We start from the raw sequence: 64,706 nt of genomic DNA on the forward strand, positions 1-64,706 counted from the left end.
TTTTATATTTGTAATATGATGCTCTCTTCTGATGATTTACTGTATTACGTGTGGCATTTAAAATATTTTTCAATTTGATACATTTTATTTAATAGAAAAATAAGTACAAATATTGCTAACGTGTCTGAATTTCCTTTTAAAGTTTGTGTTCCTTTTTGGTTGTTATTCCATTTTAATGCCAGAAATACCACTTAAGAATGCCCTTATGATAATTCCATGGTTTTGAAAAAATTAATCAATATTTCCTTTTCTATATTTTTGAGGCTGTGACACCAAAAGAACAATTTCCCTCACCTTGTATAGTGAGATACTGCTTGAGATTTTTAAAAATACTTTCTCTGCTATCTGTTGGAGTGGAGATTGAAGCATCTTTATAGCTTTCAGCAGCTTGTGCATAGTCCTGGTGCTGGTGGTGCTGGACATTAATCAGTGCTGCCAAATTCTGCTGGGAAGAAATTGGTCCTGGCTGCTTTGAAGGCAGGACCAATTTCTTTCTATGTTCTCTGCTGTGTGTCAAAACCCTGCAGCAACGATGAAAAGTGCAAAAAAATAAAGTAATAACCACAACAATTCCTGAAAGTTTTTCAGAGCAGTTTAATTTGTCTGTGTGAAGGGTTGGGCACATTTAAATCTCCTTTTTCTGGTCCAAACCAGAGCACTCAATTCAACAACTGGCTGGAAAACTTCACTCCCCAAGCTCTGAGGTGACTTTTCCCAAAATCCCAGTAATCCCAGAGTGCTGATGGCTGCATCACTGACTGATTCCAGCCCAGCTGAGCAGCTCCTGCATCCATCCTAAATGCTGGAGCATTTCCAAGGGCTCTGTTTGCACAGGAAATATCTTTGCCTACCAACCCAAGCAGCTCTGATAGCACCAGGACAGTGGCACTGTAAGGGAGACTAAAGAATAAGCTGGGGAGTCTCTGCAAGGCTTTGCCATGAGAAAAATCAGATGTTAAACTCATATAATGCTCTACACAACTGCAATGAATAGAGCTGTACCACAACTTCCTTTACCATCAGCATCTTATTTCTATGAAATGGAAATTCTCTTTTGTGAATACAAGAGGGAGCTTGAAACACACCAGGACAATAAAATCCTCAAAACTGGACATGGCTGAACCTTTGTCTCTGCCTGGCAGCTCTTAAATGTAGAATTATCTTTCTTTATGCTTCTCCAAGGTTAAAAGATTCAATGCTTTACAAGTTCTGAAGAGGTGATACTGTTAACAAGGTGATATTGTTAACACGGTGATGATAATTTAAATTCTTTATGTATGATGCATATATGAAAATGTTGTCTAATCACTGTTGAAATTCCCACTTATAAGCATCCTGTGCATGCCTTCCAAGAGGTATAAATAAATCTGACTGAGGATTGTGACAGATTTATTAATATTTACCAGTGAAGTGGATAATTCCATCAGATACATAATTGTTCAAGACAAAATTCACTTGTTCACATGATAAAGCTCCTGCAAATCATCTGCACAACTGGAAGATGAAATGAATCTCCTTAAGAAAATGCAGTTTAAACTGGTTTGGTCTAGGAGGTGCTCTTCCTTTTAATTTTGAATTATGACTTTCTATAAACATTATTGCCCTCTGTAATGTTGAGCTCTTACTCCCAGTTATTTTGACCACAACATTGTTTAGGGTCACCTTATTTCATAATCCTAAAATTCATTATAGGTGTATTACTGCATAAATATTTTGCATTGAAGGAAGAACTAATATTCTATTAATATTTTTCATACTTCTTAACTAATGAAACTCATTCACAGATTTTCCTCTGCATTGCAAGCTTACTTCTGAATCTTACTGATTTTAGACAATCAATATTTGAAAACACGAATCCTTTGAGATTTTGAATGTTATTCCTTTATAATTTCTTTTGAGTTCTACAGCAAAACAGTTCTGAAAGAAGCCAAAATCTTTCAACTACACAATCCTTCTGCCATACTGAAAAATTACTTGTACAATGGGCTTGAGAAATGTTTAATAACAGCTACAGTCAGAATTGCCTGTTTTTTCTCCACAGACTGAAAAAAGGAACCTACAACAAGCTCAGCTGCAGCTTTTTCTATTGTATCTACAGATCTAAATGTAGAGCAGCCAGCACACATTTCACATTTACATAGGAACCTTTAGAAAATACTGATATTGCAGGCAAGCTCTAAGTGCTAAGCACACAAAGAGCTTTGAAAAATAAGCATTTAAAGTGTGCAGTTCTCTGCAGGATCTGCCAGCTCTGTGTGACATTGTTTTAGTTCCACTGCCAGGAATGATAAATGACATTTCTTTCAAAATTCAATACCTGCAAAAGCAAAGACCTGATGTAGATATCATTGTGTGGAAATGACACAACACTGAAGTATTTGTAGTGGGTTAAAGCCCTGCAACAACCACAATATATTTCTGATTTCCTGCCACTTGTTATGGTTTTAACCTTGCATTATCAATTACCTGGTTTTTATAATGACTGATTTTATTATAAAAGGAAAATCTTCTGTGGACAAACTCTTTTGGAGAATGCCTAAAATATTAATTTTAGCTATTTATTACCAATAATACAATTCTATTTTCACTGTCTAGTACACAATTAACAGAATAATATTTTAAAAAGTTAAATTTCAAAAAGTGTTTGCTAAGAAATTTGGCAAAAATTGTCAGCAACCAGTTAAGGATTTACCAGTTTTTATGACATGAATGTGCCACCTTTGTTCAGCGTCACATGGGACCAAAAAAATCTCCTTTGACTGTTTTCAGAAACTTTCTAAGATGCTAAAACTTGAGCTTTTAAATGCAGACTGTTTCCTGTACAAGAAAAATAACGAGGAAAGAATAATTACACAGACAAAAACAAAACAAAACAAAACAAAAAAACCCAAAAAACAAAACAAAACAAAAAAAAACCACCAAAAAACCCCCAACAAAACCCAAAAAGAAAGAAAAACAAACAAAAACCCAAAGGAAGAAGAGGCTGAAAAATCTTAAAGTCCTTGCACCTTTTTGTCACTAGGTCAGGATTTGCCTCTTAGTGGAACACTGAGTAAAACCTGTTCAGAAAGCTCTTTAATTCCATCTTCCTTGCCTCTGGCATATAATTAAATCAAAGTAATTCCTAAGTTGCAACCAAATGTAAGTAGATGAAACAGTGTTAACCCCAACCACTACTTTATTTTCCTCTATAGAAAGAAATAAACTTCCTTCCCTGTCTGAAAAAATTTTGAAATAATATAGAAATATTTACTAAAAAAAAAATCAATGAATTATCCCGGATTTTATAGTAAAAAAGAAATGTAATCTAGATAATTATAAACTAAGGTACAGTATACATTAGATTTTGCATATTTATACTTACTCATATTTGGCTAAAAGTCTAATGATCTCATTTTACTTTTTAAATAGTGAGGCCTTCTGCCTTGCTATGGGTGAAATACCATTGATACACTCTCTCTCAAGATCCAGGAGACATTTCCAGCCTTCTGTCAAGTCCTTAAACATTTTTATCTATTAGCTATAAAAAAGTTCTTGTATAATATAATTATTAGTTCCCACATTCTTCCTGTTCCTTTGATTTTCCATCTCTAAACCATCCTCAAAATCTAAAACTGAAAATATTAAAATTCTAAAGACTGAACAAAAAATGTGCTAAATGTGTAAAATTTTGAAAAGTGATGTAACATCAACAAGACTCAAACAAAGAAAATCCTCCCAACGCTTGAAACACACATGCATGCTTCTCAGATTGTGGTGCTGAAAGGAAAATTGTTCATCATTTACCAGATTGGAAAGTAAAGCAGTAAGTTTTCTCCTTTAGAAAATATACTTTTAAAATTTAAATATTTTTGCAAAAAAAGTCACACTGAATATACAACATGTATATTCACATACATATTATATATATGTCTCCACTGACAGATCTTTGTTTTCCTAAAATTTATTACCTCTAATGGCATAAATAACTTTCTTCTCTAGTGCCTGAAACACTCTTGTGCTGCTATTCCAGAAACCCCCATGCAACCATTTAAAATAAATCTTTAGTGCAGCACAGAATCATCCTCGAGGGAGCCACATGAAAATAAAACTTGATTTCTCTCTGTGAGAAGACACAATGTGTCACTACAAATCCTGCTATGCAATGCTGCTCTTTAATAATTTATTGAAGTCTCTTTGCCCTGGCTAAGCTGACAAATTTAATATGGAAGTGCTGCTCAAGTGTTGAATAAACATGAGCTAAAGTATTTTTCCAAACAAACAAAACTGCTGCAAAAGAGTGGCACAGGGCAGATTAGGTTTTTTCCATTAATTTATTGACAGGAGCACTATTTTTGGTGCTAGTTTCTTTAGCAAATTAGATAAAATACTACTTAAAACATGCCTACATTTACCAAATCACCCCTAGATTTCTTTGCTCCTACAGCTCCTCATTGAACCTGCAGAGGTGGATGAAACACTGGGCTAATGGATCATCAAATTTCAGACTGCTGGAACATGTGACAAGCAAAATGTAAAAGCAGAAGTTAAAAAAAAATACCACTTTATCCATATTTTTATTCCTTTTGTCATCTCAGTGTGTATCTCTCTTTCCAGGCTTTTAGATTATGAGGAAAACCAGTGTTTGGGGATTTTTGATAACACTTTGAATGATCTGTCAGTGATCATTCACTCTCATCATCAATTTATCTTTTAGCCACTCATTTATATAAATATAACTCAAAGCATTGCTGCTTAGTTTCCTTAAAAAAGCCTTGATAAAGCTTTGATGAGAGAGTTTTTGAAATCCAAGCCAGCAGATTGCTCCTTTTTGTGTATTTCCAGATGTGTGAGACAGGGTATTCCTTTAGCAGAGCCATGTAGGCTCTTCCTGTGGCATTCACATTCTCCGAAAAATTCCTTCACCCAGGATTTTTCGCCTGGGAAGCTGAGAAATCCCAGAGAAAAGGAAAACAATTCTTACCTCATTTGCTTCTCCTGTGTTGTGCTCATGTGGAATCTGTTTGGAGATTGTTTACCCACAGGTGATTGTTCCATTGGATTCTGCTGTGAGTTGTTTTCACTCTTTGGCCAATCAGGGCCAAGCTGTGTCAAGACTCTGGAAAGAGTCAGGAGTTTTCATTATTATCTTTTTAGCATTCTGTCAGTATCCTTTCTGTATTCTTTAGTATAGTTTAGTATAGTGTTCTTTAATATAATATAGTATCATAAAATAATACATTAGCCTTCTGAGAACATGGATTCAGATTCATCATTCCTGCCTTCATCAGGGCAATCCCTGCAAATATAGTATCTTGCCAAGAATATAATGCTCAGGTACCCACTAAAAATGTTACTTATTGGAGTCTCTCTTACTTTATTAAGGCTTGCAGACCTCCCCTTCAGATCTCTGCTAGAATTCCTCGTGTCTTACGTTGGAAATGGGTGTGTGTATTCTGTTCCTATCTGATGGGGCAGTTTTTTCTTTCTCTCTCCCACAGCCAACCCTCCCTCCAGGAGATCTCTGCTGTCCATGGCCACTGAGTGTCCCTGCAGGACTGATCCAATCCCAGCATCCCATGGGGAGATGCTCCGCCCAGGGGAGGAGCCAAGCATTCCTCCCTGGATCCAATCTGAGCCTGGCACAGCACAGCAGCCTTTGCCCCCTGCATTGCCAGAGGAGCAGCTTTCTGCTGCCCTGCATTGCCAGAGGGAGCCCAGGCCCATCTGCAGCAGCCCTGCAGCTGCAGAGGAAAACTCCCCCCTTGTGCAGGATCCCTGCTGCAGCAGAGCCACAGCTGGCACTGCAGGAGGGCTGAGCCCCCCTGGGATGGGGCTGGGACACCTCCCTGACACACAGGGGGCAGGGACTGCTCTGACTCTGGCAGTGGTTTGTTTGCTTTTTTGTATTGCATTTGTATTTTTATTTTCCTAGTAAAGAACTGTTATCCCTGCTCCCATATCTTTGCCTGAGAGCCCCTTAATTTCAAAATTATAGTAATTCAGGGGGAGAGGGTTTACATTTTCCATTTCAAGGGAGGCTCCTGACTTCCTCAGCAGACACCTGTCTTTTCAAACCAAGACACCTTGTTAAAAATTTGGATGTTTTGTATTTCCCAGCCTCCTGCAGCCCAAGTGCTTGAAGCAAGCAATACAAAACCTCTGCTTGTGGTGTGCCAGCTCATTCCCCTGCTCCCCCAGAAAGATGGGGTAAGGATCATCTATTCCTGAAAATTTATTGCTTATTTTCTCTCTTCATGGGCTCTTTCACCTCCACCTTAACACAAGACAATGCAAAGAAAGGTTGGGGATGGAAACCTCCTCATTGCCTTCTGTGATAAATGCAAAGAATTCCTCTCTCTTTTCTCTCTCTTTTCTCTCTCTTTTCTCTCTCTTTTCTCTCTCTTTTCTCTCTCTTATCTCTTTCCTTTCTCTTCTCTTATCTCTTTCCTTTCTCTTTCTTTTCTCTTTCTACTAATTTAGTACTGGAATCAGACTCTCTCCTCTGGCATCTATTTTTGGTAAGTCTGAAGAAATGTTTCTCATTTCTGTTGTTTGTAAAAATACAATTACACGGCCAACACTGCAGCTCCTCATTGGTTCACCTGTTATAAAGACACAGTTATAATAAGCAGTTTAATACAAAATACAGCTACGAGATAAGGTTCCCAAATATACACAGCATAAAAATCCCTCAGATAAATGTTAGGCATATTTTTTTTCTGAATACTTTTATTTCCCATCTGCTCAATGAATGTGATGCACAGATCTGCAGTCACAGCTTAGAGACAACTCCAGGGAAAAGTTACTTAAAAAGGCTCCTGAGAATATCCTGTGCTTTCTCTGGGTAAATATGAACCAAAGTGTGTGGATTTTCAAGCATAAATAGCTCCTGAAGTGTGACAGGGAATGTAAGAAGTTCATTTGGAAGTAAAGACACAGAATGGAAAGAGCAGGTTTTTTGTTTTTTTTAAAGTATTTATGCATCACACTTGAAGCACAGAGATTATGTGGATGGATCCTTTGGAAAATGAGATCTTGGAGGTGACAGCAGTACTACCAAAGAGTTTTAATGAAATCAGTACTTTTATACTAAAATGAAAATGTTAATGCAAGAAATACAACTAACATTTTAACAATAATAATATAATAAACTTCCAATTATTTCTGCTACTTTGCAAATTTTCAGAACTTTTCCATTCATGAGTTAAAGGCAGAATCAGAAGGATCCATCCTAAGTAGAACAGAGTGGGGCAGCCATGAAATTTCAGGGGGGGTGGAAATATCACAGCCTCTTAAATATAAATACCTATCTACTTAAAAATACTACAAACTACCACTTGTAAAACAGCAACATTGGACTATTGATTTAATAGTATTAATCAATGCTAAAAGTTGTCTCAGCTGGTAGAAACACTGTTCTTGAGCACTATTCTCTACTGACAGAGAGGAACAGAAGCAGAAAATTGCTAAAAAAATTAGCATTAATATATTTCTGGATTATACTCACGAGGATGATTTTTAAAGGCTGTTAGAATGAGAACAGTAGAACAGTAGTGGGCGAGTTTGGGGATTTTTTCAGTTTTAAGCTGTGACAGGGGAGGTTTAGGTTGGACATCAGGAGTGTGAAAAATGCCAAACACTTGGTTTTTTACAATTTTAAAAGTTTAATAGTAATAAAATAGTTCTAAAAATAGTAATGCAATTAGAGTAATAATAATTTGGACAATTTGAATTAGAACAATATGAGACAATAGAAACAAAGAGTTACGGATGTCCAGGTACCTTTTTATGGGCAACATGAGCCCGAAAAGGGACCCACGTTAATAAAGAATTAACCCTTAAAAACAACAGCCTGTTGCATATTCATACACCTCATCCATGATGCATAAATTCCATTCATATCCAATCCATAAACACAGGATTCTGTCTGGGCAGTGTCAACTTCTTCCTCTGAATCCTAACAGCACCTTTGAGGTGGGAAGTAGTTCATTTCTTCTGATAAGAGGGCAATAAATTATTTTTCTCTGAAAGATTCAGGTGTCCTGTGGCTGCTATCTCACTGCAAGTCCTTTCTTTAAAAAAGCATCCTACATAGCATAGATTCCATTTTAACATTTTTCATAACCTATTTAACACACTTACTTAAGAGAATTAATACAGCATTACTTTCTAACACAACACATATAATATTCATTGTAATATTCGCGAAAAGCCAATCATAAAATTGGCATTTTTCACAGGAGGAATTTCTTCACAGAGAGGGCTGATCAGACATTGCAAGGGGCTGCCCAGGGAGGGGGTGGAGGCACCGTGCCTGGAGGTGCTTGAGGGAACATTGAAGCGCTATGGGCTGTCTCCACGGTGGTGTTCATTGAGAGGTTGGATTCAGTGATCTCAGTTTTTTCGCAACCTAAAAAATTCCGAAATTCAGCGATTTTGTGGTTCTGGGGCTCCAGCGCAGGCCACGCCCCTCAGACCTGACCCCGCCCCTCAGCACAGGCCACGCCCTTCGGCAATAGCCACGCCGTTTCTCCGCCCCCCACAGCAACGCCTCGCTTCTCCCGCCCCGCCCCCGTCGCTAGGGGGCGTTCCCCACCGGTGACGCGCCAGGGCGCGGAGTCGAGTCTCGTTCCCGCATCGCTCCGCCGTGTGCCGGCGCTGCGCTCGGCGCTCTGCTGCTCGGGCCTGCGGGAGCGGCGTGCGGGCGCTGCCGGGGGCCGCGGCCGCCTGAGGGCCGGCTCCGCTCGGGTCCGGCGGAGCGCTGGCGGCGCGGCCGCCATGGGGCTGGGCTCCAGCTCCGAGGGCCCCGGCGGCGGCGCCGAGGGATTCCACGTGCACGGGGTGAGGCGGCCGCGGGCAGACGGAGGGAGGTTGGGAGGGCCGCGAGGGGCGGCGGGCGCTGGGGCGGCTCCGGCGGGGTCGCGCTGCCACACCCGGGCCGCCCCGGCTCCGGCTGTTGGCTCCGTCCCGGAGCTGCCACGGCGGCAGGGGCGGGGCGGGGCGGCCGCGCCGCTGCCGGGACCCGCGGGGGCTGCAGCGAGCTCGGGGCCGCGACCTGGCGGGAATGGGTGCCGAGCAGCCCGGGGGAGCCTGAAATAGTTCGAGAGTAGAACAGCGATTCTTCCCTCCCTGTTCCCCTCCTTTCCTCCCTGCTCGCCTCCATCTGTCCCTGGTCTCTCTGCTCTTCTTGTTCTCTCTCCCTATTCCCTTCTTCCCTCCTTTCTCTGCTCCCTTCCCTGTGAATCCCCACAGCATCACGCTAGGGGGTTAATTCCCCTTCCAGCGGTGTTTCCCCCGTGGCTGCCTCTCCCAGATGAAAGTCTGCTGTAACTCCTCTATTTAGCAGATGTCTGCACGTACAGAGGTGTAAATGCATATCTGGAAGTTTAAGGATGGGCAGATAACAGCTGTTTGCATGAGTTATCGTTTTTTAGTGGGTATTTTCCCTTCCTGGAATAAGAATAGGAGCGTTGCTGCCACGTGCTGTTTCCACTTCTTCTGCATTCTGCGTTTCTCAGCATCTGTATAAAGCCGCCTGTTTGCTTTTGATGCAGTACAGGGCTGTGATAAAAGTTAATACAGCTCCAGCTGTGGTTACAGTGCTCAGTCTTGACTGTTTGAAAATAAAGCATGATTTTTATTCTTATTTTTGCTTTAGAAGCTTTACTGCAGTAACTATGCTATTAAATATATTTTTATAACTTTTATAAATAGTTCTGTCAGCAAAAGCCCCAATACCAATACAACTTTATCTATTAAAAACCCCCCCATAAATACATATATATTTAAATACATATATATATATATATTTATTTATATTTATATTTATATATAATTTTGGTAACACCAGACCAAATATAAGATGCAACTTTCCTAGCAATGAACTTCCCAGTTTAGATGATGCCTGGGTTTTAATTTTGTGCTTAAATTGTGAGTTGGCCCTCAGGAGTCAAATATATCTCAGGTTAAGGGCTTCTGAGTTAACAAAAAGTGAAGTCAAGAGCAAATTGTCAGTGATTCCTTTACACCATCTTGCTTTGTCAGTGCACCTTGACGTGGGTGGATTTAATGTAGTTGCAGAATTTTTGTGGGGTTTTTCCTGGTATGAATGTGTTTTATGAGTGTTCTCTCTAGTGATGGCATCTCCTCTATGACAGCTTTGGTTCTTATGAAACTGAGATGTCCCAAATCTATTGCTTAGGAATTTTTTGTAAGTGGTGGCAGTTTCCTTGACCAGAACTTGTGAGAAGTGTGTGCTTGTGTAAATATTCCTGTTCCAGTGGGCTGGGAATGTGGGAACCCAGCTGTCACTTGTGTTCATGGAAAAACGGCTTTGATGTGAGGATTCTCACAGTGTTAGAACCACAGGAGAAAATCCTGCAGCAGCACATTGAAAACCCAAATTTTCTCCAAAGTATTCAGTATTTAATAATTCCAGGTTGTGAACTCTGAATTACAATATTTGTGTCGTATATGGGGTTCAAAACCTGCTTTTTACAGCTTGATTTGGGTATCTGTTCATAGTTATATAGAAGTAAGAGCCTAATTATGGGGTGCTGCTTGAGGGTGGTCATTTGGTGCCTTATCTCTGGCTCAGCTCAAAAGTAAATATTGAATCAAGTGTAAATATTAACACTTTCCCTTATGTAACTGGAGGTCAGTGTGGAATAACAATAAAATCTGTGTTCTGCAGGTTCAGGAGAACTCCCCAGCCCAACAAGGAGGACTGGAACCTTTCTTTGATTTCATCATTGCCATAGGACACACGAGGCTTGTAAGTCTCAGATGATTTCAGTGGTGTTATTTTCCTCCCTACATGAACTGTGGGCACTGTAGTGATGATGAAAGGTAAAAACCACAGCTGTCACAAGCAGAGAAACTTTTCACATTTGACATTAAAAGTAAAGTAAAACTTGCAGATGTCCAAAGTCTCTTTGGCTAGCCCCAAGTTTGAAGGAAAGGTTTTGTTTATGCCTTTACTCACCTTAACTTCTTAACAGGTTAACACAATGTTTTTGTTATTGCTCATTTGTACATATTTTCTACCACAAGGTGAATACTGAACTGGTGAGTCAATAGTCAGAGCTCAATGTTTGTTTAAACAAACTTGTTTCAACACTTGATAAAACATGGAAAAGAATCAGTGTGCCTACTTATACATCTGAGCCCAAGAATTCCTGTGTGTTGAGGTATGGGAGAAGAGTTGAGTTTTGGTTGATGGGGTTTTTTTGGGTTTTGGTTGGGGTTTTGTCAGAGCTGTGCCTTGTATGCTCCACCATAACCACATTCAAGCTGAATTCATTAAGTTTGTCTTGGTTTTATGAGAGGAGATGTCTTTTTTGGAAGTGATCATTATAAGGGCAGATTTTGGGAAAGATCATTTCATTTTCTAACATGACAGAAATGAAGCTGTTCTTTCACAGCCACTGTGCAGTGACTTTGGAGGGCTGTTGAAGAGGATGGGGCTCAGAGACATGAAGTGAAATGTTGCTGCTCATTGTTAGACTACAGCTGGCATCTGATACTACTGGTGTTATTTAACAGCAGTTGTGAAGGACAGGAATGCCAGCGATGAAATGGAATAACAGGAAGTACTTATGTAAAGGGATGTGTGTTGACAGTACTGACTGCCTTCTAGTAAAAGAAAATTGAACTGGAAATTGCTGGGATTCTTTGTGAGCCACACAGCCTAAACTTTGATAGTTTTGGCTCTTTGTATTCAAATTCTGCCACAGATGTTACAGGTGCAACTGGAAATAATGTTAATCCTGCATCTGCTTTACAGAACAAGGAGAACAATATGCTGAAAGACCTGCTGAAGGCAAATGCTGAGAAAGCAGTGAAGCTGGAGGTGTACAACATCAAAACGATGAAGATCCGAGAGGTGGAGGTGATCCCCAGCAACATGTGGGGAGGCCAAGGCCTCCTTGGGGCCAGTGTGAGGTTCTGCAGCTTCCAGGGAGCCAACGAGCACGTGTGGCACGTTCTGGTGAGCAGCAGAGCTTGGCTGGCTCCTGACTGTCTGTGCAACTTTGTTTTACTGTGTGATGTTTAGTAATGTACAGTGATGCAGCCACTCAGAGGAAGGGAACACTGTCTTGAAGGTTTGTCTGAGCTGTTTGAGTAGGGACAAGGACAAAAATAACTCCATCCCAAGCAGACCAAACAGTACCGATGGGAAGGGTTTTTTCCTTTTATGTTGAAGAACCAATGGCAAAAGTAAAAGGATTCTGGTCTGATTGGTGTCTCTGTGTTGGCTAAACCACACTGAAATAATTTTAATGTTACAAAAAGCACCATAAATTTATTTAGAGCTGAAAGAGTAGAACTGAACAGGAAAGAATGTTTATATTTCTGGTTGCTTAAGCAAATGCAACTTCTCAGCATCTTCAGAGAATGCAATTTTAAATTAATAAGATTTTCTTACTCATCATGTTCTACATCTTTCTTACTCATCATGTTCTACAGGATGTCACAGGTAGATGTAGACTATCTGAGAACTTCTTTTTTACTCCATTAACAAATTGTTCTTTCCCTCCTTGCTCTGGGAGTTGGTTCTTTTTGATCTTGCTGGTTTCTCCTGCTGGGGGTGCAGATAACTTGTGTCATTCTTTCACAGGACGTGGAGCCTTCGTCTCCTGCAGCTCTGGCTGGTCTCCAGCCTTACACTGACTACGTTGTTGGATCTGATCAGATTCTGCAGGAGGTAGGGTGCACGTGTCTTCCAGCAGGCAGTGGTTGTCTTTGTGCCTGCCAACTGTTTATTGTTTTGTATAAATCTCATCAAACACATGGGGGTGGCAATGAGGGATTTTGGAAGGTTAATGCTCACCTTAATAAAGCTTCTATCATAAACATCATCTTTATTTTTAGTCTGACAATAAAAAGAATTTGCCACTTAAGATCAAACTACCTTGGTGATTCTTCTATCTCTGAGTGTTTAATATCTCACATTAAGTAAATAATAATGTAAAATGTTGACTTGCACGTATGGGTTTATTAACTACTATTTTTTATCTTTTTTTTTTTTTCCTAGTCAGAGGATTTCTTTTCCCTGATTGAATCCCACGAGGGGAAGCCTCTGAAGCTGATGGTTTATAACACTGAGGCAGATTCCATCCGAGAGGTGGTTGTGACTCCCAATGGAGCTTGGGGTGGAGAAGGAAGGTACTGATCTCTCTTGATGACAGGTTTGACACTTGCTGTAAATGAGCTCCTGTTAGGGGTATTACTGCTATCAGTTATTGGTGTTTCCATGTTAAGCCTTGTTTCCTCACACTTGTCTGTTAATCTTTACATTAAAAAAAATCAGCTTAGAATTAGGAATTGGGCACATTCAGGATTAAATCAAATGGCAGAAATTCTGTCTAAGTTCCCCATTAGCAGATTCATTATCTGCATTCTCATAGTCAAAACATTCAGCTAAAGCAAGAACAAAACCCACATCTGGTCAGATTAAATATTTTGTAAAGATATAAAATAGTTCACTGAAAGCGAAGCTGTGCATGTCTCAAAGTTGATTGCAGAGCATTCTTTGAGTACTCTTTAAGTGGAAATTCTTGCAGGTAGGTATTTCCTGATATAGATAAAAGACACTATTCTTGTTTAAAAAAGTCAAAATTTAAAATATTAGCTTTGTTAAGAGCACCTTTTTGTGTCTTGATTTTTTTCTCTTGTACAGTTTGGGATGTGGTATTGGATATGGCTATTTGCACAGAATTCCAACACAGTCCATGACATCAAAGAAAAAGCCAGAAAGCAAATCAGCTTCACCCTCACCAGAAACTGGAACTCCTCTGCCATCCACTAATGGTTACACAGAGGTAGGAAAAAAATAAATTCCAATCTCTGCCACGTTCTGTGGAGTTGGAAAATCTGCTGTTTGGGACAGTGGTAATACAGAATGTTTGAGTACAGCATTCAAGTTTATTGAATGAAATGCAGTTGGGTGAAGGGAAGGGGAGAGCAGGTCCCAGATCACCAGTGGCAGCTGATACAAATTCTTGCCAGATAGTTTCTCCCTATTTTCAAGTCTTGCACCCTACAGCTGTGCCAGTCAATGGGGATCATGTTAGAACACCTACTTCACTAGGAGAAAGATAGATACACCTCCAGGAACCAAGTTCTGAGAACAGCCAGGCTTTGAAAGGCTGAGCTGGATCATGTCCTGAGTGGTGTTTGTCTTCCAGTTTCAGCATCACAGCTTCTCTCTGAACTGCTGCATGTGGAGACAGGCAGGATGCTTTCATGGGAGGTTTAGCTACAGGTGAAGCTTTTGATGTAAAACACTGTTTTTACTTTTTGCTGTCTTGTTCCAGACTCCATTGTTGGCACCTACCTCTCAGAATGACAGCTCTGAAGCAGTTATGAACTTGGATCATTCCACAGGGCAGGAAATGAGTGGTTACTCACCAGAAAGCTCCCTTTCTCCTCCTCCCCCTCTCCAGAGAGTTATGGATCCAGGTATGTTTTCTTGGGTTCTTTTTTTCACCAATTCTTAAGAGTACATCTAAAGAAATTAATATGGTCTTAAACAAGCTATAGATTTAAATTCAGAACTGTGAGCACTGGTGGTGGTTTGCCTTGAGGTTTTTGACTTCCTATTAAAGGCAAATAAATTTAACTTACCTGGTACCCAAATTCTACAGCTTTGAAATCCAAGGAAGGGGACTTGACTGACTTCAGTCTGGATAGAATATGTCCTTTTGAATCTAGCATTTTGTGTTGCATCTAACTAATACTTGCTTTCTCCTTCAGGATTTCTAGATATGTCTGGAATTTCAGTTTCTGAGTTCACAAGCTTAACAGAAGTGTCCAACCTGTCCTCATCTGCCCCCTTCAACATGCCAGCAGCAGGAGCTTCTGTAGGCTCTGAAACATTAATGCCAAAGAGTGAAGCCTCTGCTTATTTTGGTAAGTGCAGTCATTATTTCCTTTGGGTCTTGTTTCTGGAACGGCACCAACTCATGTTCACTTAACATTATCACAGTTTTTGGAAACAGGCAGATTTTAATAAAAATCATCAAAAATGGAATGGAAAAAAGTAGCAGAAATCAGGTTTAGAAATGGAAAAAATGAATGTGCTTTTCCATAAGCTTATAGCATGTGGGTCTCTTTGTTTAATGAAAATGCTGAGGCACTGTCTGTTAGCCTGATATGTTTTGGTTTTTTACCAATTCTCTCCATTTCCCAGAAAACTCCTCAGCTTTGGACCCTGAAGGTTTAACCCCATATCCTGAAGGATCAGGCAAGCAGTCCTCCCTGGATGACCTCCTACCTTCAATTCCATCTCTACCTTCTCTTGATCTTCCTCATGACATTTCTTCAAAAACAACACTAGGAACTGATGCAGATAACCAGGAGCCCAAGGTGCTTGTGAACAGCATGGAGAGCTCCCTACCCCCTGCTCCAGAGACACCAGAGCATGAAGCAGCAAGTGAGCAGAAAGGAGAAGCAGCTGCACAAGATCCTGTGTGAAATGGATCCTGCTGCTGTTTACAGACTGCTGAATATTTTTCTGATCTTGAAGAATTACAGTTACTCTATTTTGTTAGTGTAGACAATACTAGAAAAGAAATCACATGAAGTACATAGCCTGTTGTCTTTTCCAATCACTGTTTAATGGATTGATCTATGTTCAGAATTTGAATGCTGTCCAAAATCACCCAATCAATAGAGAAATTGATGCAGAAACAAGTTGGACACTGGCAGAATGTCAAGTTCATGAATTCAGATTTGCCTAAAAGTGCTCCTGAATGTATTTACAAAGGCACTGTGCCTGAAGAGTGACACTTAGTGATGATTTTTATCAGTATGTTTGATGGCATTAAAAAATATTTATAGTTTTGATTTGTTAGAAAGCTTTTCTAATGGTACATCTTGGTTAGACTGTTCTTGTGACTTGCAAGGCATTTTTACACTAAGATACTTTTACTTACTACTCTAGTACTCTTACTAGACTCTTCTTTTTCTTGGTTTAATTCCCTTCTCTGCAACAGTCCTTTGTGTACCTTCTTTATCCCTACTTGGGCAGAAAGGAAATACAATGAGGTTTGAAATTGCAGCCTCAAATGGGACAAAGCCATGGTGGTGGCTCCTGTCATTCACTTCTGCTCTTGAGTGGACCAGGTGGGGGCCTTGCAGTTAAATAAACAGTGAGGGGGGGAATGATGGTGGTTACTTGAAATAAATTGAAGATGATTTTAAAGTAGGGGTGATGAATCTTTTTGCTGAAGATTGAATGTCTTGGCTGCTGTAGTGACCAAGAAATAGCTTTCCTTTGTGCTTTTCTATTTACCCATTGCTATTTTTATACAAATTATTTTAAGTTTAAAACAGGGCTGTTGTGCAGCACCAGCAATTGGGTTTTGTAGCCTTTTTTTGTTTGCATTTGTCTCCAAATCACTTTTGAATGTAAGGGCAAGCATGACATAAACAATGGAAGGCATGGATGGTTTTATAATCCTCAGGGCAGTGATTTATCATGAATTTCAAAGCTGCTGATGGGCAATAATAGAGCTACTGCAGTGAAAACCCTTTGTAAATAGAGAGTGGGGTACAAGGCTGGTGTGTGTTTAGGCTATAAACTAAAGTACACTTATTTAGCACAATATTGCCTGGTTTAGTTTTCCCTGCCCTGGCTCCTGCTCAGTTTCTGCCCTGTCAGTGAGTGACACTGGTGCTGATTGAGGGGGGACTCAGGGTCCCACAGCTTTACCTGTGACAGCTCAGCTTCAGCCAAAGGGTCACAGCTCATGAGGGCTTCAGATGAGTCCACCCTGACAAAAAAAATCTGTCCTTGATCTGTTGTTAGTCTGAAATACTGCAAGCACAGTAGTTCTGAACAGGATTGACAAAGTACCTGTTGCTTTAAAGAATGTATTGAGTTTTGATTAAAGACAGTAGAATTGACAGTAGATTCTAGTCTGCTAAAGGGTCTGTTAATTGTGGGCCAGTTTTATTTCCTATGTTGCTAAAATAAATTTCCTATTTTGTTCGCTCAGCTGAATGTTACAAGGGTGAACAGCCAAACACTAAAAATAAATGTAATTTAAACTATAATTTAAACTATTCCTAGGCTTGTTTGATCTTGGAGCCTGATGCCTAAGACACTTAGGTGGTGTTTTATTCATGTTGTTTATTTAGGACTGTTTCTAGTCCTTTATCTTTCTCAAAAATGGCCATGAGATGGCAATAGCTTATTTAAGTGACTCTGTACCATAAACACCTTTTAGAAATCTAAGAGCAGGGAATATCAAAACTCATGCTAGATTTCAAATGTCACCATAATAAATGGGTTAAACTTCCTTCAGTCTGTGTCCAGCCTCTGTGTGTCATGTTAACTGGCTCTGGGAAGGGGTTTGGAAAACCAAGTAGTTAAACCTCGAGCCAGAGAATGTTGTGTTCTCCAAACATGAAACCTGATCATTCAAATGCTAAATGAGGTGAAGAGTTGGAGCTCCTCATCAAATTTCTTTCCTCTTACCAACTTGGATATTCCCTCACAGCTGCAAGTGGAGAGTACTCGTGTTTGTGGGTGCAAAGTGAGAAAAGTGACTGGAATTCTAGTTTCAAAATAAAACAAAAAGAATGGGAGAAGCACCTGAGGGTGGCTAGATTTAGAGCCAATACTAAACAGCCACTCAGGCTGCTGCTGTCCCAAAGATCTGTTTCCAGGTAAGCAGGAGCTGGATGTGACCTTTTTCCCACTGTGTGAACTTTGAGAGCTCTTCTGCAGACACAAGGAGGATTATCTATGCAGCATCAGAAGGGTAGGACAAAGGCAGGAGAAGAAGGAGGTCACCTCAGATGTTACAGCAGCAGGGTGGTTTGCATGGCCAGACACAACAGGATGAGCTGCCAGCCCTGAGCTGCTCCCTAGAATTACCAGCTGAGCCTGAGGACACAGTCCTGGCAGGCATTAAATCCACAGAGGCTCCCAGCAGCTCAAGCATTAGAGTGAGGATTAGGCAAAGCCCATCTCCCCTGAGCCCTGCTCCTGCCAGTGCCACAGCACCCAGGCATGGCTGATGGGGCTGAGCCAGGAGGAGCCTCTGAGCCACAGGACCTCCTCCCACCTGGGTGCTCCAACCTCTGCTCAGCAAAGGCCACAGAGAGCTGGCCCAGCCCTGCCCCAGCTGAGGCTGACCAGATCCATGGGAACTTTCATACAGCATAACCCTGTATAGGAATGATTGTAACCCCCCAAGATCATGATAAGGAAATAGAGGTAAACATGCAAATCTCATTATTAGCAACAATATGGATGCTGAACTTGAATGAGAGAATGTGGATGTGTTTATTGTCTTTAAGCCATGCACCTACTAGAAGAACTATTATAACACCAAATCAGGCATTGATGATTTAATTTTTCCTCAAACTTCCACAGCAGGTCTGACAATCTACTGAAGCTCCTGCTGTACTCTCTAGGCTCTGTGCAGAGGCTGCTCAGCCACACTTGGCTGAACTTCCCTGAGCTGCAACTCAGAAATGCTGCAGGCAAATGGATCTCTGCAATGCTGAGCACAGATCATACACCACTCATACTGGTGGGCTCATGTACTTCCACATGCATTCTCCATCTTCCCCCAAAACTGGGCAAGGATTTTCACCTCCAAGCACTAACACAAGAACAGGCTCTAAGAGAAAGCATCCACAGATTACTCATTGCATTGATTAACATGTTCCATTTCCTGGGCACTGCCACACAACTTCCCTCTTGGCTTTTGCCTTAAGCAAACACAACTGGCATTGCTTCTGCTGTAGCAGAATTTCAACAGTTTGCTCAAAGTTACATTTCTAAACTACAATATGTAATTAATATGTGTCACAGTCATCTTTATGAAAAATCCTTTCCTTTGGATTTTTCCTCCTGAGAAGCTAGGAAGCCTCAGGAACAAAATGTAAACATTGATTATCTGCTGCTGTGGAATGCAACAGGTAGATCTTGGATTAACCCATGTTGGTTGTTTCTAATTAATGGCCAATCACAGCCCAGCTGGCTTGGACAGAGCCAAGACACAAACCTTTGTTATCATTCTTTCCTATTCTATTCTTAGTCAGCCTTCTGATGAAATCCTTTCTTCTATTCTTTTAGTATAGTTTTAATGTAATATATATCATAAAATAATAAATCAGCCTTCTGAAACATGGAGTCAGATCCTCATCTCTTCCCTCATCCTGAGACCCCTGTGAACACGGTCACAAATATGTAATTATTACATATATAATTAATATGTAATGAAGCATTCAGAGTTCCCCAAAAAAGACCTCTAGAATAGTGTCACAGTATCCTCAAGACAGAGATCAGACATGTCCCACCCAGGCTCTAGTCAGCACCTCTGCTCTGCATGGTGTTTGCACAGCTCTGCACAGAAAAACCTCCACGGTAGAACAGTGAGCTCTTTCAATCAATCACTTTCCTGTTAAGTGTGTGTGTGCTCCCAGCAGCTCTGTTATCCAGCTGGGAAGTGACTTTTCCTGGCACTGTTCAGGAGCCAGGACCACATCCACAGTGTAAGAGCATGTGCTAGATGGATTCTAAATATCAAATTCAATACATTTCCAGGGATAAAGTTTGAATCAAACAGGACCTCTGTGAAAGGAAAAATCATACCTTGGTGTAATATCTCTATACCAGTAACTGCCCTGCCAGCCCCTGGCTGCCCTTCTCCTGGACAATCCAACAAATAAATCCCAAGACCAAGAGGCAGAACTACACTAAGGTCCCTTCCAACCCAAACCATTTATGATCCTGTAATAAACTCATCCAGTTCCAACCCCCTGCCATGGGCAGGGGCACCTTCCACTAGAACAGGATGCTCAGAGCCCCATCCAGCCTGGCCTAGAACACTTCCAGGGAAGGGGAGTCCACCACCTTTCTGCCTAGAGCTTATTTTGAATTTTTTTTTCAGTGTTTCTTAAAGTTACTGGTAAATCCTTCAAGCAGTTCTTCTCATCCTAAAATGCTACTTACACTTCAGCTACAATTCTGAGCCAAGGTCTCCTGTTCTCAGCCCCACTCCATCTAAAGAGAATAAAAAATTACCTGTCATACACAATTTAAATGCTTTTCTGGGAGACAGGCTGCACTACTAAACACCAGATTTACAACTCCTTCCCATTAAGAACATGGAAATTAATTAATTTTTGCAAACCTGCAGCCTTCTCTACGATTCTGGCAATCAAACTCTCTGCTCACAATGTTCCCAGGGGCTGTGACTCATATTAACTCAATGCTCTCCTCCTTCTGCCTTCAGGACTTTTACAGACAGCACAACTCCAGAAAAGGTGACAGAATTTTAAAGGTAATAGCAAAAAAAACCCCTTCTCTCACTTTATACACCAAGTAAGTCAGAGCTGGGAATCTGGGAGCACATTTGGGCTCTGAATTAATGTGAGCTCTGAGAGAGCAGCTCAGCTGACAATTCCCACAGCAAAAGCTCTGAGCATTCTGTCCTGGCATTTTCAACATCAGGAAACCCAGTTTGATTTCCCATGTGCCTCTTACAACCTTTCCACACCCAGACAGCTCAGCAGCAACTGGCACAGGTCACCTGTTAGCACAAAATACTTCCATGGTACAAAAGCAGCACAGCCCATGTGACATTGTCCCCTCAACAGGACTCAGTGCTCACATCTGAAGGTCTGCTCACCTCAGAAATTCTTACATCCAACCACATTACAAGGTTATCTTCACAGAATTCTGCTAATTCTGCTAAGGCATTGCCATTTCTTCAGCCATTGCATTACTTGAGGCTTCAAAGCACTCTGAAGCCCTTTGTTAAATTCAAGCTCCAAAATCACACAATTTATCTAGTACACAAAACAACTTGAAAATATTTTAACTAAAGCCTTTTATTCTATACAACTGTGAAACATCATTTACCCTTCTGGCATTGCAGACTCTTCCATTAATCTTTCCTGTTACTGTGTTTTGGGATGGTTAGAAAGAAAAAAACAGAAGGAAAGTTACAACCTTGGGCTGATTTCAAACAAAAATTACTGTGAGCAACTCCAACGTATACAATAGGACAGGAAGACAACCAGGAAACAAAACATAACTCAAACAGTGCCTATTGGAACAGACAAAGACCCTTGCTAGTAATAAATACAAGTCAGGACAGATTACCAATAAAAGTTACAGTTCTGTTTAACCATTTAATTCACAAACAGCACTAAAAATGTGCAGTTAAAGCACAATTGTGTCAAACTAAGCATACACAGAAATGGGGATAGCAGACTGAACCTGATTCTCAAAAGATGGGAAAAGACATGCTAGCTTGATTCTGAACCATGGTTTTGTCTAAGCAATGAATTTGTTTTGCTGGGTTTAAAGTGCAGAAGGGAATGACTATTTTGACTCTATTTTGACTATTCTTTCAAATAAAACCTGATGAAAAATACTTCACTTTTTGTCTGACCAATACAATCCCAGTAATAGAATTTATTGGAGCTTTCCTTAGGCCTCAACCTAAATCTTGATCACAAGATACAGGAAGGGCTAGAGCATGTGTCTCCTGAAGAAACTCCAATATTATACTGCCCCTTGAAGGCACTTGTGCTTCTGCTTCAGACAAGAGTAATTTTTAAACCATTTCTCTATGAGGATTTGTGATTTGCTCAAATCTGGCTACAAATGGTTTTCTGGGATATCCCCACATTTTCCTCACAAAAAGCTGAAAGGCCCTTACCCTCCCTCCCCCCAATAAGTTAAACTTCTATAAAAGATTACCATGAGCCTATGACAGTCACAGATTTTTAGAAATAGCAGTGAAAACAAGATCTGCATAAATCTCTAACAAAAGAACAATTGCATATAAAACCTCAGAAAAGAAGAATCAATATTTTTATCTCATGAATATGAAATCTGCTGAGAAGTTTTTTAAGTTTAACATTAAACATATGAAGTTATAATCAGAATGGTTTGAAGTTTTAACAGAATGTCACATACTTTTGGAGCACAGTTACCAAAAATTAGACTAGTATGTCTTTAAAACACCTAGGACACAGTGCAGGAAGAAGTGATATATATTTAGAAAAAGAAAAATCTCTAAGTTGCTGCAAAGCACGTTCACTCTATTATGATGCACAGCATCACTGGACTCACATTGCTCTGATATTTTTCTAGTGTTCTTATCTTGCATGTCAACAGCTCTAAAGCAATTAAAACAATTCTCATGTTAACCCTTGGTTTGCAATTAAATGGGCCCATTCATTCAAGTATGAAACATCTATTTTGTGGTGTTTTCTTTTCCAAATTTCTTTTAGTGGTAGAAATGCTTAAGTAACCTGTGAGAAATCATTGCTGGAACTTTATGAATGGAATGTACTAAAAATACCTCGTGTGCAGTTCTTAATTACATTGTGAACAGTGACTAACACGGCCAAACCTGTTTGATACCGAGCACGAGCAGATGAGGGATTATGTTCTGGAAAAAAACCAAAAGCCAAAAGGAGGAAGCAAAAGTCTGCACTGGGTTATCATCCACTCTCTGTACACCTCACACAACACAAACCACTCAGGGACCTCCCATCTCATTGACTGAGACTAGGACAGACTTTAGTTTAAGTCATATAGATTTTTTTTTTCCTCTATATTACAGGTCTATTAGTCACTTCAATTAAATGTTTACTTCCCATCCATACTGAGGCATTAGAAGTCTCATCTACCTTAGGGGTTCAGGGCTGCTCTAGAACTACTCTTGGAACCAGCACAGCAAGGTCAGGTCAGAGATGGCTGCTCTGGGTCCGCGCTGCCCTCACGTCGATTTCTGGCGGTAGTGAAGCGTCAGGTCCCCGCCACTCTTCCAGATGAAGTGCTTGACAGTCCGAAGGTCCATGTTGGGGTCCAAAACCTGCACAGCAAAAAGGCAGCTTTTACTCAACAATTCTGCTAGGCTGGCAGAAATTAAAAAAAAAAACAAAGCAAACCAAACTGATACCAAGATAAGCCTTGCTGTCACCATCATTTTCCGAAAAATCCCTTCACCAGGATTTCTTCTCCTGTGAAGCTGAGAAGCCCCAGAGAAAAATGAAAACAATAATTATCTGATCCACTTCTCCTGGGTTTTGCTGCTTTGGAATGTGGTTTGGACACTGTTTACCAACAGGTCATCGTTTGATTGGTTTCATGTGAATTGTTTTAACTTAATGACCGATCACAGTCCAGCTGTGTCAGGACTCTGGAAAGAGTCACAGGTTTTTCATTAGTATCTTGTAGTACCCTTGTATCATTAGTATTAGTATCATTAGTATCATTTTTAAGCCAAAGGATACTATTGTTTGTATCCTTTCTCTATTCTTTAGTATAGGATTCTTTAGTATAATATAATACAATACAATACAATACATACATAATACAATACAATACCATAAAATAATTTATTTGCCTTCTAAGAACATGCAGTCAGATTAATTCCTTCCTGCCATGGAAATACCACACCATGCAAAAGCTCAGATTTTTCAATTAGCAACTGAGCCAGATACATTAGTGAAGGATTTTAGCAGAGTAACATGTAACTTCAGATCACAACCACGGCCTCAGTGCCTAATCTCCATTACACTTATTAGGCAATTAGTGGTTTTGGACCAATTTTGCAAACTGCCAAAAAGGTAGAACTCAAAACATTCAAGAAATGCTAAAAATACAACTCTATGGAACTGTATTAAGGCCATTTGTTGACTATGAGCAAGTAACTCTGTAAGGGCCCCATGCCAGACCAAATTAAACAGGTTTATTGTGGAAACTCCTTCATCTACCTATCTGTCAGAAACTTGTGTCAGCTCTAAGTTAACACTGTCAAAATATTTATTTAGTTTTAAAGTTAACAGGTAATCTGTAGCATATTTCAAGCTCAGAACTCAAAAATTCACAACAATTTACTGCTAGAGCTTGCTTTTGATCGCAGGGAACTTACCTGGTCCTGGCACAGAAGTTCAATCTTTTCTTCTGCTAGCACAGCAATGTCCTCCTCCTTTTCTTGCTCTCCTGCTTTCTCATTGTTGGAGGAGCTCGTGGTCTGAGACTCATTGTCCAAGTTGATGATTTTCTCATACACATGTTCCATCACCTTTCTCACCTGAAGCATGTCACTGGCTGACAGCCGGTCTCTGCAGCAGTTAGAGAAGTTTGTCAGGAAAAAAACTTGAGAAAAAACCTGTATTTCTTATCTTCACAACACCTTCCTTAGCTGTCGCAAAATATGCAGCTACATAGAGATCATCTTTATATTGTCTGGTAGTAAATTATCAGGATCATCCAGAATGCCATGATCATAACAGCAATTTAGCCAAAGAGTCACACAGCAAATAACTCAAAAAAGGAGTTGAGATATTCAAAAGACCAGATAAAAATCTGCATTGATTTCTAACCAACCCAGCTCCCAGTTACAGATCATGTGACTGGCAAACTCGTTTGCATTCCCTACTGGCAGTTTTTGTCCCTTTTCCTTTCAAAAAGCAATTATTCATCTCTGTTAGCAACAGGAAACAAAGCTGTGGTTCTGAACAGAGCAACAATCTATAAATTCATCTGTTTTCTGATTAAATACCACAAAAGACAAAGTGCCATTTCAGCAGGCACTTCATAGACATTTCTTAGCCTAAACTTGAACAACTGCCTGGTGAACCAAAATCCACAGTGCTTTTAAATATTCTGATATAACTTAGAGCTTTAGAGCAATGCTGCTAAATGACTAAGAACTTCTACATATCCATCAAGCACAAAACAATTCTCTGGAAAAATCAGTGAATTGGTTTGGTGGTTTTTTGCTGTTTGGTTTTTTTTTCCCCTTGAGCTTGAAGGTTTTTTCCTGCAATTTGGATATTCAATGTTAATAAGTCATATTTGCATTACTTACTTTTTTAGAGTTTTTGCCCCTGATGATGAATGAGGTTGGAGGTAGAAGGGAATCTTATTGAACTTGGGCATATTTTTCTAGAAGAAAACAAGTTACAGAAGTGTTAATTTAGGATGAACCATTATTGCAGCAGCTGCTATGTGAAGTATATTCAGCTCCTAATTATCAAAACTCATGAGAGATTCCTAATCAACATCCCCACCACAGCTAAATTCCAAATTACTCATACTCCTGAGACACTTCAATTTAGATGAAGCATAGATCATCTAGCTTTTGAATATAAATTATCATTTATTTCAAAGGCAATTAGATAGTATCAAAAGGCAGCAGCAATATGAAGTGTATTCTCTATTCCTGAGTTCCTCACAAGGAAAGGATACCAATTATGCACAGGACTTTGAATTCTTTATCTAAGACAGCCTGTCAAAAGAAATTGAGCAAGAGGTACTTTAACTAGAAACATCAAAAAATGATGCATCTCAAAGGGTCTTGATTACAGACCTTGAGACCATTTATTTTAAATACAAACACAGCAAAGATTTAAAATGTCATTTCAGATGCTGCAAAGTTAATCGTACTACATCTTAAAAAAACCTAAAAGAAGCCAAACCTATACGCCCAATACTCACATCCACAGTGATGTCAATTACCCATTGTGGCACTGTTTCATTAAGAAGCATGGATTCAGTTTCACCACCTGAATCCCGACACAGCAACCTGAGACACACAGAAATAACCTTTATTGTAACAACAATGATTGCCATTAGCATTAAAAAGCTTTCAGGAGAGGTTCTGCCCATTAAAAGGGCCTGAACTCTGTTAGGATCATGAACTTACTGGGGAAGAGATTATTTATTTTCTGTAAAGAGCAGAAGGAGCTGTAGGAAGACAGATCCCAGAAACAGAGAGTAGGATCTCAGGAGACTACAGCTATGACACAGAAAATAGATAAAAGTACTTTGCTCTGGATTGTGTTATGTTTGTGTGTGAAGTGCAGAACTGTCAGGAGAAGGGGAGAGGCACCTGGCATAAAGCAATTCTCTCCTCTTGAGAAAAATGAGCTTTGCATATAAAGCATCTGCTAAGCTCTCAATTGATAGAAAGAATAAAACCAGTTTTAGGAAATGTGCACATGCAATGATGCAAAAAAGCCACATTTCATTTTATAAATTGCAATGAGGTATTTGGTCAGAGTCCTGCAAGCCACCTTTTAGGTCCCATAATGTGGCTTGCTCTCTCCAATGGGGCCTTTCCAGTGTTCCCTTGAGGAGCAGGAGCAGCTGCATAAGAGGGAAGATCCACCAGAACAGAATGCAGGCAAATACTAAGCCCCAGGTACAACATAAATACATTGATACTGTAGGAAAAAAAGTCAGTTTTCCAAGCTGAAAATGTTTTCCCTGTTTCACTGACTAAAAATTACATCATTTGGGGCCTGTTCAGCCTGGGAAACAAAACCAACATATCAAATATGCCCCACTCCTGACATTTAAAATCCACTATTTCAGTAATATCAAACAATTCACAGTGTTTGCAAGCTCAGCACTTGTTTTGCAGCACTATTAAACTGTCTCTGATGTATCACACATCACAGCTGGGTTTTTCAATGTAGAACAAGAAGAAATAGAAGGGTAACCAGTACACACATTGCAATACAGAACCTGTGTTCCTCCCTGCCAGGGAGATTAGGACCTTCTACTGGATTTATCAACTAATTTTGGGAGCAGAAGCCAATTCTCTAGTGAGTAGCAGCTCCTGAATAATTCATCCTCAGAGATCAGCACAACACACAATCTAAAATAGCACAATTTCATTCTAAAACACAGTTTAATTTATCAGTTTGCAGAAAGAGGGCACTCAAAAATATCACACACAACTAAGGACTATACACAACTCTTACTGCTCTAAAACCCCACACCTTGCTGATGCTCAAACTCACATGCTCAGCGGGACAATGACATGTCTTAAATGTACAAACAGAACCAAAGAACATTTCTGATAACATTCCTGCTTGCACTAAGAAAGGGATTGCTCAGTCACTGAATTTATATTTTAAAGTTTCTATACCTGAACAAAGTGCGTCCTCCAGCCTCACCAAAAATAACTGGTGTATGTGGTGGCACTTGGAAGTATCCATTTCCCTTCTGGACTCTGTTCTCCTGCTCCCCATTCACTGTTGGGAAAAAAAGCACATAAAACAGCAGTGAGACTGCACTAGGCCTTAAAAATGGGCACACATTCCACCTACAGCAGGTGCATTTTGTAAATTCATAAAATCATAAGCCTCATGAAAACCAAGAAAATCCCCATTTCCAAGATACAGCAAGTGTACAAAAACCCACTAGAGAGTAAAAAGATCAATACAGGTTTGTGGCAGACCTATTTCAAAAGCCTGTGAAAAAAGGAAAATAAAGTTCAGGAGTCAAAACCCTATGAGTTTTTTTCCCCATTTCTTTTGTCAAACTGAACAATAGTAAAATTAGGAATCAACTAAATAGACTCTACTGAGACAAGACTGTTCTGCCCTCTAGAGTGACAGTACAGAACTCTGAAGGGCTGTTTGCACTGCTCTTCTACCTGGATTTGCCAGATGTCAAAACAATGTACTAGAAAAGCTCAGACTTACAGTGCCTTGAACTTCCTGTGTGATAAACTCAATTTATTATAGCTAATTACAGCAATAGGGTCTTCAAAGACTGAAAAACCTGATTCTATATCAGGTGGATAGGACAAGATTAAAGAAAAATTAGCATTATTTATAGACCTCTTGAGCAGTACAGCTTCCAATCAGTAGGGATCTTGAAACAATGTAGAAGAATTTGGATCCCTGACTTGCACTTGGGAAAAATCATCTCCATTACACTGTAGCACCTCATTACTGTGTTCAATTCAAGCAACATTTAAATTTCTTAATGGCACAGACTGGTGAGATGAATGATTCCTCAACTTTCTAACCAGAAACTTATGTAGGCAAAGAAAGGTCAGAAATTTTAACAAGCAAAGAAACAAAAAAAGAAAATCTGTATTGGAAAGGGTACTGAAGGTACAGCAAGTGAAAAATCCTATAGTTTGAAAGATTTTTTTCCATAACACTTCTCTGAACAATTGAGAGGAACAACACTGCACATAATTTGTGTTTATTTAAATTTGTATCTCTACAAAAATGCCAGTGCCCAACAGGTACACTTCACCTTCTCAAGCCACTGCTCAGTGCCAGTCTCCTAATTTTTTTTCTTCTGGAACAGCAAAGAAAATATTCTGTTGGAGTACTCCAAACGTTCCACTAATCCACAACTCCACACAGGAACAAGCAGTGTAGCAGCAATAATCCAACACCACAGAAGCCTGTGAGTGACACTTCTCAAACCTTGTCTGGATCTAAGCTGCAAACTGCCAATACACAACAGTCTGAGAATCAGCAGCTGGATCCAGAATAATCTGCCAAGAGCTCTAAACCTCCTTGGAGGCCAGTTTTGACAGAAGAAAGCAACTAATTCTTGGCACAGTCCTGTCACAAAGCAGTGATATGCTGAATATGCAGTTTTCTTAATTGCATCACCCATCTATAGAAAGTAATTTCTTAATCACCAAAAAGGAGATTTCTGTTAACTCTGACCTGGGTTGAGTTGATTTCCAACTCAAGAGTTACAGAGTCTCTTATTTTGCCAAATTCAGCCTCTACCTTACATTTCACACTGCTTTCATCTAAGGCCTGATTAGGCTTGGCATTATTACCTTAAACACCACTTTAAGGCCTTCTCTATGGAATTACTTCATGTATTATTACACTGAATGTATTTTTTTCAATCAAGCTTTTATTTTGTTCACAATACCTAGAAGAAAACTGGAATTATGTCAAGAGAATACTTGCTAATGTTGGATAACTGAATTATTGCTATTTCCTGTCATTATCTAGTGTTTCTTTTCCAAGTCAAGCCTCAGTTTGCCAGTAATTGTTTTTCATCAATATTTTTCATCATGTCTCTGTAACTTCAGAATCATTTATTCACCTACTTTTTTTACAGACAGAGGGAAGATTTTGGATGATACTTCCAGAAATACAACACACTTTCTAGTGTAAAGCACATTTACAAGTGCTAAAAAACATGAAGTCTTTAATGGACAGAGAGAAAGGTGTGAGACAACAAACGTATCTATTAAAGAAACATATAAACAAACAATGTAATAAAAAAGAAAATATTAAAATACTGACCATGGTTTATCTCATTTTCCTCTTCATCCATTGGGTTGATATGTGTTCTAGGCCAATATTCCAGAAGTGCTTGTAGCAGAAGCCCTCCAAGGTTTACTGTCAACACACAGTGAGGCTTCAATCACATAAAAAACCATGGGCAATATAATATTGTCCATTTGATCCACAGCTGAAAATTCCCCATGAGTTTTGTTCCCAAAGCAAGCTATTTATGGGCACAGAAATCTGCTTGTCACAATCTGGGAGCTGCATGTTACAATCTTTCAGGAAAAGCTGATTTTAGAATCCCTGCTGTTGGATCACTCCTGTGCTTTAACATTCTCTACATTAGGTTATAATTACTTTTTCCCTATTGCATCTTGAAAATTTAAAACAAAATTAAATGTAAACCCTGAAGATGAGTGTTTCAGAAAAAAAGGAAATACTTTTCTTTGGAGAATATGCTACAGAATCTATTATTAAGAAAGCCTCAAAATCCAATCAGATACTGACATAGGTGGTACTGGAATACTTCAAAACATATATATTGGAATTTATTCTGACTTCTTTGTTAAAATAAACCACTATTATTAGTTAAAACTTACATTTTGGATCAGAACCATCAGGACTGCTAAATCCAGCATCCTTTGCTGAAACCCAGGCTGCAAAGCAGTCACTTTCATCCAAAGTAATTGTCAACATCTGTTGGCAAAAGACCATGAGAAATGTAATAGTTGTTTGGGATTAAGTAAGTCTATAAATCTCTAACTTTGCTCCAATAAATCAAAGAAGTTCTGAAAGCATGACAGCACACTTTGTTTACCAAACTGTATTAATTCATAATTAGTACTGCTGGACTGTACCACAAATGAATTAAAAAATATGTTACTCCAATTATTAAGAAATAAAATTTGCTGTTTTAATTGAAAATAAATTTAATCCATCAGATAAGCAATTAATGTTCTTCTAAAGTTAACAAACTAAAATATTTTTGAACAAACAATACATGAAAAAAATGTGAAACATGACATTAAAGCAACAGATGCAGGAGCTGTATCTCACCCCAGTTTTCAAGTCCACTGAGAACCAGTTTGGCACATAAACCATTTTAAACCTCTTCTTAATTTCTTCTTCAAAATCTACTTTCCCAAGGTCTTCAACTTTACATGCCTGTTCACCAAAGGAAAAGTACAAGTACTGAGTGATATCAACACCTCAAGACTTTTCCTTGATTTTCACACACACTTGGAATGATTGTGACTTATGATCTCTCCCTGAGCACTGCAGTCCAAAAGCATCCAAGTTAAAGGTTAAATCTTTTATAAAAAGTCAAACAGTGATTTATATTATAAGTAATTTTTATTCTTCATTTATCTCTGAGGTAGGGGAATCAAGCCAGTATAGAGGTCTGGAAATGTTACTTCAGGTTATTAGAAAATATTTTCCCTACACAGAGTAGACTGCTGTCTTCTAATACTTTTCTAATACTAATGACATTTTTTCTCCCCATCAGTACCAATATTTCAATAATCCATCAAACACCAGTATTTTCAGCACATCAAGTAACAAATTCAGCTCAACTACTGCAATGGGAAGAGCAGTGAGTGAATTTCTGTGCAGATGCTTTACTTCTGGTCTTTTCATACTTTTATTTTAAGTAATTCTGTTAAAATCCAAATTATTATAATCCACTTGCAAAGTCATCCTGAACTACTTGTTTTAGGCAAACACTAAGGACTGTAAACTTGGAATTTATTCTCTCAAAATCCAGGAAAAGTTACAGGAAGCAAAGACTGAAGGGGGTAGCTTCAGGTAGGAAAACCTCCCTCTCTTTTTCCAGCATCCTCAATAAAGTCTCAGCTTTCAAGTGCAGGGAGCAACACTGACCTGGCAAATCATCTCACCTCTACAGTGAATATGTATTTAAACATGTATCAAGTGACACTTCTCACAGCCTCACTAAGAAAAAAATACTTGAGTGAAGGTAAAAATTACCATTAGCATTTAACTTTGGTCCTGAGATCTAACACTGCACACTTAAAAACAGACTGAAATAAAGAAAATTTTTCAAAAAAAAAAATCTAGATAATTTTTAGTATAAATCTATGTCCTCCAACTTAATTTCGTTTTTGCTTCAGTCAACAACTCAGTAAGTTGGCTAAGCATGCTTTACCTCATTACTGATCTTGGCTGCTGCACTGCATAGCTCAAGAAGGAAAATATTTAGAATTTAAACAAGCTTTTGCCAGAGAATAAATTGCTGACCATCTCACTGATGTGGGATTTGAGTCCTTTCTCTCTGCACTCTTTCCCCTCTCCTCTGAGCAATCACTGGGTAAATCAACATCAAGAAAAGTCACACAAAGTCTCTCCAGGCAACACCAGGCAGCAGCCAGGCTTCCTTCTGCTCATTTTCCTGCCTTCCTGACTTACCAGCAAACACAAGCCCCCTTTGAAACAAAACCCCATCAAAACATACATTACTATTTCCTGGAAAAAATTCAAGGGTCTGCACTTCAGGAGAATGCAGATGACAATACTGGATTGAATTCAGTTGCATGCAGATATCAACCTCACCTGGGAAAGCTACAAAAAAAGCTCAGAAATGCCCCCTCCTTTTTCAAAAGGCAAACCTCGCATGATATTCTGAGACAGAAAAATGATTGACTTTCTACAACAGAAATCTCAAACACTAAAAATATATAGATTAAAAAAGTGGCACAAAATAATTAATCATCCAACAGTAGAAAATCTGAAATTACATCCTTACCTTCAAGACATCCCAGTATGCCACATTATTATTTGTGTCTTTGGTTAATATGTGCCTCTTGTCATTAAGAATGTGGCACTGAATAATACTAGCACCCCCTGGCAAACAAACAAGAATTAAGGTTACTACTGTCATTTTTTTCTAATATCACATTCAAATTGCATGACATGACATATGCTGTTCTTTGCTTTCACTTTTGTGTAAACCTTGGATACCACCAAGGTTTAAACATGATTTTAACTGTAACCAACAGTGGATAGACAATAACCACATTGTTCTGGTTGAAATCATAGTAGCAATCATAGTAGGCAATCTTAAAGCTCTATCACTTGTGCTAAAGAGAACAGATTTTACAAGATTTTTTTCCTCTGCAAAACAGCTGTTTACCTTTTATAACTTGGTCAGGCTGTGTACACAGGGGTGGTATGGGATTGGTACAATCATTATCATAATCTCCTGAAGCTCTAAAATTATGGATTCCCTTCAAAGTCTAAAGAAAGAAAGAAAATAATGACACATTCATAATCATCTATAAACTCTGCTTTTATCTATGAGTAACAACTGCCAGTTCATGCTGCTATTTAGATGTTAACTATCCAGTTGCAAGAAATATAATTTATTTCCAAAGCATCATAAACACAGAAGAAAGTAATTCAAAGCTTCATACCTTTTGAGCAATTTCAATGTTAGTATTTTATGATTTATTCTAAAGAAAACTTACACATCACAGTACATCCAAATCCCATGACTACTCCATTGTATTCACAGACTGTAAAATGTATCACTTACCCATTTATTCACAGAGGATTTAGTTGTTGCTACCCAAAGTGCTGGAGGAGGATCAGCTGATCTATCCAGTTCCATCTAAATAATAATAAAAAAAAAATTCAGTCATGCTTAACTTAGTTTCCCTTTGATAATTTGTATTGCATTGTATAGAGCCACTCCTATAATTGAGAGTATCTCAGAAACAGCACTGCTTTCAGTTTACTGCAGAAATACAAAGTTTAAATGAAAAGTAACTAAGATGAAACTTCTGAAAAATCAAGAGGAATTATAACAAATACTCAACAAATGAATTCTAGACATGGGCAATAACATGCAACGTGTATTAACACAGTAGAGATCCTTCCAGTATGATGCAATCTTGCCTAATGGACAGTTTCATTGTACAGTATTTTCTCAATTACATTGTATTTAGACACTTCATATGGTTAAAATGAGAATGTAAGAAGTTCTATACTAAAGAAAAATCAGAATTTTACACATTTGGCTCTGAAATTACATTTCTCAGATCACTGTAGCCAAGGTTAGAGGCCTCTTCTACCTTTGTACAGCTGACCAGCACTTTCATTTTCCATTTTGAACTGAAATGTCACATCCTGACTTTTCCAGAATTAAATTAATGTATCCAGGATTTTATCTTAACACTCCAAGCCAGAATTCACTCCCAAGGAAAGACAGGCTGCTCATATCTATTAGCATATGTTCTGATTGCACATTCCTTATACTTTTGAACTTCATATATATAAGATTCAAAAGTCATGTCACTAAAGTAAAAGACAGCTAAAAAATTAAAAAAAACAGCCTCTCTGAAAGATTCAGACTTGTCCATGCAAATGTCATGCTTAGGTGTTCAAAAAAACCCACAAACAACTTTACTCCTGGTTCCCATGAGTATGTAACAGATCCTAAAACAGTCCTGTGTGCACATATGCTGCTGCTAAGAAAAATCCACTTTTGTACAAAACCTTGGCAATGCCAGCTCAGTTTCTTAAAATTTCTTAAAACTGTACTAGAGCCTGATAAACCAAACTTCTCATGTGTGAAGCATATTCCATTTCAGTAATATTCAAATTTGCACATTTTCAGTAGCTGCCAGGCATCCATCTTCTTCAGGCAATTAAACTTCAGATGCAATTTAGGAGACAGAGGCAATCTGCTGAAGATGTGGTGTAGTGAACACTTGTTAGCCAATGTGAATTATGTAATCAATTTATACCTCAAGCCACTGTTGCAGGAGAAAACATGCAATTATCCTTTTATACTGTGAGAGTGACAGAACACTGGCACAAGTTGTGAATTCTCCATTCTTGGAGATGGGGGAAAAACTGGGGGGGGAAAACTGGGGGGAAAAACTGGGGGGAAAAACCCACCCAGTGCTCCTGGGGAGGGCAAAGAACTGGACCAGATGATCTTCAGCCATCACTCCCAACCTCACACATCCTACGATTCTCCGAATTAAACTCGATTACCTTAAGAACTGGTGCCTTCTCTTCACAGATCAGCACCCTGATATCAGGATTTCTTAGATCTGTACAATAAATCTTCCTGTCTCTTCCTCCTGAATAAATATGGGTGAAGGCTTCATTGACCTGCAGAGCCCAAACACCCTCATCATGGACTCTGTACGTGGCTATGCACCTCTGCTGCCCAAGGGACCACAGGCGGATCGTCCCGTCAGAGCTGCCTGAAAGACACTAAGTAACAACCAGCACACTTCAATCAAACAGTTATTTAAGGATTTCAAATATTTTTTAATATAAAAAGATTTAATCATTTATATAGTTATATTTTTCCTCTAAAATGCTGCTAAATCCTCATCAGGATTTCCAGTATTTTATGTAAATCCACTGCACACTTAAATGAACAGCAATAAAAGCAACTTTCACCCATCAACTTCCCCCCACTTAAACACTAAATATCTGTAATCTATGACAATAAATAATTACACTGAAATGGATTAATGACTTCTTTCTGCTCTCTGTAAAATGCCTTTGTCTCAGGTTAAAGCACATACCTGGGTGCCATCTCTGTTCAACAACAAAGCCTTGACATTGTCTGTGTGCCCTTTGAGTTTCATGAGTTTTGCACAAGTCCTTGGATCCCACACCCTTAGAACCTATGGGAACAGACATTGGATAAATGACATTACCACCATTCTTCCCACCAATGTGAGAAATTGAGCCTTTATTCCCTTATTCCAAACATGTGGACATTCATCACTGAAAATATGTTTGAACAAGACAGACATAACTATATCTCATCCAGCTCTAATAATCACATGTGATCTTCTCCTAATTTCAATTTAATTTGTTCTGGCTTCTTCTGTCATAAAGAAATTAAAGAATGGAAGTGACTATAAACAGGACTATGATGTGGACATAAAATGTGCTTCTGAGAATCCTCTCAGATGCTTCACTGGTGTATCCTAATTTCTGTTTTATATTGTCTTGGAAATAAAATTCTCTCAAGGTTAGATTAGGCAAAAAAAAAAAAAACCTCAGAGATTTAAGTCTATCTTATCTTCCTTAACAAAGAGCAAGGGCTGTCTCTTGGGAACACTAGAGCTTCATTAGCTCACTTCATTTCCCACCTCCTGCAGGGATTTTGCAAATTGCTGGCACCTTCTCCCCTACCTGCAGCAACTGCTTCAGTTTTGATAATCATCTGAGTCATGTGTCCTCAAAATCAGAGCTCTTGTGGGGAAATGTAATGATCCCTGACAAAGAGGGTTACACAAGATGATCTGATTGTCTCCCCTATGTATTAAAGCTCTATGGATACATCACATTTCAGAGTGAGGCAGGGTTTTTATCCTACACTTGCACTCCCACTTAAGAGAAGTGTCTGCCCTCACTATTGAAAACACAAAAGCTGCTACAGACATGACATTGAAAATGAATAAAATTCTCTCTTTATATTGAAATTGAACTGAAGTGAAACGAACCCCTCCAAATTTTGCTTACCTTTTCAGTGGACCCTGATACAATAACTGTTCCCATTTGATTCATTGCAAGGCTGTAGATTGAGTCTTTGTTCCCACTCAGGGAAGAAGCTATTTCAAAATAAAATGCACGTTTTCAATTTTAATGCTGTTATTTGAAGACCATACTTATTGACTCAAAACTGGTATTTCAATACTCTTTGACTCATGAAAATAGTGCCACTCTGCCCCATATATAGCTGCTTTAAGAAAGACTATAGTAAGCATAGTGCTGGGAAAACCCCATTCCAATTCTGACTCTACTGCTGCATAAAAACAAAGTAACCCCTCAGATTTATGGTTATTACAATTTTGGTGACCTTTTGGCCCCACAGTTCTGTGCCAGGGCCATCAAGCCACCCTTGCTAACTTATATCACTGCAATATGACACTTTGTCATCTTGTAACACACAGCATTTGGATTTAAGTGCAGAGGTTTTTTCTTCCAAGCCAAGTAACAGTAAAATTCTACATTTTGTATTAAAGGCTCTTCTAGTTCAGCAGAAATGCAGAGAAGTTACATTGCAGCACTGAAATGTGCTATTTGAGCAGGGATGCTACCTCTGCACTTATGAAAACCATATGGCAGCTCCTTAGCATCACACCTACCATCAGAGCTGAGGAATTCCATACCAACCAGCCTAATCCCTTTTTGGAGATTGAAGTACCAGTCCCTCACCTCAGAAAAGCACAGACAGAGCAAATGAAAATCATCTATTTAGAGAGCACAATCAGGCATTCCATCAAGTCTCAAATCCATACCATCAGTATACCAAGAAGGCTGAGAATAGCAACAAACTGCACGGCCAGTAAAAATGTGAAACTCCACAATGATTTATTTATATGATGGAGCTAAGTTTCCAACACAGGATTCGTAACCTAATATCATAATTTAATATCACATTTTGTCACAATGGAGAAACCTGTGTCAGGGGGGTTTAGGCTGGAAATCATGAAGAGGTTCTTCCCCCAGAGGGGGGTGGGACACTGAACAGGGCATTGTCACAGCCCCAAGGCTGCCAGAGCCCCAGGAGCATTTGGACAACAGTCTCCAGCACAGGGTGAGATTTTTGGGGCTGTCCCATGTAGGGCCAGGAACTGGACTCAATGATCCTTGAGAGTCCCTTACAACTCAGGATATAACCCTATATTCTATATATATTCTATAATGTCTTTCTGGGAGAGAGAAGCAGGACAGGTGACTTCCTAAAAGATGAGGGTGACATTGAGAATTAACCCTGATGAGTAGAATTTACAGTTTCTCCTTGCCTTCCACTCTCCACTGAGTTAGATCTCACCAGTCTGTTATCCTTATATGTAATCAGTGCTTTGTGCTACTGTGTGCTTTTTAGTCTAGTTTATCTAGTAACTATTCTTCTGACAGATTTGACAAATGTATCAAGTCCTGCTTTAGGAGCTGTACTTCCTGTTTCTTCAGCATCTATACTAAGAAAAAAACAACCTCAAATCACAAAACACAGAAAAATGTAGGAACAAATAAGCTAAGATAACATCTCCATAAAAGGCTGGTTGAGAGGTTAAAATCTTCCCAAGTTAAAGCTCTATCAAGTTTCAGAGAAACCAGCATGTCACAGTTCAGGAGAAACAGTTCACAGAGACTTGTCCTCTATTCTAAATGCCATGACTGTTGGCTGCTCTAGATTTCCAGCTATTACATAACACAACAAATGGACTCAATACATGCAAACCCCTCTTTCAAATTTCTTGCCCATTTTTTATGTACAGACAGAAAAAGGCATCCATAGTTTTAATCTGACCTCACAGGTTATGCTACTTAATAAAATGGATTGCATTTGCCTCCCCTCCCCAGGTACCTACTTGTGACAGTATTATTTGAGGCAGTCAGTGCTGTGAGAGTATTTACATCCCAGAGGAATATCTGTCTGTCCAGCCCTGCAGATGCTACCAGCTCCTTATCTTTTGCATATGCTAAGGCTTTCACATAGTCCTACAATAAAATAAATGGAACAATATGAATCAATGTTATAATTTTGAGGTCTAAATCTTAATAATTGTAAGAATGGCACTGATCACACACAGTATTTACAGATAATGTTTTTCACCTTATGCGTCCTTAGTGTTGACATGCAAAATCCCTTATGTGCATTCCACACTTTAACAGTAGTATCTGAAGAAGCAGATATCACTAAATTGGAAAGAATAAAGACTAAATTTTAATGGTTTATATATTACTTTAAAGCATATTTGTACTACTTTAATTTGTTTTTCAAAAGAGATTAAAACAATTCATATAACATTTCAATTTTCATTAGAACAGCTGCTTACACTATTTACCAAAATTAAAATATACATCAAAAATTAATTTTACATGCTAAGAAAAGATGCAAAATAATTAAAGCAGCAGATAATTTACTTCTATACAGTTTCTGAATACTGCAGTTCTGAAACTTTTAAATACTTACATGTTTTGCCATTGCAGCAGAGCACAATGTCATTTACCCAATCTGTGTGATGTTCCATAGAGGCTATATAAGGGTCTTGCTGCAAATTAAGAAAAAATAAACTCATCACCAATGGAGGAGATTGTGACTATCTGTCCTGGGGTGACGTTATGATGCTTGTATCCCCATTCATCTGTTCTGTGCCTTTAAGACTGTCTCTGAGGAGTGAAAGTTTTGTTTGGGTTTCTCTTATCAGGGACACAGAGACAGGCAGTACATAGGGCTGCTTTTGCTTTTTGCTTTTCTGCTTTGCTTGCTGTCTCTCTGCTCTCACTTTTGCTTCTGCTTATGAGCTAGTTTAGCTAAACAGTCCACATTCCTTCCTGGACTGTTTCTCCTCCCCTGTTTCTGTGACCATCTCGAACCTGCTCCGGACTGGGACCCGGGAACACCGTTTGGCTGCAGCAGCTGCCCCAGCGCCGGAGGGACTGAGAACAGAGCAACCACCCCCGAAAGAGACTTTCTGATTTTGTCATCTTTCTCAGAGCGGTGTCATCCGGTATTGTTTATTTTGTGTGCTGGGGGGTGCTGTGCCTGAAATAAACAGGTTCTTTCCACCTCTCTCCAAGGAATTCTTCCCGAACCAGTTGGGGGAGAGGGGCCGTGTGGGTTTGCTTTTTGGAGGGGCCCTCCTTTGCAGATTCTTTAACAAATTTGCCCTAAACCAGGACACTATCACATCCTGTTGTGGTACCTTCTCCAACCTGCATATGGGTTCAAAGTTTCCTAGCGCAGAATTGTTTGAACTCACTCTCCCAGAACCCTTTTTGTGAGAACTACACAGTTATGTAAGACACCACAGTACGAACAATATCAAATGGATTCTGCGATCACAATAATTGGCAGCTGTTAAAACACGGCATCAGGTACAGCCCTGTAGGCAGCTTACCAGCAGGATAACTTGGAAAAAAAGTAGTTTTAGAGCCAGAGAGGCTGCCCTGACTGACCTTGTGCTGATTGACACTCCATATCCTTATGATGGAGTCCCGCCCTGCCGTGAAGAGTCTGTTTAATGCTGGGTCCAGCTGAAGCGCATTCACCCCGTTCCGGTTGTACTTCTCCACTTCATCTCTAATCACATAGGAAACCTAAAACACATTTGCACAAATCCAATTATGGTATTAAGATATTGACATGGCCATAAAATCTGAGCATCTAATTTCATCTTTGTAAGGTTCTTGAGTAGAAAATACAAAGAGTTTTACAAGCATTGTCTGTCAGTTTGAGAGTTCAGCACCACCAAAGTCATTTGCTCCCAAAAATGGGGAAGAGTCAGAGGAGATTCAGCTGGAGCCCAGTAGATTATTTTAATCATTGAACTTAAGGTGAGTTAGACCCAGAGAATCCTCAGTTCAATTTCCTGCTGTGTGTGCACATTCTGGGTGATCTTACACAACACACTGGGTCTGTGTGTCACTTCCCAAGTGTGGTTCCACAGTTTCCATAGCTGCAATGCCAGTATTTCCCAACCTCACAAAGGAGAGGATATGGTCACCGTGGCTTACAAAGCACTGAAAGACTGCAGATACAAATTCAATAGGGGTCACTACTAATTTTAAACTAATTTTTAAGAACTACCTATCTGCCAATATAATAAGAAACTCAAACTCTTAGTGCTCTTTCAGATAAATTATCCCATTAGTTTCTTTCTTTCCATGTTTGACAGTAATGTGTGTAAAGGTTATTTCATTGATTTGTTCAGAAAAACTAAAAGGAAATTTCAGGAGACCCTGAAAGGCCACAACAGTCTCTATTATTAGTGTTCAGTAAATACAATTCTAAGACACTGCAGTTTCTTCAGAGCTACTGCACTCACTTTCCTGATCCCTGCATTTACACACTGCTCTGAGGAAAGCCCTCAAACAAAAAAAGCTCAAAGCTGAGGGAAAAGGAGGGGAAGATGCCAGTTGTGCATCATCCCAGATTCTATAAAATATAATCAGAACAAGGTAAAATTTCATGCTTGGTGTAATCAAACCTGCTGAAAACAGGAATCTTCTGGATACACAAGCACCAGTGTTCTGAAAATGCTTACAAGGAGTAGTCATGGGCTAGAGATCTGAAATCAATTTTTCATTCCAGTAACTGTGTTAAAGTAGTATAAAGAAAATGTTTTCCAGATCAGATCTCAGTGACACAAAATAAATCCAACAAATTATGATGTTCAGTGGTCCTTATCACAGAAGTGTTTTACAGCAGCTCAGATTCTGCACCATGAGAGCTGACAGGTCCATTTGGTGAATGTGGGAAACACCTCCACCAAATTATCCCATGCTCAGGCAGCACAGCCAGAGCACCGATGCTTCCAGAAAACACATGTCCAGTACTATTCTCTGGTTGAGAAACAGCTGCAGCAGCTCTACAGACCAACACTGAAGGACCAAAATTAAGAGCCTCCTGCCTCAACACTCTCCATTAACATCCCACAAGTCCTTCACTACACTTAATAATGTACATGATACATAATTGTATATGTACAGCACCATAACTGTATTATTATATCCTCAATGCTCTTAAAGACCTTCTGACAGCCACTCTCAGCCCTTTTAGTACCACAGCTCTTCCAGCTTTAGATTGTGTCCTCATTTCCAATACTTTCAGCTTCTCTCACCCATTCCAGACTCATCCATAACATTCTCACTCCCCATGCTCAAGTTTCCACCTACACACAGCTCCAGAGATGCTGCTGAAAGGAGACACCACCAACCACACAGAAGTGCTCTGTTAAAGCACTTCAAGCACTTGAGGTATTATTTCTTTGTGAGATGCAGGGAGAAAGATCTGTGCCAATCCTTACCTGGGCTTAATGACATCATGGCTCTATTGCTGAAAGACACACACAGATTATGTGTACAAAAGTCAAGGTTTAACATGATTCCAACACAAGGCAAAGGGATGCCCATCAAATTCATGTTGCTGTCAAACTCTTTGACTAAAACCAATGAAAACACTCAGTTAAAAATACTAAATGGCAGCAGCAAGACACAAACCTAGAGGTCAGTAGATTAAATTTATGTTATTCATTAGAGAGAACAACATTTTCTTGACACAGTATCAGGCTCAAGATGAGCAGGGCCCTCCACCTCTCATTTTCCCAAATGCTACCAGGATATTCTTTGAGAAATCCTCAATTCTTGGATTTGTTCCTCCTCTATCAGTCATGTCCCATATTTGTTATATTTTCAGGTATAATTTAAGAGCTCTTCATTCCACTCACAAGTTAGATTGTCAAACTCTGTTAGTCACCTAAGCATGATAATGCTGATGCTCTTTGCACATAATGATGTTACTTCTTTTTAGTTTAAAAGTAGTCAAGAAAAACACAGCCATAAATATTTAAAAGTGCAAAAAAATTCCCAAATGATGGCTTACTTTAGTAAATAAGGTACTTTTCATGTATGATTAAGACTTTCACAGGACTTTGGAAATTGAGTCATATGTCTGCATTAATCTTGATGAAATTAAAGTCAGCTCAACCAAATGCTGTTTTTCCCTCACAAAGAGACACAATCAGAGGAGAATGACAACCATTTCTCATTATCAACAGCACTGAAATTGTCAAAGTTAATTTGCCCTCTATTGCCTTTAATGACTTCCACATATTAATTCAGTCAAACATCTCTTGGCAAGTATTGTTTTTACTTTAAAAGAACTGGGATAAAGAGAGGGGTTATATTTTTCAGTGCTATTGTTCCCTGGTAGATCTGAACTGGATCTCAGCAGAAGTTGAGCAGGAAATCCAACATCATCTTTCTTTCTCCCTGTGACAAACTTGAAAATAACTCTGCTGTAACAACTGAATTAAACAAGATTAAAATCTTGTGTTCCTTTTATAAATACAAGAGATCTTTGATGCAAAAAATATAGCAAAACAACAAAAAGAGCTTGATACAGAATTTCCCATCAGTGACCGCTACTGTGCACAGAATTCAACCAGTTATTTTTGTCTCCTCAGAATTTTACAAAGTGGTATTTACTGTCCACAGGAGGAACAGTACACTTGTCCTGATAAATTGTCTTAAAAATTGAAGGACTAACAGGAAGAAAAAGAAATTTCTATTTTATTAGGTAATGATAACCTATTTTATTAGGTAATGATAACCTCCTCCATGTCATGGGGAAAAACCATGACAGATATTTTTCAATCATAAACGTAATTCTAATCCAAATTAAATAAGGACTTCTTATTTTTAATTTCTGATACTACAAGGACAAACAAAGAAAATTATCCTGTGGTCAGCAAGTTGATAGGACACAACATCAACACTTGAAATGAACACTGCAATTTGAGCAGCTGGCTAAGGACAAGGCAAACCATCTGTCCTGAAAACAGTATGAGCTGAAAAGGGCTACAGCAAAAAATGCACTCTCCAACTCATTTTGGAGACCTAATGATGTCCAAGTAACTGTCAGCTGTTTACACTGGAAATACTTAATAAATTTATTTGCCCATCCAAAATAATAAATATTGATTTATTTGCCTGGTAACCAGGCATTGGGACTGAAATAAACATCTTGGGTATTAAGAAAACTAGAACAAGGCACAGCACATGTGGCTGAACTAAAAACAACCCCATGAGACATCTGTTGCACACCATGTGGAACCCTTTGGAAAGGGAGGTATCACACCAGAAGCATCCAGGCTTGTACTTAAATGCATTAATTCCACATTAACATAGAGGGAAAAATTGGGGGCTCCACAAAATCTGTTGAAAGGCTGTTGAAATGCATAGGGAACTTAAAATGTATCAATAAAAGCAACAGCAAGTTGACTAAAAGAGCTGAAACTTGTGTAAGAGTGGCGGAGACACAGCCAAGTCCACAAAACCAAAACATTCACAAAGAACAGAGGAAGATTGCTGAAAACCCACATGTGTTTGTCCATTATGTTCTTATCTGGGGAGAAAAAGGTGAAAGTGCTTTTTTGTTTGGTTGGGTTTTCGAGTGACACTTAGCATAGACTTAAGAAATATTAGATTTAGTAAGTATATAAAAGAAATATAAAAACAAAGTATATTTTCAAGCCTGTGTGTACACAAACATATCTAAACAATATAAATGCAGTGAAGTTCTGGCTGAAGAGAAACTGCTGGGATAAAATTCACCTTGCTCCTGAGGAGCACAGATCTTATCACTGAAGATAAAGCACTGGGTTCTGCCTGGAAAGGGGTGTGGAGACCCCAGAAGTGAAGGCTCTGAGACCTCAGGGGCATTTTCTCCATGCAGGGCAGGCTGGAGCAATCCCTGCTGTGCCCTTTCCAGTAGGGGCAAACCCCAGGGGCAAAAATTGGGATTTAGATCAGCACTGGCTGGGAGGAGCAGGGCTTGTGGCATGTGAAATATTTAGTAACAACCAAAGCTTTGCCATGGACACTGCTGCAGCTTTTATAAGCTCCCAGAATGAGTAAGAATCTTCCACAGCAGCACTGAACAAACATCCACTCATCATAAAGACTTTGTGGGATTCAGGAGCCTAAATGGATCAGGAGCAATCATTTTAATGACCACCTAAGAGCTCCAGACATAAAGCTGCTGCCCACAGATACATTTTGGCACACAAAGCCAAGTGAATTTGCTGCAGGACTTACACTTATCCATGCAGCAAACTTGTATCAACTGGTGTGGGATCATGTTACCCTTGTTACATTACATGCATTATAACAGACTTCATCTTCACAGATGGGTAAAATCTGCTTTTAAAACATCCCACCAAACCACATGGAGTAAATGGTAACCAGCTGAGCTCTGAGGACACTCATTCCTTGTTTCTAAGTGAGCAATTTAAAAAAAAAGAATTTCTCCAAATCATGGGAGGGTTCTATGAGATCTGAACTGCATAAAGAATGAGATAAGCAGCAGTGAAAGAACAAGGAAAAAAATGAACATTGCTTTAATATCTTGGTGGAGCATATGTATCCCTAAAAAATGGCTTTTAATTAAGGAGACTATTTGAATTTTTATCTAGGCCCCAGAATAAATGCAATGGAAGTCATTAAGAAGCTCATTTTATCTTTTTACAATGGAATCAACATACTGGCTATGTGTTTGCTTAAGCATTATATGTGAAATAAATAAATATCCAGAATTACAATTTTTACATTTATTATATATGAAATATAAAAATTTCATCGATATCACATCTAGTAAGCTGCAGTATTTAGTGCACAAATATGACAAAATCAGTTCAAAAAGATCACAATGGTTTGGGTTGGAAGGGACCCTAAAGATCAACTCATTCCAAGCTCTGCCACAGGCAGGGACACCTTCCAGCAGACCAAGTTGGTCAAACCCCCCATCCAGCCTGGCCTTGGACACTCCCAGGGATGGACAATGAGATTTTCTTACTCTGTACAAGATGTAAAGCTAAAACGTCTTTAAAATTCAAGCAATCACATTATAGTGATGCTGATCCTTATATGGCAAAATTCTCTGTGCTGTTTTAAGTTTGGAGGGAAATTTATTCTGGGCAAGGAGCAACTTTGGGAGAGCAGTTACAGTGCAACCCCTCCAGGGCAGCTCCTTCAAGGCACCTGCTGGGAAAGCTTCACCTTGACTTGACTGCCAGGACATCTGAAAGCTGCATCACATGGCCAACAGCAGCATCTGACACAGCCCTGCACCCTCCCTCCCTCCCAAATCAGTGTCTGACACAGCCCTGCACCCTCCCTCCCTCCCAAATCAGTGTCTGACACAGCCCTGCACGCTCACTGCCTTCCCAAATCAGTGTCTGACACACCCCTGCATCCTCACTGCCTTCCCAAATCAGTGTCTGACATAGCCCTGCACCCACCCTCCCTCCCAAATCAGTGTCTGACACAGCCCTGCACCCTCCCTCCCTCCCAAATCAGTGTCTGACACAGCCCTGCATCCTCACTGCCACCCAAATCAGTGTCTGACACAGCCCTGCACCCACCCGCCCTCCCAAATCAGTGTCTGACACAGCCCTGCACCCTCCCTCCCTCCCAAATCAGTGTCTGACACACCCCTGCATCCTCACTGCCACCCAAATCAGTGCCTGACACAGCCCTGCACCCTCACTGCCTTCCCAAATCAGTGTCTGACACACCTCTGCATCCTCACTGCCACCCAAATCAGTGTCTGACACAGCCCTGCACCCTCACTGCCTTCCCAAATCAGTGTCTGACACAGCCCTGCACCCTCACTGCCTTCCCAAATCAGTGTCTGACACAGCCCTGCATCCTCACTGCCACCCAAATCAGTGTCTGACACAGCCCTGCACCCTCCCTCCCAAATCAGTGTCTGACACAGCCCTGCACCCTCACTGCCCTCCCAAATCAGTTTCTGACACAGCCCTGCATCCTCATTGCCCTCCCAAATCAGTTTCTGACACAGCCCTGCATCCTCACTGCCTCCCAAATCAGTGTCTGACACACTCCTGCATCCTCACTGCCTCCCAAATCAGTGCCTGACACACCTCTGCATCCTCCTTCCCAAATCAGTGTCTGACACACCCCTGCATTCTCCCTCCTTCCCAAATCCCTCAAGCTCACTCCTGCAGCCTTCAGAAAGGCAGGGCTAAGCTTCACAAACACCTGCCACTGGACACTTAAAATGCCTGACTCCCATTTAAAGAGTTTTAACTTCTTTTCTTTTTCCATGCATAGAATTTATTTTGAGGCCTAAAACATCCACTCTGACTAAACCATTAGAAACTAAAATTATATGCAGAAGCACCCTGAACTGACTATTTTGGATGGCTTTGCTTACCAGTAGAACAGGTGCATCCAAGCTAATAATAGTTCTGATTTCCATAAATTTCCACCAGCTCTCTTGCCACATAATGAATCAATGTTCCTTCATGCCTGAGAGGTGTCTTTTGTAAAAGCCTCTTCTTCCATCCTCACAGGTTTGGAATAAATTTCTTCAACTCTGTCTCTCTCTCAAAAACTCTGTGGAAGCATCCTAAATGCTCAACCATTGGGAATTAAAATAAATCATGAGTGGTTTTATTTGTTCATTTGCAGCTGATGGATAAAACAGCCACTTAAAACTCCTTTACTCAAACAAAATCCTGTCACTAACCAAGCAGGTGAAATAATAAGAGTGAAGAAAAAAACCCAGCTTCTAGTTAAGCTTTATAAATGTTTATCATGGAATGGTTTGGGTTGGAAGGGACCTTAGAGATGCTCTCATTCCACCTCCTGCAATGGGCAGGGACACTTTCCACTATGCCAAGTTGATCCAAGCCCTGTGCAAGATGGTTTTGAGCACTTCCAGGGCTGGGAAACTTCTCTGGAAAACACAACCAACGTGGATCTAAATCACAGTGCACTGCTGAGACACAGACCAGTGTCATGTACACCAGTGTCATTACTACATGAGGTGAAAAAATACACACAGCACAATGAGACCAGACAAGACATCATAAACCAGCACAAAACCACCTGTAAAAAAAAACTGTAAGAACAAAAACACCTGTAAGAACAAAAAGTAGTAGTGACAAAAGGAAACAATGATGCATGCTCTTTGATGCCTATTGCTGTCAGGGAAATACTACTTCATAAATAGGAGTGCATCAAACAAATATCAAGGTATAATAAAATCCCCTTCCTTAGGGGTGTAACCTGCAAAAACTTGTTCACAGCACAGGCATTCTTATATTTTAAATCATATCCAGTTTTTTTTCTGTCAAGGCAAGGGAATTCTTTATATAGAATTGAAAGAGTGCTTTCCTCAACCACAGAAAACACCAAATGCTCTAAAAGATGCCATTTCCTCTGTGTGATAAATGATATGTCAAAAACCAAACCCACCTCTGTTTTGAAAGCTCCTAATGCTATTTCAAGCCTAATCAATATTTCATTTGATCCCACTGGATAGGTACAGCTGAAACTAGCCCTTGTCACTAGGCAGCTTTGCACATTGATAAAGCATTAAATCTCTTCCACAGTGAAAGCTGTAAAAACATCTGAAGGGCAGGCAGTATCACAAACAAGAAGAAAAGCATTGAGAACCATAAAATAAACCCATTTTAATGGCTTTAACTGTTAAAGCATTGATGTTTTTATACATAGTTTGGTAACTCCAATCTACACCAAGGTTACAACAAAACACTTGGGCCCAAACCACAGGGTTTAATTCTTCCTCAAGTGTGCTGAGAAAGCCTACACCCACCTGGCTGCCTGTGCCATGAGCTTCCTTCAACAAATGCTACCTGGAGCTGGAAAGGAATACTTCTGAAACTTGAGCAGAAAACAACCCTGCTCCTTGCTCACGAGTGCAAAGGGACAGAATGTTTTACAGAAACTAAGCAGAAACATGATGCAAAGCAGATCACAGAATCATGGAATGGTTTGGCTTGGAAGGGACCTCGAAGATCACCCAGTTCCAACCCCGGCCCTGGGCAGGGACAACTTTCTCTAGACCTGGTTGCTCTGAGCCCTGTCCAACCCGGCCTTGAAAAATTCCAGGGATGGAGGAGCACCCACAGCTTCACTAGGAAAACTATTTCAGCGTCTCACCACGCTCGCAGCAAAGAATTTCTTCCCACTATCTAACCTAAACCTACTCTGTCACCGGACACAGCCGAGACAGGAACCGCAGCTCTGTCGCTGCTGGGAACTCCCGTTCCACCCAAGCAGGTCTGGGGGCACCGTTCTCCCTCTCTCCTCCCGTGCTCCGCCGCTTGTGATCCGAGTTGCTTCAGCTCAGCCTCCCGAGGGCTGCAGAGCCCGGCCCGGTTCGGCAGCGAGCAGCAGCTCCCCCCACTCGCTTCCTCAGGCGGCCGCTCGCCCCCTCGGCCGGCGGAGGGACCCCGGGGGCGTGCGGCGCTGCCTCCCCTCAGCGCAGCGCGGCTGTGCGAGAGGAGGCGACTGCGCTGCCATAGAAACCCCCAAGGGCTGACGCCCTGCAGCCGCTGGCGCGGCCCGCTAGGCTCCGGGCTCCCTTTGAGCCGTGCCGGCCCCGCCGCGCCCTCACCTGCACTTTCCGCCGCCCCGCCGTGTTCTGCCGGTGATGCGCCGCCATCTTGCATGTTGACACTGTGGCGTCATGTCCGACCGGAAGTGCCGGCCCCCTCACCCGGCCCGCTCGAGGCTTTTATACGCGAGCGGCAGGGGTGGGAGCGGCCAAGGGGGCGTGGTCAATGGGGGCGTGGCCGCCGTTCCCGCCCTCACGGGGTGGCCGCCATGTTGCCGCCTCATGAGGCGCCGCCTCAGCCCGGCCCCAGGGCGGGTCAGATCTGTCTCCTTCCCCGTCCTGCTGCTCTTTCTTCGTCCCTGTTCGCGTTCTGATTTTCCTGAGGTGTGTTCGTCCGGCTTTGCTTCGTCTCGAGTCGTGGCGAAAGGCCTGTGTTGAAATAAAAAAGGCCCTCTTGAATAAACTGAATCAGCGGTTTCAGCTGTTGGTAATAGTGAAAAACGCCAATCGCTTGTTTTTTAAAATTTTAAAAGTCTGATGATAATAAAATGGTTATAAAAATAGCAATATAATTAGAGTAATAATAATTTGGACAATTTGGATTAGGACAATATGAGACAACAGAAACAAAGAGTTACGGATGTCCGGGTATGTTTTCTGCGCAGCACAAGCCCGAAAAAGGACCCACGTTAACAGAGGATTAACCCTTAAGAGCAATAGCCTGTTGCATATTCATACATCTCATACATGATGCATAAATTCCATTCAAACACAGAATTCTGTCTGGTCAGTGTCAGCTTCTTCCTCTTAATCCTAACAGCACCTTCCCGGCTGAGCAAGGAAGTTCATTTCTCCTGATAACGGGGCAATAAATTCTCTTTCTCTGAAAGATTCAAGTGTCCTGTGGCTGCTATCTCACTATGAGTCCTTTCTTTAGAAAAAGTATCCTACATAGCATCGCTTCTATTTTAACATTACATTATAACCTAAAACTATATTTAACACACTACTTAAGAAAGTCAATACAGCATAACTTTCTAACATAACACATATAATATTCACTTTAATATTTGTGATAAGCCAATCATAAAACACACTTTTCCACAGTAATAATCAGACAGTCTTTTAGCAGTAGTTTTAGACTTCATTAATAATAGCCAAAGATTTCTCTGTGTGGGATATATCAATTAAGAAGTAGGGATGTTGGTTAGAGCATGGTGCTGATAACTCACCATGGGTTTGATCCCCATATGGGGCACTCTCTTAAAAGTCGGACTCCATCATCCTTGTGGGTCTCTGCCAACTCAGAATATTTTGTATCTCCTTCTGTATCTTCTGGGTGAGGAGCTGTATGAAGTTGTGTGCTAGACAATATTCTCAGCACACCATTTCTTAGACTGGTTACTTTATGGCAGATCAGTGAAAGTGCTAGTCATTATTGAAACAAGAATGCTGTGAGAGATTAAATGTAAGGGGTTAGAGAGGAAATGATGCATTCAGGTATTCCCATTCAATGCTGGCTGCAAGGCTAAGTAGAAGATAAGGATATTTATCACTTCTGCTGATTTAAACTTTGTTTGTTTTGATACAGATCACTTTTTCTAGCAGTGCAGAATGCAGTGTCCTCGTCGCAGTTGCAGGTGGAGTGTGTGGTTTGTGAAATGAGATCTGCCTTGGCCAAAGCCCTTCCTTCATTGCAGTGTTTCACAGAATCATGGGTTTGGATTGGAAAAGACCTTAAAGCTCATCCAGTGCCATCCCAGTTGCTCCAAGCCCCATCCAGCCTGACCTTGGACACTTACAGGGATCCAGGGGTACCCACAGCTTCTCTGGGCACCCCGTGCCAGGGCCTCACCATCCTCACAGAGAAGAATTTATTCCCAATAACTGAACTAGAATCCAGTATTTACTGGTTAGATTAAGCAAATTTAACACCAAGTTAATGCTGCAGTAGTGATTTCTCTCTTCTAATCCATCAGCAAGAGTTGCAGTTACAGACACAGCACTTCCAGAGAGCCACTGCAAACCCTGGGCTCACTGTACCTTGTTATGTGAATAGCAATGAATATTTTTGTGGCTTTTACAGCAGACTTTGGACATGATGGAGTCTAAAACTGTGGGTTGTTTTACTGGAAAGCCTTGCTTATGCAGATGTAGAATATGATATCTCAGGAGATTTTAGTCACACAAAACATTTAAGTCATATTTTAGATCACCAAATTTCACATCCCATAAAGCACAGCCTAAATACAGTATTTTCAAACAGTTGTATCTGAGTCATGCCATAAATTATATATAGCCTACAACACTTTTGGTTTCAAGCTATGAAGAATCTACCATTCCTTTGGGTATTTTTTCTATGATTATCAGATCTTAAAATGCATGTCTTATATCTTGAATTTGTGTAGCTCTTATCCCAAGTAGAGACCTATTACAGCTTTTCCTGGAGGGTTAGGCCTTTTTTATGAAAAATATTTTCTACTTATAGTTGTATAATTATATCTTTTATAAATGGATTTGGGAGTGATGTCCTAAAACCAATTAGTTCTTTTATACCAAAACAGCATCAACTCCACTGATGTAATTCCTGGAGAGGTCTGTTTAGTCCCTAGTTGCAACAGATGGTGATTCCAATACTTTCATCTGCAATATATTCTATTCCTTCACTCTTCTCACTGCCAAAAAAGGGTTTTTTTGTGCTTCATGTGAATTTCCTGAGCTCAGTCTCAGCCTGTTACTGCTTGGTTCACTCTTTGTGGACATGAAGATGAGTTTGTTCCACATTTTTTCTGAACTATTTGTCATGCTGTCATGTTTCCTTCCATCTTCTCTCCCCTGGACAAAACCATACTTCTGCTGCAAATCATTCTTAGTGTATTTCTAAAATCTTGTAACATTTTAATTCTGTGACTGTCAAGCTTTATGAGAGAGAGTGCAGCAGCACACAGAGGAAGCTGGGAAATCCCACAGCATTCTAGAAGTCACATTTATTAAGGAAATACAATCTCTGTATTCTTACTTACATTGCTTGCTCTTCATTAAAATGTTTATTCACTCAATGCTGACATTCTGGGCATTTCCATTCTTCCTTCTCTCCCTATCTCAACATCCTGGCTTCACTCCTGAGACCTGCTTGGCTCTCCACCACTTCCTTTTTGACTCAGCAGCAGTTTGCTCACTGCAGTGTTCTCAGAAATTCACAATCTATCTTAGGAAGATCAGATTTTCATGGAAATTGAAAAAATAATCCCTAGACTCATATAAACATCATATTCTTTCTCTTCCACAACCTAAAGCAAACAGCTAATGTTATAGACCAGCTCATCATACCACTTTCCTACTAGGAAATGACACAAACATGATGAAAGGCTGGAAGGTTTCCTGCATAACAAAGAAATCATTACCTACCATGTTTTTTAATGTAATATTGCTTTTAGTTGGGGTTTGGTACACATACACACAGAAACCAAAAAATTATCACTATTATGATACTCATATTTTTAGCTGCCCTCAGTAAATGTTATCTTTGTTGGAGCAGACAATCTCCAGAGATCTCTTCTGACCACAATGGTTCTGTGCTACAAAGGCATCATTGTACATTTTTTCTTCTCCTTAAATTTAATGGCCTGACAAGTTGAACAAGCACTGCATTATATACACTAATAGCAGCCACAGTATACTTAAAGTTCCTTGTTGCACCAAAAAAAAAAAAAAAGAGGAAATCCTATTTTTAAATTGCATAGAAATGTAAAAAGCAAACTTGTCTGTCTATAAACAAAGTCAATTTCAAATCAAATGTACAAAAGATGCTGACTTTTGTACATTATGTACATTTGTACATTATGTAATACTGACACAGTATTATCTTTATAAAATGAATAATCCATTGGTGATTATGGATAATGAAGTTATGGTTGGGGTTTATGAATGAAATTACTACTTCATTTATCAAAGAATAACACAAAATTAACATCAGAATTCCACTACCCCTAAGACAAGACAAGAAATCACTTAAGTGTATGCATGGAAATGACTTTGTTATGAGAAGAAGTAATCTGCTTCTTAATGGACTAATGTATAGTGGAATGTAGTCAGGCACTTTGCTCAGTATTTACTTACAGGGAAAACTTCACTTTGCCTCATTCTTTTCCATCCCAGAATCCAATAAATCTCCATGCTTTGTGCATGACAGCATCTGAAACACTGGTAATTGCCATTAGCCTGAAATCAGCACACGTCTAAACAGAAAAAAACAAGCCTTCATTTTATATTAAAAAACCAAAAAACAATAAACACATTTCAAGTTTGTCTTAGGAGATACCTTAAATCATAATCTTCCCACTGCTGTAACAAAAATGCTTCCCAGTGTAAGTAACAATCAGGTTCATGACAGCTGAATTTACCTAAGTCTATGTGACCTGATGGGATACATCCCAAAGCCTGAGGGATTTGTCTGATGTAGTTACCAAGTCTCTCTCTAAGTATTTGAAAAGTCAGGGGAAGTCCCAGGTAACTGAGAAAAGGGAAACATTTTTGCTTATCTTTAAAGAGGGGGGACAGGAGGCTGCTGGAGCTCCCACCCTGTTCCCTCTGTGCCTGGGGAGATCACAGACAGATCCTCCTGGAAGCTGCAGCAAGGCACACAGAGGACAGGGAGGTGACCCAGGACAGCCAGCACGGCTTCACCAAGGACAAGCCCTGCCTTGTGGCATTCATATTCTCTGGAAAAATCCCTTCACTCAGGATTTGTCTCCTGGGAAGCTGAGAAACTTCAGAGAAAAAAGAAACAATTCTTATTTCATTTACTTCTGTTCTGCTCATGTAGAATGTGTTTGGAGATTGTTTATTTACAGGTGATTGTTTCATTAGATTCTGGTGAGTTGTTTTCACTCATCGGCCAATCAGGGCCAAGCTGTGTCAAGACTCTAGAAAAGGTCATGAGTTTTCATTATCATCTTTTTAGCCTTCTGTGAGTATCCTTTCTGTATATTTCAGTACAGCTTAGTAGTATATTCTTTAATATAATAAGAATAATATAATAATTACTATATAATAGTATCATAAAATAATAATAAAATATTTATAATAGTGTAATAAAATAATAAATTAGCCTTCTAAGAACATGGAGTCAGATTCATCATTCCTTCCTTCATCAGGGCACCCTGCAAATACAATGCTGCCTGACCACCCCAGTGGCTTTCTGTGATGGAGTGACCACATTAGTGGATGCGGGAAGAGCTCTGGCTGTCATTTCTGTAAAGCCCTTGACATGGTCTCCACAACATCCTCTCTGTTATGCCTCAGGTTTTGGCTTTTATATTTTTCAGATTCTGGGCTTCTTTAGTGTGTAGTTCTGAGCTTCATATTAGGGAACTGTGAGCTCTCTACACAGAGTAGGGAGACAAAACAATTCCTGCTCCAGCCGGGCACAAGGACAAATGATCCAAATCTCAGGCCCAAGAGCACAAACAATGTGAACTGAAGAGAGAAAAACAAGAAGGATGGGACTGCATGGGCTAAAGCTGGAATGGGACAATGAACTGCAAGATGCAAATGGAGAAGAACTGATCAAAGTGAGAGACCCTGTGACCGGGCATCCATTTTGTGACCATTTTGGTTCATCTTGGGTGCAGCCCTGGCTGGGCTCTTATGCTGCCCAAGGTGGATCCATGGGGGCCTTCTAATAAAGCCCTGCTTTATTCTTTAACTCTGTCTAGCCTCTGTTCTAGGTCAGCCTTGGCAAGGCATCATCTGAACTGGAGAGAGATGCATTCAGTGGGTGGAGTGTTTAGTGAATAACGAATTGTGACTTCACCCCAGCCAACAATCAAAGCTCCTCAGAGCCACTTGTTGACTCCCCCACCATTTTACCCTCTGATTCAGGGAGGGAATCAGGAGGGTAAAAGCTGGAAAACTCATGGGTTGGGTTAAAGACAGTCTAACAGGGAAAGCAAAAGCCATGCACACAAGCAGGGAAAACCAAGGCATTAACTCCCTGCTTCCCATGGTTGGGCAGGTGTTCAGCCATCTCCAAGAGAGAGGGGCCCCAATCATATGGAACAGTGACTTGGGAAGACAAATGCCAACACTCTGAATGTTCCCCGCTTCCTCCTTCTTCCCTGCAGTTTTTCCTGAGCATGATGCCATATGGGCTGGAGTATCCCTTATTGCTGGCTGGGGGCTACATACAAATCATGAATGGGATGGGACTGCTATGGAACGTGCCTCAAGCTGTTTTATTTTCCAGCATCAGTCTCATTACATGGTTATGACAATGGGAAGATGCCACCAGCTCACATCCCAGGCAGCAGACCAAGAACATAATGTTATAACTTTAAAATTTTTTGACCAATCACACAAAGCAAAAGCACATTGACAGTAGTTCTATCCAATCACTATAAGCACACATGCCTGTGGTTAAAACAATGCTTGCATATTTTGGATACAATACCTGCTTGTAAGTCTTAAAACTCAATGCACAGAGCTCCATTATGAAGCTTAGATCTTCCTAATATCTCACTAGATAAACTTTTCTGTAGCTTAGAGAGTTATTCTACACAAGTGTTAATACACAGACCATTGTTCTACTTGTCCTTTTCCTAGAACCTAGGACCTTGTTCTACTTTTCTACTTCTTACATAATTTTTCTGCTGACCAATCTTATGTCTACTGCTTAGGTCTAATCACAGCTCTGCTGTCTCTGAGGCCTGCCTTTTGCAGCTTTCCCAAAACTCTCTGATTTTTAAGGATTTCCACATCCCTTTGGTCAGTTTGGGTCACCCGTCCTGGCTGTGTCTCCTCCCAACCTCCCATGCCTCTCATGCCTCCCCAGTGTGGCAGTAGGAAAAGCAGGCTTTGTGTAAGCCTTGCACAGCAATAACAAAAACATCTCCATTTTAGTTTTTTTACAAGTTGCACTCTTGACATGTTGAAGTTTAGACTTTAATCATACAGGGAGGTACAGTAAGAAATAGGAGTGAAACCAAATATCTCAACCTTTGCTGGCCTCTTGGTGTTTCTCATTTCATGGTTGTGTTTGGAGACCATGCAGTAGAAGGGGAGACTTCATAAACTGTGTTAACGAGACTACATCAGAAATGCTGGAACCTTTCAGAGGTTGTAACAGCAGGATTTTGCTCTTAGCATCTGACTCTGGAGAAATGTTAAATGCTTCAAAAATACTAATACTGTTTTTTAGAACACTAAGAAGAAACAGATGGAATAACTCGAACTTCAGGCACTGAGATAATTTTCAGACTTCTTCAGTGTACATTAGGTCATTAGGCAGAAAGCTATTTTGTGTAACAATGCCTTTAATGTGTACTTACCATAAAAGCTATTTCCTGTTGTTCTGTAAAGTCAATTAGCTATTTACCAAATACCAAATTTCATGTCTGTCGATTTCTTATTTCATTGTGCAGCATGAAAAAAGGGAAATGGCAATCATGCAAATTATTGTTGTGATAAATACAGCATGTCCTTTACACACTTAGATTCTTTTCTAAGAAAGGTTGAGTTGCACATTTTGTTTATCTCACAGATAATTTGCCAAAGCCCCTCCTTTTTTCTGGACTTGTGCCTTTGGAGATTTTGTATATTACTTTCTCTGTGTATTGTTTTTGTTTTACTGTGTATGTAATATTTAGTTATTCTGTGTTCAAGTGTAAGAAAGCAGATGTATTTTTGTATTTTCCCATCCCTTTTTTTCCCCCGTGATGTTCCATATTACTTTTGTTCTTGTTCCAGGGTTATGATGTTTTGCAAGACATTCCAGGAATCTCCTCTACGTCTTGAAATTAGTCACCCTTGAAATTAAGGGGAGTCCTGATGCTTCTGGCCAGCAGCTGAATTAGTTCAGCCCTCAAAGGAAACATTTGAGTTTGCATTGTAACAAATGTGTGTGCATTCCTTAGAGATCACTCTTAATGTGATATTCCAGAGGTTATAGTGCTTCCCAAATTGTGGGCACTGCACTCCCTGTGTGCCAGTTTCAGACAGGAAGGAGGATTGCAAATTGAAGGTGCAACTGGAGTAAACAGAAATCTCTGCAGATAATTTTCATTGCAAGTGTCTCCAATGCAAATCCTTGAATTACCAAGGAGTATGAAGTTTTATTGCTGAGCAGTGAAGTACCTTTTTAAGATAAGTTTGTAAGAAATATAATTTATGAGCTGTTAGCATCAGAGTTAGCAACTGTTACACTTGATGCCTAAGGAGGCTACCTAGAACAGAGGCTATAAAGGAATAAATAGGTATTTATTAAAAGGCCTTTAAAGGATGCACCTTGGGTAGGACAAGAGCCTGGCCATGGCCCTACCTAAGATGGACCCAAGATGGACTCTGTCATGAGTTTTCACACTTTTATAAGTTTTGGTCCATTTACATATTGGGGTTAATTGTCCAATTCCAGCTTCAGGTTATGCAGTCCCATCCTCCCAGATTGCTCTCCTCAATTCACTTTTGTTTTGACTTTTTGGGCCTGAAGCTGCAATGGTGTCCTTCTTTCTCAGGCTGGGAAAAGATTGTTTTGTCTAATTAAACTGTGAGGAGAACTTGCTAACACTTTATATGAAGTTCAGTAATACACCAATGCAGTAGAGAATCTGGAAAATATGAAAGCTAAAACTTAAGGTATCACACTGCTCAAGATCTGTGTTATAATTAATTATTGCCCTATGAAAATCAGCTGTGAATTCCTTGTCTACATAAAGAAAGGTGGAGATGCAAAAACAAAGGTCTGCTGATGCCATCAGACCCCAAAGATTTTGGATGTTTGAGAAGGCCACAGGTGCTCACAAGCTGTTTCAGTAGAAAGTGATCCATCCTGTTAAACACTGGTGCCATTTTACTGGTCTGCATATGACTAGTTTTAACTTCAACTTGAAGAGCCATCCAGTATTAAAGCTCTCATTCATCTGCAAGTCTTTATAATTTTCTGTTGAGAAATTCTGTTTGTCACAAAATCACTTGTTCAGGTTTACAACATTTAAACAGTTCCTCCTTATTAATGGAACTTTCAGATTTTTACCTCTAAAGTTACTTGGAAAATTTTTTTCTTTGCATGTTTTAAGGAGACAAAAATAACATCTGATTTTTAATAAAAGCTTTTTACTATGATTATGACTTGTGTTTATTTTCATTATGCCTAAAAAAGACAACCTCTATTCCTGTGGTGCATCTATCTTTAACAAAACTCAAAATCTGCCTGTGCTCCCTCTGACATGATTCCATTTCCTGTTCTCCAGAGTCTGAGATTTTGCTTTCAGGAGACTATTTTGGTGTTTGTGTTCACACCTCTTTGCTTTTATGTGCACAGCTGAATTTTCTGTGTTTTGTGGGGTTTTCTGTGTGAAGAGTGATTTGCATTTGCTGATTCTAATGGAGATCATTGTGTTTGTCTCAGACTCACTTGTGGTTGGTGCTGGCTAATGGACAGTGAACCATAACCATAAACTCATAACCATAAACTGTAATTAACAGTTGTGATTTGCCTCTGTGAGAATCTTGACCTAAATTAAAACACTCAAAATGATACTTATATTTAATAGCATTCTTTGTCAGTGGATGACATGATCTAGTTTTGGATTGTATGATTTTGTTTTGCAGAAGCCATTTCTTCAAAATATGAAATATCTTTCCCAGGCTTTAGTAGTTTTCCTTCCAACTGTTATGGTCAAAATTACTGGATGTTTTAAACTTGCAAGTAAAGGAATGTTGATTTCTCCATTAAATCTTTGGTAAATGTGTTTATTTTGTCTCTGTAAAACACTTCTTTGCTCAAAATTTCTGTGCTTATATGAATCATACAAAGACACTGTTGGAGAGATCAGTGCACAGATTTCAGGATTAGGTTTACAGATACATTGATGGCAATGATTTGTTTGTTTGAAATTCTTGTTCCATTCCCTCTTTTATCCATCTGGGATCTTGTGTCCAGCTTGTGATTTTAGCCAATTTGAGACAGAGTATCTTAATAATACAGATGTATCTTGGAGGATAACGTAGTGATAAAGAGATTTTTGATGATCTGAATTTCAGGTGTCCCACAGCAGGATCCCATGGCCAGCAAGTTATTGAGGGAAAGTCTCACAGGAAATCACACAGGAAAAGGATGGAGGTGGTTGTGTGGAACCTGAGGAAGAGAGGGTCATGCAGTGTGCATGAGCTGTCAGATGCCTTGAAATCTTTCATGACTGCATTTCTGATCCATAATTTAAAGCAGCAGCTAATGTTTAGAGTTATGGCACAGTTACAAGACACATTTAATTATGCAAAAATCTGGTTTATTCAGCTCTTGACATTTGTACACTCTTAGTCATTAAGCTAATGGTGGTGTGCTAATGCTACCAACAAGAAATATTTGTCTTGTGCTCTGGCAATAAAAAGTAAAAAGAAAAGGGCTGTACTTTGCAGTTAATGGAGGAAATAGATCCACGTCAAGACCATGGTGAATAAATTAACAGTAATTTCTGTAATGAATCTAATTTTAGTAACTTTTATAACAAACATTATCTTTTTGCTGTTAAAGGTCATTTTTTTTATTTCCTCAATTTTCCTCCTCCTATTTGCACAGGAATAATGAATGAAAAAGGGAAGAAGAGTGTTATACTCTGAGGCTTGTTTTCTGCCCTCTCCCACTGTAAGAAACTGTCTTCCTAATGGGAGAAAGGAAATTTTCCACTGTAGCACAAGAGAAGTAACTTGTCTGTGTTTTGTGGTTAGCTGCAAGTCCTAAGCTGCTGCAGATAAAAAAATCTTCTCTGAGCTCTTGCTTTTTGGATTTTAAGCATTACAGTGTCCAGAAGGAGTGCAGTCCTTTTTGCTGTGTTGAGGTCTGTGCTGATCCCCTGTGCCTCATTTTTCACAGGGCCAGATGGATGGAGAAGATACAGCAGAATAAATACATACAGGTAGGGATCTTTATTGCATTTAATGGTACAGCATTGTAAATGTAGTGCCTTTATAGAGTGATGCTTGAGTGATCTTGAAAATTCTGCTCTCTTAATTGAACTTGTCTTGAGGACATAATCTTGCTTTCTAGAAAAATAACTTACACTGGTACTTAAAATGTCCTGTTGCTGCTTGCACCACAGAACACTTAAGAGTTTTATTTCTTTTAAAACCATCTGCAGTTGTAGCTATCCAGAAAAGTGTTTAATCACTGTTTGTTTCTTTGTGTGCTTTAGTGCTGCCTGGCTTTTAAGGACAGCGTAGTTCCTTCAGTACAATTCTTCCTGCAAAACCCAGAGTAGCTCTCTTATCATCAGGAAAGATGATAGGAAAGATTTATATTCTACTTAATAAAGAAGAAAAGAAATTTCAGACAGTAATGGGTTCTGTTGATGTAATTAAGAGAAATAACTGTACTTACCATTAGGGCTTACCATGAAGGTGGATGTGTGTTACTGTCCAGGACCTGTTGCCAGCAGGCTTTATACACCACTTTAAAAAAAAAATAAGTAATTTAGTATATGAGGATAAATGCTGTGATTTTCATTTTGCTCAGACAAGGTTTGTAGGTTTTATTGGAGGTTATGATATGATATTGAATGTATTTTGGGCTCTGGTCTTGGGTATAACAGATAGTATATTTGAATTTCAGATTTTTGTCTGTTACAGATATAATGAACGTATGTCAGAGACTGGGAATAATATAAAGTGAAAATGAATGAAAAATAGTAATATGTACTCTAATTTCTAAACAAAAGCTTTTAATGAAAGGCAAATTTTTGGCCAATATTTAATGCATGTCTGCATGGTTAAAAGCTTGGAATGAAATGTGATTGTTTTTGTTTTCTTACCATTTTACACATATATTTCCAATTGAACAAAAATCCATCTTTGCTTTTATTAAATGTAACTATGATTTCAGCAGGAAGAAAATAATAATTAATATTTGGGTGATTATTATTCAAAAGTATCACTCAAGCACTTTTCCCTTTCTCACAGTGTTGTCAGTGAGAGCACAAAATTTCATTTACTGTTTTCAGAAATGCAACCAAGCTCCTCCCTCCATCCCTCCCACAGGCATCCTACTACAAAGAAAACTTTCTGCATGGGAGCTGGCTCAGGAGAAATGATGTTGTTGGGAACAGAAAGTTGAAGGTGAGAAAAACCAAGACTTTGTGTCTCCTTGGAGATAAGAGCCAGCCAACATTACCTTCAGAAATCTGTGTGAAGGCTTGTCTTGTTTGAAGGGGATATTGTAAGTATTTTGATTTTGCTAAGTATTTGTATACTAGAGAAAACTCAATTGGTGATTATTTTATTTAATTCTATGTCTATTTAATCAAAATATTTGGGGATATATTTATACATGTGTGTGTCTGTATATAAATAAAATATGTGCAGATATGTTTCCAAGTATTAGATGTGGTTTTATTTTAGGTACAGGGAGCATCTATGTAAGAAAATCTGTCATTAATGTAAAACAACTACATTGCTGTAAACATGTAGCTCTTCCTATAATTAACATGTCTCAGGGAGACATTTTATTGATGTATTTGTCATTTTAATTACTACAAATTACTATCATATTAATTATTATAATATTAATTACTGACTGCTCTGTTTTGTTATATCACCTCATGCAGACTATTCTGCAAATTTGCTTGAGTATTATCTAAACTTATTTACACTGAACCTGACATACTAAAATTTCTTTACCTACTCAAGCCTGGAATGTTTTTCTCACAAAAATACTGGTGAGTGATTTTTTTTTAAGGATGTTTAAGTAATGCAGAATCTAGCCCATTGCATAGATTTCTGAATTTGGAAGTAATGAGTGAGTCTATTCTATTCTATTCTATTCTATTCTATTCTATTCTATTCTATTCTATTCCACATGTTAAAAAATCAAACCGCTGAAAAACTGCACTAGTAGTAAAAAAATCCCCAAAATCTGCAGTGGTAGATATTTATCCAACGCATCCAAACACAAACTTTTCCTTGAGATGGGGTGACAAGTGAAAAGTGGAGAATGGGGAACAAAGTGCTGGGTGGAAGAAATGGCCTTGTATTTTAGAAAAACCAGTAGTCCTCTAAAATGTCCAAGTTGGATTTTATTTAGGATTAAATCTGTTAGATCTGTTCACCATCACTGGCAGTTAAATAGAAGAAAATGGTGATCAAATACAGAAAATTTTTTCTGCTTATTGGAACTGAGTAGGTGATAGCAGAAGCTTTTGGCAAGGTACGGAACAGAAAACAGGGAATCCCTGTCCTGTTTCATAAGGTGTTGCTGTGAGCTTCTTTCTCTTTTTTTTTCTTATTTCAGGTGAAGAGGTGAACACATTTTATTCTTTATTCCTGTGTGAAAAACTATACTAAATGCACACTAAAACCAAACTACAGTTGGCTTACTCATTATTTTTTTCCAGATCCAGGTGTTCACAGGAAATATTCAGTTGATGCCCCTTGACAAGGGAGTAGATATGAGTAATTTGGCACTCAGAATTGGTTACAATCCATGCTAAAACTAGATTGAAACACAAATAGGGACATTTTTATATTTACATTCCTACTAGTTTTCCTATTTTGAGAAACATCTCATAAGTGCCCTTATTGACTTTTATAGTATTTTACTGAGCAGTTTTATCAGTTTCAATTCTACATTTGGGGATTGTTGATACCTTATGGTCAATAGTTTGATGGCTGCACTTAAAAGGAACTCAGTGCTTTTAGGGAGCTAAAAAGAGTTCTGAAATTCATACAAATGGAGTCAAATGAAGGAGTTGTATATAAGGCTTGAATTTGTATTTTGCTTTCCAATCCAAAAGTCTAAATTTGTTAGTTATCATCTCTACTGATTAGTCAGTACCCCAGCAAGCATTTTGTAATTCACGTCTCTGAAACACTGTATTAACAGACTCCTTTTTTGGCTTTGCTTTGCTATTCTAGAAATACTCTTTATCTTAAGAAATTTTAGTAGCAAATTGTACTTAGTGTTGCCCAGTGTCTGTTTCACTTAATGACTCTTTTGTCATCCCTTTTTAGTACCTTGCAGGTCATTTTTCACTAAATTTCATCAGTATATCTGGAATTCCTTGGGTTTTGACATAAAAATATTCTAAGTCATTTTCACAGCATCCTTAAGCCAACTAGATTAACCTCAAACAATGCCTAGCTTTGTACACTGGATGCAATTCCTCTCAAGATGAGAAAACCAAGTAATTTCCACTTTAATTAAAAATAAAAATGTGTTAATGCATCCCTGATCCTGTGTGTTAATGCATCCCTGATCCTGTAGAAAGTGGTACTTCAGTAACTGAAGGTACCAGTGCATTTGTATCTGTTACTGATGGACTGGTCTCTGCTAAAGGACCAGAGATGCAAAACCTGTTGTAGGATTTCCAGCTCTTAATTTGATTTAAATGCAAATTTCTTTCATTTGCTATACTGGAAGTTAACAGATCTGAGCTGTAATCTTGCATCTGCCTCAGCAGCATATTGACACAGTACAAACTGACCTACAATTTCTTTGTACTAACTTGTGGTCACACACCCAAGTTTCTTCTCTCAGTTTCTAGAATAAATCTGATGCTTATGCTACTACTAAGAAAACTTGTTCTGTATCTTCCCTCCCAGTTACTGGGGAAGCTTTTTTGTCCCATACAAAAACTGAAATTATTTCTCAGAGTAACACTTCACCTCAGTGTCTTCCCTTAGTTATCCAACTAATTCAGTAGTATATGGTGAGGTGGTTGAGTTTAGTGAGCCTCAGGAATTCAAAGTAGTCACTCTGTCTTTTTAATATCATTTTAGTCCTTTATATTAGAAGTATTTTTCAGTCACATCTTCTTAGCTTCCTTTTTCCTAACCCAAGTCACAATCTATAAACCCTTGGCAGTTGATCAAAGGCCAGGAGCTCTGTTGTTCCATGTGAGCACAGTGCATTTCTGGTACAGGTCTGCTAAAGAAATCCTCTCATGAATGTCCATGGAAGTTTATCCAATTATGACTTCTAGTCACAGTTACTGAAGGGAATGTGTTGCATCTTTTTGCTCTTGATCAATACTTCTGTCTCATTTTTTAAAATTATTATTATTATTATTATTATTATTATTATTACTATTTTAAATGCAGCTCTGAAATCCTTAATACAAAACTGATATTTGCATTTGCTAAAACCATTTTCTTTGCTTAATTTATGTCAGTTGACATAGTTCTGTAAAAGCTGTGTTTCTCTATTGTCCTTAAAACCGCTTTGAAGATAAAATTGATCTTCTTAGAGTTATTGCAAATTAAAAAAAAAAAAAAGAACATCTTGATTTTCAATTTATCTTCTGAGCTTTCGATTGGAAATGGGTCTCTGTGGTTTGGCAAAGTAACAGTTCTTTGGTTATATACTTCCATTTTGTTACCATGGTAAATTCTGATCTCTGAGTTGCGGTTCCTGATCAGATCTGAACATGCTTGGAAAGTCACAGAGGAGGAAAAAAAACCCCTCCCAAGTCCCATAAACCCCCAAAAAATCATTACACAATAATTTTTGCTTGCATATTCTTTTAAAATAAAGATATCTGCATCTGAAGATGAGAGCTGTAATTGCAAGAGAATATTGATTCTCTAACATGGTCCAGATGTGAGCTCACAAGGAGTAGAAGCACAGCTGGACCTCAGCAATCAAAAATGCAGAGTGTTTTAAGGACTTGGCGGTGACCAAAATTGTTTATTAAATGGAAGTAATTGGTTTTGACGTGAGCCACAAAGGACAAATCATTCTGTAATGGGTCAAAATTTTCTTCATCTTCTGTGGATGAGATCTGGTGTCATGTAAATTGCTGTCATCTACAGTTCTGTGGTAAATTTGGGCATTAGTAACTGAATACTTACAGTATTTGCCTTGTCACCTCAGTGCTTCTCATTGCCACCCTTCCCCTTTGTCAGGGATTTAAACCTCAAGCAGAATAATTGAAAATGCAACTGGACAAAGCCTTGAGCTGAATTTGATGTTGGCCTTGCTGTGGAAGGGATGGATCTGATGAGCCTTAGAGATGGGACATGTGGAACTAAATTCTGTTTTCAGGAAGTACAGAGGAGCAGTAGCTGAGGTGCAAGACTGCTGATACTTTAATTTACAGTGAGAAACAATTAGATTATTGTCAGAGTTGTGATAGAGGTGTGATGTTGATACTTCCAAGCTGGAGAGGCAAAGGAAAAAAAGTATCTCTTTTGTGACCTGAATTGCACAGGGTGGATCCAGATTAAGTAGTTGATCTTTATTGGGTCTGGTTTTCATTACTCATTCTTCTAAATGCAAGTACTTCTCGTTGGTTTTGCCTTACATCATGGGTGCCTCATATATATCCTGATTTGCCCTGCATCATGGGTGCCTCACAGCAGGACCAGCTGGTCAGAAGAGGTGATTGATCTGCTGTGTCCAGTGTTGGTGTGGCCTCATCTGGAGCACAGTGGGCATTTCTAGGCCCTGCAATTTAGGAAGGATGAGAAGGTCCATGAGTGTGTCCAGAGGAGGGCACCAAAACTGGTGGAAGGGCTGGAAGGAATGCCCTGCCAGGACCTGCTGAGGGCTTTGGGCTTGTCTGTTTTGGGGAAAAGGAGGCTGAGGGGTGACCTCATGGCTGTCAGTGGCTTCATCTACAGCTTCCTGAGGAGGAGAAGTGGAGAATGAGGTGCTGAGCTCTTCTCCCTGGGATCCAGTGATAGAACATGTATGGGAATGGTCCAAAGCCACACTGCTGGGGTTCACATGGGACATGAGGAAACGTTTCTTTGCCAAAAGGGTGCTCAGACACTGGAACAGGTTTCCTAG

The 64,706-nt window shown here is 39.5% G+C and overlaps 2 protein-coding genes across 2 annotated transcripts; one reads left to right on the plus strand and one right to left on the minus strand.

The window, feature by feature from the left end:
* Positions 1 to 8,726: 8,726 nt before the first annotated feature.
* On the plus strand, positions 8,727 to 16,722 carry GORASP1 (golgi reassembly stacking protein 1). The gene is made up of 9 exons (XM_054273667.1): positions 8,727 to 8,823; positions 10,676 to 10,756; positions 11,768 to 11,971; positions 12,602 to 12,688; positions 13,019 to 13,149; positions 13,664 to 13,805; positions 14,301 to 14,445; positions 14,740 to 14,895; positions 15,176 to 16,722. The coding sequence occupies exons 1-9, from the start codon at positions 8,761 to 8,763 to the stop codon at positions 15,457 to 15,459; spliced, it is 1,293 nt and encodes a 430-aa protein (XP_054129642.1). The 5' UTR covers positions 8,727 to 8,760; the 3' UTR covers positions 15,460 to 16,722.
* A 4,096-nt stretch (positions 16,723 to 20,818) lies between these two features.
* Positions 20,819 to 48,073, minus strand: WDR48 (WD repeat domain 48). Its single transcript, XM_054273971.1, has 19 exons — positions 47,993 to 48,073; positions 39,001 to 39,141; positions 38,015 to 38,093; positions 37,655 to 37,737; positions 37,410 to 37,539; positions 35,554 to 35,642; positions 34,605 to 34,706; positions 34,060 to 34,284; positions 32,594 to 32,668; positions 32,192 to 32,294; positions 31,805 to 31,902; positions 30,097 to 30,204; positions 29,640 to 29,736; positions 29,056 to 29,151; positions 26,910 to 27,015; positions 25,472 to 25,559; positions 24,843 to 24,919; positions 23,901 to 24,093; positions 20,819 to 22,838 (listed from the first exon to the last, which is right to left on the minus strand). Exons 1-19 carry the CDS (start codon positions 48,038 to 48,040, stop codon positions 22,743 to 22,745), a joined length of 2,034 nt encoding a protein of 677 aa, XP_054129946.1. The 5' UTR covers positions 48,041 to 48,073; the 3' UTR covers positions 20,819 to 22,742.
* Between the last annotated feature and the right edge of the window lie 16,633 nt (positions 48,074 to 64,706).

Source organism: Melozone crissalis, unplaced genomic scaffold, assembly GCF_028551555.1.
Source record: "Melozone crissalis strain CALT ecotype California unplaced genomic scaffold, PUWL_Pcris_2 ptg000016l_1, whole genome shotgun sequence".
In the NCBI taxonomy this organism is placed as follows: domain Eukaryota; kingdom Metazoa; phylum Chordata; class Aves; order Passeriformes; family Passerellidae; genus Melozone; species Melozone crissalis.

Bases quoted from the DNA above. Each gene is read 5' to 3' on its own strand.
- GORASP1 (XM_054273667.1), top strand. From the start codon at position 8,761: ATGGGGCTGGGCTCCAGCTCCGAGGGCCCCGGCGGCGGCGCCGAGGGA. The intron at 12,689-13,018 runs GTAGGGTGCACG...TTTTTTTCCTAG, and splicing joins CTGATCAGATTCTGCAGGAG to TCAGAGGATTTCTTTTCCCT. The intron at 14,446-14,739 runs GTATGTTTTCTT...TTTCTCCTTCAG, and splicing joins CCAGAGAGTTATGGATCCAG to GATTTCTAGATATGTCTGGA.
- WDR48 (XM_054273971.1), bottom strand. From the start codon at position 48,040: ATGGCGGCGCATCACCGGCAGAACACGGCGGGGCGGCGGAAAGTGCAG. The intron at 34,707-35,553 runs GTAAGCAAAATT...CTGTTCCCATAG, and splicing joins TATCAGGGTCCACTGAAAAG to GTTCTAAGGGTGTGGGATCC. The intron at 24,920-25,471 runs GTGAGTATTGGG...GTTTTCTTCTAG, and splicing joins TAATTGACATCACTGTGGAT to AAAAATATGCCCAAGTTCAA.